The sequence below is a fragment of the Citrus sinensis genome, chromosome 5 (genome assembly GCF_022201045.2).
Source record: "Citrus sinensis cultivar Valencia sweet orange chromosome 5, DVS_A1.0, whole genome shotgun sequence".
In the NCBI taxonomy this organism is placed as follows: domain Eukaryota; kingdom Viridiplantae; phylum Streptophyta; class Magnoliopsida; order Sapindales; family Rutaceae; genus Citrus; species Citrus sinensis.
The window spans coordinates 7,268,888-7,340,976 of record NC_068560.1 but is presented as its reverse complement, the minus strand read 5'-3'; the positions used below and the strand labels follow the sequence as shown (position 1 = coordinate 7,340,976).

The 72,089-nt window shown below is 32.8% G+C and overlaps 4 protein-coding genes, 1 long non-coding RNA gene and 1 other non-coding gene across 7 annotated transcripts; 1 reads left to right on the top strand and 5 right to left on the bottom strand.

Annotated features, from left to right (window-relative positions):
* Positions 1-5,332: 5,332 nt before the first annotated feature.
* LOC112496645 (small nucleolar RNA R71) lies at positions 5,333-5,439 on the bottom strand. Its single transcript, XR_003063165.2, has one exon. It is a non-coding gene; the product is annotated as a small nucleolar RNA R71 (small nucleolar RNA).
* A 3,508-nt stretch (positions 5,440-8,947) lies between these two features.
* LOC127902630 (uncharacterized) lies at positions 8,948-11,074 on the bottom strand. Its single transcript, XM_052442294.1, has 6 exons — positions 10,938-11,074; positions 10,577-10,718; positions 10,276-10,448; positions 9,844-10,135; positions 9,387-9,565; positions 8,948-9,289 (listed from the first exon to the last, which is right to left on the bottom strand). Exons 1-6 carry the CDS (start codon positions 10,951-10,953, stop codon positions 9,138-9,140), a joined length of 954 nt encoding a protein of 317 aa, XP_052298254.1. The 5' UTR covers positions 10,954-11,074; the 3' UTR covers positions 8,948-9,137.
* A 21,274-nt stretch (positions 11,075-32,348) lies between these two features.
* Positions 32,349-34,112, bottom strand: LOC112497504 (uncharacterized). Of its 2 annotated transcripts, none has more exons than XR_003064286.2 (2): positions 33,518-34,112; positions 32,349-33,339 (listed from the first exon to the last, which is right to left on the bottom strand). It is a non-coding gene; the product is annotated as an uncharacterized LOC112497504 (long non-coding RNA). The 2 variants fall into 2 exon arrangements; XR_008054460.1 differs by having other exon boundaries at positions 32,349-33,230.
* A 15,926-nt stretch (positions 34,113-50,038) lies between these two features.
* On the top strand, positions 50,039-50,760 carry LOC127902215 (ubiquitin C-terminal hydrolase 12-like). The gene is made up of 2 exons (XM_052441040.1): positions 50,039-50,070; positions 50,149-50,760. The coding sequence occupies exons 1-2, from the start codon at positions 50,039-50,041 to the stop codon at positions 50,639-50,641; spliced, it is 525 nt and encodes a 174-aa protein (XP_052297000.1). The 3' UTR covers positions 50,642-50,760.
* Positions 50,761-67,467: 16,707 nt separating this feature from the next.
* On the bottom strand, positions 67,468-67,944 carry LOC127902214 (uncharacterized). The gene has a single exon (XM_052441039.1). It carries the CDS (start codon positions 67,942-67,944, stop codon positions 67,468-67,470), a length of 477 nt encoding a protein of 158 aa, XP_052296999.1.
* Positions 67,945-68,070: 126 nt separating this feature from the next.
* Positions 68,071-69,191, bottom strand: LOC127902213 (uncharacterized). Its single transcript, XM_052441038.1, has 2 exons — positions 68,883-69,191; positions 68,071-68,289 (listed from the first exon to the last, which is right to left on the bottom strand). The coding sequence occupies exons 1-2, from the start codon at positions 69,189-69,191 to the stop codon at positions 68,071-68,073; spliced, it is 528 nt and encodes a 175-aa protein (XP_052296998.1).
* Between the last annotated feature and the right edge of the window lie 2,898 nt (positions 69,192-72,089).

The window sequence follows — 72,089 nt, the reverse complement described above, 5'->3', positions numbered from 1 at the left end:
TTCTCGTGATGTATCATCTTATTTGTCTTTTATAGATTCTTCTTATTGTAAATCTGCATCATCATCAACAACAACTTTTTCCATAAAGGAAGGGTTAGACTCATCGAATGTAACATGCAGAGATTCTTCCACAACCAAAGTTCTTTTATTATAAATTCTGTAAGTTTTGCTTGTGTTTGAATAACTAAGAAAAATACAAATATTAGATTTTGGATCAAATTTACCAAGATTGTATTTTGTGTTCAAAATAAAATATTTGCATCCAAAACTTTGAAATAACCAATGTTAGGTTTTCTATCTTTGCAAAGCTCATAGGGAGTTTTATTAATATAAGGTCTAATCAATACACAATTTAAAACGTAACAAGTGGTGTTGACGGCTTCGGCCCAAAAATACTTAGGTAATTCATTTTCATTCGAAATGGTCCTAGCCATTTCTTGAATAAACCTATTTTTTGTCTCAACAACTCCATTTTATTGTGGAGTTCTTAGTAAAGAGAATTGATGCACGATGCCAAGATTTTTAAACTCTCCACGGTGATCACTCCTAAAGTATACAATACCATACCCTTTTTCATTTTGATTTTTCTCACAAAATACTTTAAAAGCATCAAGAGCATCATCCTTATTAGCTAAGAATAATACTCATGTGTATCTAGAAAAATCATCAACAATTACAAAAGCATAAAGTTAGAATATCTTGAAGGTCCAAATAAGTCTATATGAAGTAGTTGAAGAGGTTTAGAAGTAGAAAGATGATTGCTTTTAAAAGAGGTTTTGATTTGTTTACCAAATTGGCATGCTTCATAAATTTTATCTTTTTGAAAATCGATTTTTGGAAGACCTTTAACTAAATTATTTTTGGAAATCTTTGAAATTAAATCCATGCTTGCATGTCTTAGTCTTTTATGCCATAGCCAACCATCATCATGCAATGCAGAAAAACATTTATCATGAGTAAATGCATACTCAATGTCAATGGTGGTATAAACATTACCACATCTATTTTCAATAAACAAAATTTCGTTATCACATGCATTCTCAATAACACATCTAGTTTTATCAAAAACAACTTTATAACCTTTGTCACAAAATTGACTAATACTAATCAAGTTGTGTTTCAAATTTTCAATCAAACATACATTTTCAATAAGAGTTGAGGAAATTTTACTAACATTACCAATTCCGAGAATCTTTCCCTTTGAATTATCTCCAAAGAAAATATCTCCACCATTTTTTATTTTGGTAAAACTTGGAAACCATGTATAGTTTCCAGTCATATGTCTTGACCAACCATTATCCAAGTACCATTTATTATTCTTCTTCTTTAAACCCTGCAGAGAAAATATGCATTCCTTTTCACTGGACATCCATATTTCATATGACCGTTTTGATTACAATAATGGCATATAATCTTATGATGACTTGTGGATGTAGCTTTAACAAAATAATTCTTATGATATTTTTGAGTGCTCAAAAATTTTTCTAAGTTCTTTTGACCACTTGTGAATTTTAACACTATTTCATTAATCTTTTTCTTAAGCACTTCATTTTCTATCATCAATTCATCAACATGTGATTTTTCATACTCATATGCAAAACTTTGTTTACCCTTAAGTGATGCAGCTTAATCGTGTAACATTTTATTATCTAACTCTAGTCTTTTAATCTTTTTATTTAATGAATCATTGCATTTTTGTAAAGCATCATTTTCATTTGAAATTTCTAGCATTTTCTTTTTAAGGGATGCATTCTTTTTACCTATTCTTATCCAATCATCATGCAATTCTTTAAAGGCATTATATAGCTCATCATATGTTGGAAGATCACTTACCTCATCAAGTTTATCAAATGATTCTTTCCCGATTGCCATGAGAGCTAGATTTGTTATCTCTTGTTGTTCTTCATCATCACTTATTTCCTCATCGATGTCATCCCATGTGGCTACCATTGCTTTCTTCTTGAGCTTGTTGAGAAGAGGACATTCTGATTGTATGTGTTCGGGCTTCTTGCATTCATAGCAAGTGATTGGCTCTTTCTTCTCATTTTGATTCTTGAAGTCTTTGAACTTTCTTCGCTCACTAGTTTTCTTGAAGGACAGAATCTCCTAGCCACCATAGCCATCTCATCATCATCCAACTTGCTTTCCTCATCACTCTCATGTTTTGAGGCTTTAAGAGCAATGCTTTTCTTCTTCCACCTATTGCCTTTTTCTACTGCCAAGTCTTTCTCATATGAAATAAGAGTTATCATGGTACTTTTAGACTAAATCATTATTACTTAGAGAGTAAATGACATGTTTTATTGTATTTTAGTTTTATTTTGCATGAATAACCATTTTAGTTTATTTTTAATAAATTGCGTTGTTTTAGAATAATTTTGTGTGCATAATTGTAGGTGCTTGGAAGCTCAAATTTCAAGGAAGGAATGCTGCTGCAATAGGCTTGCAATATATAGAAAAGAACTTAGCTACAGAAGAATTGAAACAAATATAGAACAGTGCAGTTGCTGTAGCCTTTGTTGTAGCAATCGTTGGTGTAGCAACCAATGTTGTAGCAATCATAGAATAACAACAAAGAAAATTTTACGTGAGATACTCATAATATTATGATCTGCAGTTTCCTAATCTAGAAGATACGCGCCCTAGGCTTTTGTTTACCCTAATTTTCAACTATAAAAGAAGCACACATCATAAGAAAAATAAGGGGAGTCGTCACCCAACGAGAAAAACCACAAAGAAACAAAAGAAAAACAGAATCCAAGAGAGAGATTGAGGGCTGAACAAAAGGAGAATTTGTAGAAATCAATCGGGAACTCAATCCTTCTTATTATTTTTTTGTTTTCTTATTTACTTTTTAGTCATGAGAATGTATTTAATGGCTGAAACTTTGTTGTTTACTTTTCTTTCACAACTTATGAAGTAAATTTACTTGTGGTTGAGTAATAAATAACTTTAATGGTTCCTTAACTGAATTCATATGTTGATGCATGTTTGCTATGGCACTTTGTTTTGGTAAAACTTATTTTATTCATTATTTCGGCTAATCACCCATTTAATGATACAAGCTAAAAAAGAGGCCACAAAAAAGTTTGTCTTAGTGGAACATATCAGAACAATACTTGATTTTAGATTAGGTTTCCTAGATTGAGTTTTACTTTATTCTAAAAGGGCATGCTTAATATAAAATTAGTGATGAACTAGACTTAGGGATTCACCTTGTAGGGTAATTAGAACCTAAGCGTGTAATGTTATATCTTATGTTGGCATAACAATTGATCATTGTTAGGTTGCATATAGATATAAGATATCTAATATAAGACAGCTGAGGATACATAAGGATTATGCCCAGTGTTGTATCAGATGCTGCAACCGAGCCAAACATTAGAAAAATAATCAAAACCATTAAGCGAGTTTAACCACTCAACTACTCATTTCCTTTGCACCTTTGTGTTTGATTTAAGATTTCCTTTATTGCATTTTTAATTTAGTTAGTTTATTAGTTTCTTTAATTATTTAATCTAAACTGCACTGTCAGAATTGTTGTGGTAAATCCGATAACATCAATCCTTGTGGAGACGATCTTGAATACTCATCATTATATTACTTATTGTGTACACTTGCACATTGACACCAATAGCATTTGAATTTATATCAATAAGTTTTTGGTGTCGTTCCCGGTAGGGGTGGGCAAATTACCCAACCCAAACCAACCTAAAACATTTCGGGTTCGGATCGGATCAGATCGGGTCGCAAAGGAAACCCGATCGGATGAAAATGGTGAAACCCGATCGGGTAAAACCGATTTGATCCGAAAACCCGATCGGGCTTCTTAAGAAAAAATCATAAACCTAAACCTAAGCACATAAACGCCATACACACAAACACCAAGTTGTTCTCCTACGCCATACACACAAACACATATTCACATTTTAAAATACACACACAAGACAGAAACACAACTTTCCTTATTACACAAAACACATACACAATCACTCACACCCAACGCCAAGTCGCCAACGGAGGCCACACAAGCCACAGCCTCACCCTCAAGAAGTGTTTGATCTGCTACGCGTCTCCATGCCTGTCCGCTGCTACGCATCTGTCGGTCCGCGATCTGTTGCCACGCTCCCGATTTGGTCCTGGATTTGTTGTTGTTCGTCCACCCGTCTACTGCTGTGGGTCTGTGGCCATTGATCTACTGTTGCGGGTCTGTGGCCATCGATCTACTGTTGCGGGTCTGTGGCCATCGATCTGCTGCCAACTGCCAAGTGCCAAGTGCCACCAATTTGTTGAGCCTCCAACTCGACCCGAGTCTCTCCCCTTTTGAGAGGTTAAGAGCCTGCTTTTGAAGCTTTGATAATGTATAATTATCTATGGTAACTATAGTATATAACAAGTAGCAACCATCCTGATTCCATTTAAACCCAACCTAATTCCACTTGAATTCAATCTGAATTTATAACCTGATCTAATCTGATTAAATTTAGATCGGATCAAGTTGGGTTATAAGTTCGGGTTCTATTCGGATTAATTTTTGCCCAACCCAAATAACCCAAAATCCAATCGGGTTAACCTGAACCCGACCCGAATCCAATTTTGCCCACCCCTAGTTGCCACGGATTGATTGTTCATTTTTATTTGTGAAATTAGTTTTAACGGTGCTAATTTTTAATTTTATTTTGATTTGTCTATTTTGTTGACATAGGCGATCTAGCAACCCTTGCATGCACAAATATAAATATATTGAATTCCAATTTGATCCAAAAATTGAAAGAACTGCAAGGAGATTGAAAGGAGAGCATCGGGAACTACAAGCTACTGTAGCAATGGATGATTTGCAAGATATGAGAAACTTGAACCCTAGAGGAGAGATACAACTAGTCAATGTACATGAAGGTCTGAATGGACAACATCTTCACAGGCAACTAGGGAACAACAACATTATTCACATGGCGAACGATAGAGATAGAGCCATTTGAGACTATGCAGTGTTGACTTCTTAAGCCATACATCCGGGAATAGTTAGACACGACGTTCAAGCTGACAATTTTAATCTCAAACTAGTGATGTTTCAAATGTTGCAAACAGTGGGGCAATTTAATGGACTGATATCAGAAGATCCTCATTTACATCTTAAACTATTTTTAAAAGTGAGTGATGCTTTCAAGATTGCTGGAGCATCGCAGTAAGCATTGAGACTCATACTTTTCCTGTTTTCTTTAAGAGATCGAGCAAGAACATGGTTGAATTATTTACCACCTAATTTGATCACTACATGGAATGACTTGGCTGAAAATTTTTGATGAAATACTTTCCGCCAACCAAGAATGCAAAATTGAGGAACAAAATCACATCTTTCCATCAACTTGAAGATGAGAGCTTGTATGATGCATGAGAAAGATTTAAGGAGTTACTCAGAAGATGTCTTTATCATGGCATTCCTTGCTGCATGCAGTTGGAAACTTTCTACAATGGTCTCAACCCAAGCACTAGATTGATGGTAGTCGCTTAAGCAAATAGGGCCTTGTTATCTAAGTCTTACAACGAGACTTATGAAATTTTGGAGAGGATAGCCAATAATAACTATCAGTGGCCATCAACTAGATAAACTGCAGTAAGAGAACCAATAAGAGTCCATAACGTAGATCCCTTGACGGCATTGTCAGCCCAAGTAACCTCATTAACAAATATAGTAAAGACTATGACTACTGCTCCAGCAACTGTCAACCAAGTTGCCAGGGTCTCTTGTGTTTATTGTGGAGAGGGCCACTTATTTAACAATTGTCCTGAAAATCCAGTGTCAATCATCTATGTGGGCAACTTCAATAGACAGAACCAGAACAATCCATATTCAAACACTTACAATCCTGGATTGATACAACACCTGAACTTTTCATAGAGTAATCAGAATCAGCCTGCTTCAGCACCCATGGATAGAACGGACCTGCACAACCACCTGGATTTTATCAACCAAATCAAGGGCAGAGAAGCATCAACAATGATCAACTCAGCTCCCTTAAAGCTTTGATTAAGGATTATATTGTGAAGAATGAAGCGGTTGTCCAAAGTCATACTGTATCTTTCAGAAAACTGGAAAATCAAATTGGACATTTTGCAACAGTATTAAGCAACAGACCTCAAGGTAGTTTACTCAACAACACAGAGGACCCAAGAAGAGAAGGAAAAGAACATTGTAAAATAATTAACTTGAGATCTGGAAATGATGTTGATAGTCTAGTTGGTGTACCAAAAAGAAGAATTGAGTCCAACAAAGGCCAAGAAGACACTCAAGTAGAGGAGGAGTCACAGTCTTCAACTTTTTAGAATGCAAATCCGCACAGTTCTGCTACAACATCTGCAGAAAGTTATGATCCAACACCTGGTGGTGAGGAAGCTACAGCATCAACAACAACAAACCCGAGTAGAGCAAAAGAGAAGCAGATTGCACAACCTGCTGCAGCACAGTAGTTTAGGCACCCACCACTCTTTCCTCAAAGGTTCCAGAGACAACAACAAGACAAGTAGTTCAGCAAAATTTTAGGAGTGCTAAAACAATTATATATCAATATCCCTTTTGTGGAAGCTCTAGAGGAAATGCTGAATTATGTGAAATTTTTGAAAGATATTTTGACAAAGAAGAGAAGACTTGGAGAATTTGAAACAGTTGCTCTAACGCAAGAGGGTAGCCGCATGCTTCAGAGTAAGATACCGCAAAAGATGAAGAATCCAGGAAGCTTCACTATCCCATGCTTTATTAGTGTTTAAGCAATTGGAAGTTAGTGAATGTAGACCAACAACAGTGACTTTACAACTTACTGACAAATCTCATGCCTATCTAGAAGGGAAGATTGAAGATGTATTGGTAAAGGTGGATAAATTTATTTTCCCAGTGGATTTCTTAGTGCTAGACTTTGAGGCAGACAAAGAAGTGCCAATTATTCTAGAGAGACCTTTCTTATCCATAGGAAAAACTCTATTTGACATCCGAAAAAAAGAGCTAACTATGCGGGTCAATCAATGCTGGTTACATTTGATGTGCTAGAAGCTATGAAAAGTCCAGATGAGATTGAAGATTGTAATATTATCAGTGTCGTGGATTTTATTGTAACAGAGAGATTACGCAGTTGCTGTAGTAAGAAAGAAATCAATGTTGTAACATTCAAAAAACTTGATGATAAATATCGTGGAGCAGCCAACATAGCATGGTCAAGAGAGAAGCAACTCGTGAGAAATGACAAACATTTTGAATCTTTAGCCCTCTTAAATAGATCAAGAGAAGAGCTTGGTAGATGTATTAGGGCGATAGTGGAAGGCTATTGGATAAGGGATCCAACATGAGAAATCAAGGATGGTCAGGCTGAAGGACCTAAAATCAAGCGTTAATTGGGAGGCAACCCAATGAGTAGGAAAGTTATTTTAGATTTTTCTTTCAACATTAAGTCTAATTTTGCATATTTTTAATTCACAGTTTTTGTTATTTTGAATTTATTATTTAATTTCTTTTCTTCTTTTTTATTTTCTTGCAGCATATATATATATCTAAAAGGGCTAAGAAACTAACATGAGTTGTTACAACATTACATTGGGCAATGATTCTCATACATCAGGACAATTTGTTGTTGTTACCGTAGCATCAAAATTGATTGCTGCAGTAGGGATTTTTTTACCGTTGCAGTGACAAAGTTGTGTCCTTTTCGGCGTATAATATACTGTTTCGAAGCTTGCGATGAGATGAACAAAATCCAAAACTGCAGAAGCTGTTCTGCCCCATGGTTGAACCGGAAATTTTATTTCTTTCTTGGTCATTTCCTAGTTTTAAGATTTTTCACTATTTTTCCTGATTCTTCTAGAATTTTTATCTTTTTTTACTAGAACTCGGAATTGAGTTCCTTTTTTTTTCCTTTTTTTATTTTGATTAGGAAAATTTAATTATCATATTAGAATTTGGATTTACCTATTTTAGTAAATTCACGTTTTTTAGGCTTGTTATAAAAGAGGCTCAAAACCCGAGTTTTATCTATTCAGACTTCACAACAAAACTTATTATTATTCAAAAACCTTTGTCTACGTTTCTGTTTCGTCACATGGTCTTTTGAATGGCTAAACTAAGAATCATAGAATTAATATCATTTCATTCTATTGTCTACTGTGTTGCTAATAGTTAAAGATAGTGGACAAATGACGTTAAGAGGAAAAAAATACAAACAGAAATTAAGCTCTGCATTTTTTTAAGCCTCTGATGTTTTTTAGTTCATTAATTTCAATAAACAACGAAGACTCAACTAACAAAAACCATTTAAGAAACACTATCGGGTCAAGTCTGGCATACAAAGTATGTCAAGATTCTAAATAATAAATTGCCTATTTAGTCAATTAATAGAGCGTCAAAGATTGTTAAGTCAATTAATATATCAGGTAACTGTACTGAGTAAAATAGCCTGCTTAGATTAGATAGATCTATTATCAAATAATGAAGAATATTTATCGATCCAACTGAAATTAAAGAACCCAAAACATAAGATCAATTGTGATTTATTAATGACATTTCCAAATACAGAATCAATCAAAGACCTCGCGAGAATTCACATCTCAACCACCACTTCTATGTATCGTCGTTAGTCCAGGAAAAGGAGGTAGATACAACCTAGAATATTGATAAGAATTCACAAATATGGCTGATGTCAAAGTCATTATACATGTTTATATGGCAAGAATCATCGCCGTTATAACTTTATGACATGCATAAATGGTAAGAAATCATAGCCATTATGAGTTATATATTTGGAAGATAAATCGACGCTTTATGATGATTGATTTCTTAATTTTATGTATTGCATTCTTTGAGCAATTTGAAATCATAAGAGTAAAATTCTCCATTGCTGTATGTTTCTCAGATATCATTCCAGTATTTCAAATCAATTACGAATGTGTACAGAAAAATCGACAACAATTTATAGTCTACGGGAAACGTAAATTCGTAGATTGATTATATCTAGAATTGAACTCCCAAATACAAATCTAACAAAGGAATAACCTCATCCAGATTAAACTGTCTAAATGAATTCCATCCTTACACGAGGTTTATTAAATATATATATATATATATCCAGAACAACCAAAAATAAAAAATAAAAAGCCTATTTTTTATCCTTAACCACAGAAACGATAAGAAATTCTACTTCAACGATCAAAGTATCACCATAAAGATATCCTCCTTTGTGGAGATCATCAAGCGACATAAAACAGGGGTAACCGCTCTCCCGAATTTCACTTGAAAACCAACAGCCGCCTGTAAAGAAATCTTTTTTTTTTAACTTAATTTGTCGTGTAAATATTTTAAAAAGATTATTATAAAATAAAAAAATATATAAAGAAATTTAATTCACTTCTTTGTTCGTCTATTCTGATCCGAGGATGGTCTAGCACTCGCATCTTGTATTCAGCGAACAGCTTCCTCTTAGATTGGAAGATATCGTCCGAACCTTGCAGTCTTACGTAAAATGATAGATAATTTCCCTTTGCTTTATCATCTTTATCATCTCCCATAGGACAAATCACAATTCTCCTGTGAATCCATAGCCAAAAAAATCCCAAGTAAATGTAAGTATTTATCAAACACTTCAGGTGTTGACCCTTTTCAAATGAAGTTAAGTAGGGAGTATGAGTTCGAGTCCATGGAACTTTTTTAAACTTTGAATATGAGTAGCTATCTCTCTTAATAAGGGTAATTCTCGACAGACTTCTGGACAACATGTACTACAAAGTGTATGTATCTGGAATCTTTATCTTTTAGAGAGCGAGAAAAAAAAAAGGAAAATTCAGCTGAAAGCACAAAAGTATTACCATTCTCTTCCTCCAGCATTAAACTCGCTAGAGCAGTACTCAGGATCTCTTAAATTTGAGAAATTGGCGATTTTCCATCGGAGAATATTTCCAGCTTGGGCAGGTACCTTAACAATGGAAACGGCTTCTCCTTTGCCAGTAGGCTTAATAACAAAAATCTCAGCTCCAAATACACAAGAGTCGTCAACAAGATATCCATTAGAAGGTTCTTTGAAAGCTTGAAGAGGAATTAATTTGTCAATACCGCATTCTCTCTTCATACTATGTAAACGAATCACCGCCCCATCATCATCTACACAAATTTAAATTAAATAAAATCGTTTTCATAATTAATTCAATAAGCGGGATGCATGGAACTAATTGCCATAACTAAAGAATATATTGCAGAATTGATATATCCTAATTGTCAAAATGGAGATCATAAATTCTTACACCGGATGGCCAAGTACTCGTTCTTGATTCGGTCTTGGACAAAGAATGTGAAGTTAACATAAACCTCCCAAGAATTATTAGGAAAATAAGTGCTTTCATCTAGTGCCAAATAAAGTGAAATATGGCCAGTCCCTTGCCCTTTTTTGTTCCCATTTGGGTATAGAATCAATCTCCTACCGCCAAAACACGGAATTTATGATTTTATTGTTAGTGAGCTAATTAATTAATTTGAACTAGAATCGTTAATTAATAACTACGATCAAAGAAAAGTAAATTTAAGCAGGTGAAAATCGGAACTCACCAGTTGCATTCTTGGGATTCATTTTTGGTTTTAAATATGGCAGATTCATATCTGTCTGCAACTGCCTTTGATAGTTGTGAGTACTTCTTTATTTCTAGCGTGTAGTGAGCTGGTGGAAGACCTCTTTTAACACTTGAAATTTCTGGGGAAAAAAAAAGTTCAAGGGACAAAATTAGTTGGATTAGCGTGTCTTTTTGTTTTTAGTTAATTGTATTAGAATCTCTTTTTGTAATTTAATTTCTATTTCAAATATACTTGAATTAATGACATAAAAAAAATTGCAGAAATCAAGCGGAATTGGGCAAATATTAAATCTTAGATCAGATCTAAGAACTGATAAGAGGAGAAAGAAAGAGGGTACCTTGCCCTATAGCCATAGCAGAATGGAGAGGATTAAGCAAAATGCAACTCAATTTGGCTAATAGCAATCGTATGCGGATTAAATGATTTAAATAAGACTCTGCATGTATAGAGTCAATTCATTCTGGCATATAAATGAATGGAAAGAGCGCAAAAGGTCAACGTTAATCAAGTAACGTAATTCTGCAACGAATTTATGTGAAAAAATAAAATTAAGATTTTTTTGTAAACCTTGACACGTTGGGAAAGGGACTCACACAAGTAGCACCAAATTAAACAGAAATAAAACTTTTTTTCTGTTTATATAATTAAAATAGGATGAGTACCACAAATAAATAGGCAACAAATAAACCAACAAAATCTAAAGAAATAAATCAACCACAAAAACACAGATTTTTACTTTGAAAATCTAAAGCGGGAAAAACCACAGAACTGTAATCCGATATAATCTTCCACTATATTAATGAGATTATAGCACAAATTCTTTTCTAGATAATACTAGAGGCTAATAACATCAAGAATCTCAATAATCTTTGGCTTACAGTAACAACCTAATATTTGTCTTTTTAATAAGTATCTCAAATAACAACTAACGAGAGAATAAAATAAAAATCAAGACTAGTAGAATTATAGAGTGCGATGTCAGGAACTTACTCTAAAACTTTGGGAGAAATTGAAGTTACTTTTGTCTTCCAATCAACCAATTAAAAATTGAAAATCTTACCCCCAAATTATTATAGTCAGCCATTGTCCTCTTCTCAGCTTCCTCTTTTGCCATGCACAAAACGTTGCTGCTACTTGCTTTTTATTCTTGGGAAAAGGACATCTATACCCTTAAAGTTTGGGAAAATGGTCACCAACACCCCAAGTTTTCAAAGAGGGACAATAAGTCCCTCTTTTGACCATTATATCATTTATCTCTATTATTCTAAAAAAATTGACTTCAAAATTTTTAGTAAATACAAATACCATAAAAATAATGTAATCTATGCTACGGCTAACAATATTAAAATATTTTAATATTTTAACAAAATTTTATTATGTAAATTATTATATTTATTTTACTAATATATTTTTGTTTATTGTAGAGATTTGAAATAAATATTTATATTAAATATATTCTACAATTAAAAACATTCTCACATAGTAATATTGTCAAAAATATTATTTTACATAATATTCAAAATAATTTAAAATTTTAATACATTTATTTTAATATTATAATTCTATTATCATAAAATTTATTTTAATATAATAAAATATATCTAATAGATTATAAAATATTAAAATATTTTTCAAATATTGAAATTATTTTAAAATGTATATATTATTACACTTATTTTAATATTATATTTCTATTTATTGTAAAATATTAGAGTCAATTTTTGAGGCTTATAGAGATAAAGGGTATAATGGTAAAAAAGGGGTCTTCTTGGTAACCATTTCCCCGTAGATATCCTTTTTTCCTTTATTTTTCTTTATATAGCCACGTTTTCAAAACCTAATTTCATGACAAATTTCATCCAAGTCCAAATTTTAATATTAATTGCACATTAAGCATGCATTTTTAGACCTTGGGCTTTTGAGCCCCTAAATGAGATGCACCCAACGTGACAATATAAGGGGATTCCATTAAATAAGAAAAAATACTTAAACCAGTATGTAATGAGCCTTATTTAAGCTAAGCAAATGATAAGATTGTAAATATTAACAAGGACATTGCTGATAAGGACATCCTTGACGTCATTAGCTAAGCCAATGCCCAAAATAAGGTTTAGATAAAGGGATAAGAATTCAGTGCCTATTTGATATGACTTATTTAAGTTCTTTCTGTATTTTTTATTATTGTTTGGTTATTTTTTTATTAGAGATTTTAAAGATTAATAAGTTATTTTGCCTTTGTTAGCAAAACTCGCATTTTGGACTTTTGGGAACTATAAGTTGAAAAACTTTTTTAAATGTTAAAATATTGAAAATTTCCTTTACTTACTTGACAACCTTTTTTCATTCCTTTCAGAACATAATTTTAAAGAACTTATCTATTAAATTAATTTGATAGTTTTTAATAAAAGCTCTCATTGACAACTAAATAATTAATTTTTTTTTTATAAAAACTGGTAAAAGTTCTACTAGCAAAAACTCTACTTAAATGAGCTCTATTTGAAAAGTTGTACCAAACGAAACATGTTGAGCTGAGTTTTTGCTAAGCATTAAATCAATAATTGTTAATTAAGAGAAATTTAATAAAGGGAAATTATCAGCCATATATCCTTAAATGACACCAGTATCAAACGTGTTATAACACTTTTCAAGTGTATCACTCGTATACCCTAAGTTGACAAAATACTTATGTCATCCACCAATCCGTTAACTTCCGTTAGAAAGTTAACAGAATTGTGGCAAATTAACTATTTCACCCTTGAAACTCAAAATGAGGTAAACAAATAAATTTACCCCAAAAATTAACATAAATTTTCAATACACAATTTTTTTTATTTTGTTATTAACAATACATTTTTTTATTAAAAAAATATGAGTTATTAATGGTACATATTATTACAATTATCCATAAAAAATATCTATATTATACCATAAAAATTATTAACAAATTATTTATAATTATACATATTATACCATAAAAAATTTCAATTGGAGCTTGGAAGAGTATATTCGGTTGTAAAGTAGCATTTGTTTAAGCAATTATTAACAATTATCCGATAAATGAGATGACATGTCATTTTTTATCAATATATATCATATGACAGGTCATTTTTTACTAGATAAATGGGATGACATGTCGTGTTTAAAAAAAGACTAGATTACCCTTATAATGTCAGCACTTGCAAACGACAATTAACGTATTGGTGGACGGTAGAAGTGTTTTGTTAACTTAGGGTATACGAGTGATACACTTGAAAAGTGTTGTAGAACGTTTGATACTGGTGCTATTTAAGGGTATATGACTGATAATTTCCCTTTAATAAAATAGAAAAATTTTAAATAATTCTAGTTATTGATTCAATACTCAACAAAGACTTAACTCACATTGAATATTATAGAAGCCTATAGGACTAACTCAATCAAAAACTAGCTTAATAATTGAGGATTGTCCAAGTCTTGTATACTTAACCATACTCAGTTGATGTAGAATATTTTTCCTAGCACCAATATCATGTGCAGGTCGGTCTTTTTGATGGGTCCTTACCATGTGGTAAGGGAATGTGGGTTAACTCTTACATAAGTTTATCTCTGATATCATATAACAGTTAACGAGTCTAACTCAACCCAAAAATTAACTCAAAAATTGAGGGTTATCCAAGTCATATATACTTAACTCAAATTCAATATTTAGTTGATGAAAAATATTTTTCCTAACAGATCTTAATACTAAAGAAAGACCATTTTTAAATGCCAACTTAAAATCAACAAAAAGTTTTGTGCACCTAGTACTAGAAAATGATTAATAAAGCTAAGCATTAATCACACATCAAGAAAAACATTAATAATTTGTTGATATTTGCACTCAATGGACTTGCGCCACCTGACCAAGTGTTTTCAAAATGTTTTCTTTTACTAATCACCTAAGTTCGAAAGTAGGATTAAAAAATCAATATGGATTTACCACTCCTATCTTTAAAAATAAATAATGAGTAAAACTTTGTTGATACTCCATAATGGCAACTTGATCTAGAATGACCTTAATTTGATCACAGGCTTATTGTATTGGTATTTATGGGGCAATTGCTAATATATATTTTCGAAGAACAAAATATACTAGCAAGGAGTTGATCTGATAATGATGCAGTGAAGAATTTGGAGAGTCTTGTCATTTTCTTAAGGTGTTGATATCTTCAAATGATGTGAACTGCCGAATTTGTCCTCGAATTTCTGTTGAACGTCTATAGTATTTTAATCGCTTTAGTATTGTTATCATATTTATATTTAAGAATGTATGCTAACCACCTTGAAAAAAAGTTATAACATTTCTTTAATTAGTTTATTTGAAGTCTTTGTTTATTTGTTTTATTGGCAATTGTTGACTTTATTGTATGCAGTGCAACTCTAACAAATGAAACGTACTAATATTGGCTAATTAGTTAATTAAAATTGACCATCCCTAATTAAAAATTAAAAATTAAAAATTAATCACCTAATCAAAATCGTTAAAGAATGAAATCTATTAATAATCTTGGCCAACAGCGGCTAAATTTATTATAATGACCTAACCTAACAAAAATTATTAAACAAATGAATTTATTATTAATATCCGCATTGGCTAATGATTTTATTGGCATTAATTACCGATCATGCTACAGTCATTCTTTAATGTCAATTTCTGAAATTTTCAAATGTATGAGAAGTCTCAACCTAAATGGGCCTAACTTGTGGGTATTTGATAATAGAGAAAGACTTGTATCGTTTTCATTTCTTCGGTCTTTGTTAAATCTTAAAATTATATATATAATATGGTACAAAATTAATTAATAATTGCCGATTGAAAGGCCAGTCGGACGATTAATTAATTAATCAAAGAATAAATCAGGTGGGCTTTTGATGTGAATGCATATCAGCACATGCGGATTAAAAGACTTAAATAAGACTAAGGAGGCAATTAAATAGTAAGCCATAAACTAGTCAACAAATATTGGTCAATGTCAATCATTTTAACAATAAATATAATATTTGCCGATTATGAATAACTATTATTATTTTTAGAGGAATATTAGTCATTGTTAAAGGCGGGGTCTTATCTGATGTACTTACCAGTCCCGTGTTATTCGCTAACACGCATCATTACATTGTCGTATAAAGTCTATACGTAATTAAGCTTATTTATGATCTCTCTTTGATAATTTCACAAGTATTTTCTAAGCTATTTGTCTTTATTTATATGTTCGTGGACAAGTCTCTAAATATTTTACACGTCGCATCATCTTCAGTTAACATTCCCTTAGCTAATAGAGCATAACTTTATCTTCGATGAGATTTATTAATTGACAACCTTAATAATTGTAGTCTTTGTCAATCGATTTATGGGGAATCCCTAAATTGACTGTATTAGAAAGGCTGTAATTTCACTTTCAGTACACGTACCCTTTAAATTATTCACATGAAATGAGAAACTCTTATGACATATTTGATCTGAAGAGAAGATGGAAAAAAAAAATCAGAAAAGGGATATATACACTCTCGACATTTGAGGAAATGATCACCCAAGGGTAGCTTTAGGTATAGGCGAACAAGACAGTCGTCTAAGGCCTCATATTTTAAGAATGCCTCATTTTTTGAGTATTTCCTTAATAATTCTCTAATTAATAAAAAAAATTTAATACGTATTTTAAGAAATTAAGAGTTATTTTTGATAAAAAAAATCTATTTTTGGAAATCTTAATTTTAAAGAAGTATAATTAATAATATTATTTAACCATTAGTTGATTCATTATTATTATTTCCAAAAAATTATTTACCTTTTTAATTATTCAATGTTAGAATCTTTGATTTTTAGTATTTGTTGGAATCTTTGATTTTTAGTATTTCTTTTAATTTCTATTAAAAACCTTATAATCTCAAGAATTAGTAAATGAAAAAAATTTCTTGTTCTTTTCTCTACAAAGAAAATTATTATATTCATTGGTTCATGTAAATAATTAGTTTTTTAAAATATAAAGTCCATTTTTATTTTTGAACATCAATTCATCATTTCAAAATTTTGTACTCTAGCATTTTAAATATTCTATTTGAAAAAAAATATTGTTTTTATTTATTTGTTTGTTTGTTTTTAACGGTTTTAATGGAATAAAAAAATATATCTTCTTGACTATTTTTTAGGTTTTATTTTTAAAATTTTTTATCTTTTTTATTATTATTGAAATTCAAAAATTAAAGATGAAATAAATTTTAATTCTTTTTATATGTCTTTGAGTATTGAAATTGTAAAATAAATAGAGGCCTCGTAAGAAAATTTCGCCTAAGGCCCCTCAAACTCTAAAGCTGGCCCTGTGATCACCAATATCATTAAATTTTGAAAAAGAGACACCAAGACCCTCTTTTAATGATTATATTCTTTACTTCTATTATCCCATAAAAATTGACTTTAAATTTTTTTTATAAATACAAATGTTATATAAATAATGTAATCTATGCAGTACACTAACAATATTAATATATTTTAATAGTTTAATAAATTCAAATATGTAAATTATTATATTTATTTTAATAATAAATTTTTATTTATTGTAGGATTTTAAATAAATATTTGCATTAAATACATTTTACAAGTAAAAAAATCTCACATACTAATAATATTAAATTATTATTTTACATAATATTCAAAATAATTTAAATTTTAATACATTTATTTTAATATTATGATTCTATTTATTATAAAATTTTCTTTAATATAATAAACAATATCTAATATATTGTAAAATATCAAAATATATTTTTTTTATATTGAAATTTTTCTAAAATGATATATTACTACATTAATTTTAATGTCATATTTTTATTTATTATAAAACACTAGAGTCAATTTTTTTCCGATAATAAAAGTAAAGGGTATTATAGTTAAAAGGGAGTGTTTGTGTCTCTTTTTTAAAACTTGGGGGCATTGATGACCATTTTCCCAAACTCTTAGGGTGTGGATATCCTTTTCCCGAAGAGAGAAATAAGTGGAGAAAGATGATTTTCATGTCCAATTAAACAATGAAAATAAGATTGACCCTTTTTTTTCACTCATTTTCACTTCCTCCCTTTCCTTTCCATTCACGTTCTCTTCTATCATTTCTTCCAACCAAGCATGAGCTTAAATGACGAAAGTTAATTAATTAGTAATTATCAGATACTGTAGGCTTGATTTACATCGACTTACCAATCACTGTAGTCATTCTATAACCATTTACAAATCATAAAACTACAAAACAATGGGTTCTTATGCCAAGGCAGAACTAGTATTTCTGGAATGGCCCGACCACCCCAAGTGGGAAAAAATGAGGAAAATTAAAAGAATTGAATAGAAAATTGACCCTTTTATGTAAATTCTACGTTACTGTGATAAACTCAAATGTAGTTACCATGATCTTTCACTTATTTTACGTGCTATTCTCTTATATTTTGTGACTACTTTTGAATTGTTGTAACTTATATATAATGTGACGTAGCAACTGCCCATTAAGGATCTCTAGTCATTTCCTAAAAAACGAAAGAAAAAATACAACGTATTTACATCCGTACACCACCAAAAATGATTTAACTGCAATCACCATCCAATATGCCCCTAATGATTCTTCTAACGTTAAAAAATTGTAATTTAATTGTTACTAAGGTAATTAAAAAGATCAACATCAATTTAAAACAGGAATGCGATATATGAAAGAATGAAATCAGATATCAGTCATAAGATTCCAGAGATATCATGTGTTATTAGAGATATTAAAAATTCAATACACATCCCAAATTTAAGAAGTCTGAAGTTTGAATCCCGCTCACATGAATGCAGTGGCAGTGCCCATTTTCAAATTTTTTTTATATATGATTTAATTATTTTGATTTTTGAATTGATTTATGCTTTTCTGAATTGAATAATATTTTGAACTTTAACTTATTGCCTGTTGATTATTATAAATAATAAAATAACAATGGTATGAAGCTAGTGGGTTAGTGGGTCTATAAAAGTAATATTTTGTAAATTATTATTATTATTTTTAGGATTTTGATGTGGCAAAAATCTTTAGTTCCTCTTTTAAAGTCTTTCACAATTAATTGTGCTTGTTTTTTACAATTACGGAGAAACATTACTCAAAAAAGCCACCACCACAACTCATAACGTTGTCCAAAGAAAGCAAATTATGGCTTAATCAAATGAATATTGAATTGATTCTTTGTTTGCCATGTTTATGTCCCAATGACTCATTTACAGATTAGCTAGTAAGAAAAATAATTGAGACTAACAATGATAAATTATATTCATTAGTTTATTTATTGTGACATTAGAATTGATTTTACCAGTTGTCACAACTACAGTAAAAATGATATTTTTTATTATGAATTTTGTGAAAAAAATTATCTATGAAATCGAATGGAAGATCAATGATTGAATGATAGTCTTGTTGTACACATAAAAAACATATATTTTTTAGTCTTGATAATAATATTATTCTTCAACATTTTATGAAATCAGAGCAATCACAAATTTTAAATTAACTGAGAACATATCAAAGAAACTAAAAAAACAAATCTGATCAATGAAATCAAGAAAAAAGAAAAAGGATTTGACATATAGAGATAACGTGGTTCAGTAACAAAGCACCTACAACCAGAAGTAAAAAATAGCAAGGCTTAGAACTTTTATTGAGTAGGATCAATTACTGAGGGATCTTGAGATACAAAGATTAAATCTTTCTTACAGAGAATTTTCTATCTCCCTTTTTAAATCACTCAAAATCTTCAACTAATGTACTGCTACAATCGGCTTGTTCCTTTTATAATTAACTTTAGAAACCAGTTGTCTGTTGTAATAGCTTCATCCAACAATGGACCCCACACACACCAGCTCAACTTCCCACCTTAGCAACAAATAACATAATGTAACCAATTAGCTTCACAAATCTCCACCTTAGTTTTATTCTATTCAATTTTCACCCAATCTTTGTTTCAACGGTAGAAAGTTTGGCCTGCAAGCTAACAATTCCAATCAAGTTCAATGGATCTCTGAACTTGAATGTAGGTAATGGGTTTGTTAGCATGTTTGCAGGATTGACCTTTGAGGGAATCTTGACAACATTCACCACACTATTGCCCATTTCATCTCTTATATAGTACATCTTTATATTGACATGCTTTGTTCTCTCATGATATTTGGGGTTCTTACTCAGCTTTATGGCACTAGAAATATCACAACTAGTAGAGATTGACTATTGCTAAAACCCTAATTCAGACAATAAGCCCTGCAGCCATATTGCTTCCTTAAGGTCTCTGTAAGAGTAATGTACTCTTCCTCAGTTGTTGAGAGAGCAACAAATGACTATAAAGATGCTTTCTAGCTTACTACACCACCACACGTAGTAAAAAAAAAACTAGTGATGTAGCTTCTATTGCATTCCAAGAATCCTAGTTGCAGCACCGAAATCCTTTATTTTAAGCTTAGAGTTTGGACTCTCTTGAGTCTTTTTAGTTCTTTTATTTTTTTACATGCTATGAGTATGTCATCAACATGTAGTAGAAGATAGATACCGTCACCAGAAAGCTAGAGCTCTGTAGTATGCGCAACTATCATATTGACTTCTACAGTGCTCATGTTTGATTGTGAACTCATCAAACCTTAAGTAACATTGTCTTGGTGACTGCTTCAAACCATGTAAGCTCTTCCAAGGTAAATGAATCATTATCTTCAGTCCCTTCTTTAATAAAATCCTCTTATTGAGCCATTAGTAACTCTTGATTAAGGTTACCATGCAAGAAAGCAGTCTTAACATCTATTTAATCTGATTTCAGATTTATAAGATGTAGTAATGGCCAACAAAACCCTTATAGAACTAGATTTAACCTCTATTGAAAATACTTTATTAAAATCTACTCCACCCTTTTGTGAACACCCCTTAGCCACAAGCCTAGCTTTGTATCTACGAGGTTCAACACCAGAAATTCCTTCCTTGAGTTTATAAATCCATTTACAGCTAATTAATTTCTTGTTTGAAGTTTTTTTAACTAAGACCTAGGTATTATCCTTCTTGAGTGAAGCTATTTCTTCTTTTATTACAGCAAGCCATCTTGATTTCTCATTACTTCTTTTAGCCTCCTTGAAGTCCTATGTTCTTCACCACTCACTTCATCTGCAAATCTAAGTGCATAGGAAATCAGATTGGCAATGCCATATCTTTTTGACATTTTAGGGACTCTTCTTTGTCTATCCCTTGTAGGATGATAGTTGTCCAATTATGATGATTTGTAGGCACCTTGAGGAGATTTAAAGTCACTTTCTTTAGCTCCCTGACTACTGACAAACTCCGCCTCCAACTCATCATCATTATCTACATTGATTGACAGTAAAGAGTGTACATTTAAAAAATCTAAAATTATCAATTTTTTACTTACAATGTTGATTAATGCACTCATTATTTTTAAATTATCTTAACTTTCCCCTAATAAATTTTTATGTTAAAATTTATTTACAATATGTTAATTTTTATATTGTAAATACTTCATGAATAATGAGGGAATTGAAACTAAAAGCGGGAATAAAGAAGAATTATTGAAGCCATTAATGCATTTATTAAGGAGATGTAATTAATAAAAAATATATATTTCAAAAAAAGGCAAAGTGGGCCATGACTATTGTGATAGTCAACTATCAGATATTTTCAATGTATAAAAAATTATAAAAAATAAAATAAAATAAAAAATAAAAAATGAAAGAAGAGGATCGTTCTTGCCTATGAAAGGCAAGGGGATGCAGGCAGGGGGTAGAGAAGAGAAGAGAGGAAGCTAAGACTGAGACTTAAAAGATATTTCTTATTTTGTGTAATTCATTCTGTTATAATATTTTTCGGAGGTTTGTTAAAGAAAATGAATTTTTTGTTCTTCAATTGAGTGGCTTATTTTCTGAACTAAGGTGAAAGGTGAAGCTTAATTATTTAAATTATTAATTATTTACTCTCTCAAGTAAGTCTTAAAATTTATTTTATTTATTGTATGTTTCTACCTTACCACTTTCTTTTACAGCATGTTAATTTATAGATCTAAATCTCTTCATATTTATATGGTATTTTTATATAATATTGACACTTCAATATACTTGTGGCACATTAGGTATTTGGTCCCATATTTATCATAGTAATGGTTAGCTAAAAATTAAATGGCATAATAATTAATTGGCCAAATAAATGTAAAACACAAATATGAGAGAGTGTTATAATCATAATTTGAAATCCGAGAGTGGATCCCAAAACCTTAGCATAATTTTAGATTAATCCCTATTAATTTCTTTTTCCATATTTAATTTTCTTTATTTAATAATTGACTACTAGATTTTAAATTCATTGTGGTTCGACCCCGGACTCACTATGTCATCCTATAACTAGAGATACTCTTATACTTGGGAGTAAACAACACTTTTGAATTGTATCAAATTTTTGGTACAGTTGCCAGGGAGTTTTCTAAATTTGGTATCATTTGTCTTAGCTTCTATCTTTTTCATTTTTGTAAAACTTTAGTTAGCAAACCTCTTTTCTTAAAATTTTAATATCATCTGAAAAATTTGTTAAAAACTTCACTTTGACCCATAAACTTTTGGAAATCAATCCTTAAACCGTACTGGAACTTAGATCTTTAGACTATGACTTATTCCTTGGACTTTGGACTTGAAGACTAAATGAACTTTGACCTTTGAATTTTGTGGACGTAAAGGACATGGACTTGGACCTTTTACAATTACCATTAAGGCCTAGAAATTAAATTGATTATCTAATAAGATAATCAGTCGGTAATTCTTAAAAGTTGTTAAAAAAAAAAGAGTCCACACCTTGAGGTAAGTATTCTTTCCTTTCATTCTTTTTAATTTTTGCAATTTATTTTTTGTAATTTATTTTTTGTTATTTTATATGGTTGGTTAACCGCCTATCATGTTAATTTTTATGTTTAATTATTCTTGTACATTAATTTGTGTAATTTATGTTTTATATTTTATTATATGGATGGTTCTGAAATACTACCTGAATTATTAAAATTTGTTAATTGTTCCTTTAATTATTTTATTTATGTGGCTGGTTTAACCATCTAATATTTTAATTTCATTTAATTAATCAATTAATTTATTTTACTTCACAATTATTTGTTTTTAATTTCTATACAGTTATATTATTTGTTTATTTAAATTTCATTTTGTTCTAATTGTGCAATTTTCATTTGGTATTTTATGCATTATCCATTTATTTGTGCATCATCTTCTTAATTTAACATACATATTTAGCATTGCATGCAATGTTGGTCTCGCATAGATAATGGTAGATTAATTAGAATATTACCTTCACCACCCTTAGACATGGCCGACATTGGAGCTAATTACTTCTCAAAACACTTAGATAGCCAAGCCTTACAATATCTTTATGATCAGCTTTGGACACTTAGAGATTTCATGCATCCTACAGAATAAGGTCACCATCATGCATAATTTTTCCTCCTGACTCATCTCGTTTTAATTTCAAACCTAGTATCATTCAACTTTTACCTACATTTCATGGTTTTGAGTTAGAAAACATATAATTGTGTTTGAGGAAATTTGAAGAAGTTTGTAACACTTGTACTGATCAAAATTGTAGTATGAACATAATCAGACTAAAGTTTTTCCCTTTCTCATTAAAGGAAAAAGCTAAAACTTGGCTACAAAATCTTAGGTTCTATCAGAACTTGGGATGAAATGCAAGCACAATTTTTGAAAAAATTATTCCCACCCCAAAGAATAAATTTTTTCAAAAGACAAATCACCACCTTTACTCAAAAATCTAGGAGGACTTTTTACCAATGCTAGGATCAGTACAAAGAGCTATTAAACATTTGCCCACACCACAATTTTGAAACATGGAGGTTGGTATCTTATTTCTACAAGGGACTAACATCCCAAAGTAGACAGGTCATCAAAATAATGTGTAATGGTGAATTTAAGGACAAAAGTCCTGAAGATGCATTAGATTACCTTTGCTATATAGTAGAGAATGTACAACTCTGGGATATAGTTAGGTCTTATGAGTCATCGAGTAAACCCTAGTCATCTCCATTTACTAGAGGCATATATGACACAACTTAAAAGTAATTTTTAACTCCCAAATATAAGAGTGTCTTGTTGTATTATAACTCGGTGAGTCTGAGGTCGATCCACAGAGAAAAGATTTAATTTGTTTATTTTATTTTAACTAAAAATTGAAATTAAAACTTAAATATAAACAACTTAATTTAAATGAAACTATGAAATTGAACTAGTTAGGGTTATGGATCCACTCTTAGAAGTAAATAAAACTTAATAAATTCTTTTTGCCCTTTTTTTAGATTTATTGCCCAAAAGATTAATTATATAAATTATTATTATTTTCCCTTTGATTTTATGATGGATTAAGTATTTATTGTGCCAAAATTTAATTTGTCTACAATAAGTCAAAATACCATTTTACCATACCTTATTTTAAGATATTAAGAATTTATTGTGCCAAATTCATTTGTTTGTCTACAACAAATCAAAATTTCAAAATATAAAATATGTATAAAATTAAATAGAAAATAATTTAATTTATAAAATTAAAAATAGAATTTGCTTAAATCATATTTATTTCCTAAGAGTTTCACCTTCCCCTAACTAATATCATTTAGTTAAGCATAATTAAAATAAAAAGAATTACTAAAATTGAATTACTTATAATTAAAAGTAATAAAAACAACTAAAATTGGAAATAAAACTAATTTTATTTATAAAAATAATTATACAAAATATTAAAAACACACCTGGAAATCAAGATTACAAAGAGATGGAGAGAATTTGAGAAGAAGAGAGTTGTAGAGAGATGATTAAAAACATAAAAATGAGGCTCTATTCATAGAAAAATAAATTCATAATCCAGTGCTTTGCGGTCCATCATAAGCTTCATGCATGTGCTCCTCACAAGCTTTAGATCAAGATCCAATGGCTGGTCAAACTTCAAAAGTCAACATCACATGTGGCATCGTTTGACTCGTCCGATTTGCCCAAAGAACGGTTGAGATTTGGCGGGTTAATGGGTGGATCGGGTCGACCCAAATACAAAGATTCGGATCCTACAACTTGCTTCACCAACCATTGCCACGTGGCACAATCATGGCCATTGAATCATGAACGGTTGAGATTTAGTCAAAATTGCCAGCTATCCCATGCACTCATATCTATTGTAAGCTCATTTCATCATTTAATAAGTGCTCGGTCAATAGGAAAAGTCAACTTTTTTTATACAAGCTCAACTTTAAGTCGACCTTGACTGATCTTAAGGTTTTCGGACCTCTGAAATCCAAATTTGACCTCCGTTTATCTGTTTGGAGCCTTGAATTACGTGAAATTAATATTTTTCCTAATAAACACATAAACATACACAAAATTAAATATATTTAAAACATAATTAATAATTCCTAATATATTACATAAACACAAATATAAATTTACCATAAGCATAAAATAACATATTATCGCTTGATAATTAAACAATTTTTAATACTAATGAATATACAACCTAATGAAGATCATGACCTTCAAGACAAATTTTCATCTTTAGGTAGAAAAATCGAAGCATTAGAGTCGAAAATGAATGATCATGTAATGTATATTCAAGATATTTCATGTCATGTTTGCGATTGTATTGACCACTTTATGTGGAATTGTCTGACAATGCCAGCTTTGAAAGAAAGTTTGCAACAATAGGTAAATGTCGTTAAGAATTTCAAAAAACCGAATCCCAATCCATACTCCAAAAACTGCAACTCTAGTTGAAGAAACCACACAAATTTTAGTTGGAGAAATGACAATCATGCACAACCTTCACAATAAGCTCCTTCACGTCAGAATTTCCAGAACTTCCAGAATTATCCACCATATGTTCCACCTCCAAGAAAAAACTCTAGAAGAAACATTGCATCTATTCATTGAAAAATAAGAGTTTATCAATAACCAAATCATGCAAACCTTAACCAATTTGATAAAAGCTGTCTCTAAACTTACATCATCTCTCACCATACATGAAAAGGGTAACTTTTTCCCAAAAAATACAACCCTAATCATAAAGAACCGAAGGACCTGCTCGAAAGAACAACCTGAACCAAACCCCAAGAGTCAACAACATCCTCAAATAGGTAATATAGGAAACCAAAGTATGAGCCAAGTCAAATTGGTTATAACCATTTGTGGGTTGTAAAGTTGTCGAAAACCATATTTTAAACCCTCTAAAAATAGTAGGGATTCAATTTTAGAGAATAGAGAAGAGTCTGTTGAACTTTCAACCCATGAAGAAATAGCCAACTCTCCTCATGTACCCCATTTCCTCAAGCACTAATCAAGCCAAGAAATCAAACCACAGTCCAGAGATTTATAAAGCTTTTAAATAAGTGAAGGTTAACATTCCTTTGCTAGACATCAATAAACAGGTACCATCTTATGCTAAATTTCTGAAAGTCTGTGCATTGTGAAAAGGAAATATAAGGTGCAAAAGAAGGCTATTCTAATAGAATAGGTAAGTTCCATTCTCTCAGCTAATAATGCCTTAAAATAAAAGGATCTTGGTTGTCTAACTATTTCTTGCATTATTGGGGATCATAAAATTGGATATGTTGTACTTGATCTTAGTGCCAGTATTAATTTGCCTCCTTACTGAGTGTACCGACAATTCAATCTTGGTGAGTTAAAACCAACATCTACCACTCTTTTTCTTACTGATAGATCGATAAAGATACTAAAAGGGAAAATTGAAGATGTATTAGTCCAAGTTGATAAATTCATATATCTTGTGGATTTTGTTATTTTAAAAATAGAACCAATTGCTGATGAATGTAAGTAAATTCTTATCATATTAGGTTGACCATTTTTAACTACTACTAATGCTTTGATTAATTACATGATGGAGTAATGAAATTATCTTTCAGCAACATGATGTGGAACTCAATGTGTTGAACATGTGTAAACGGCCTCGCAACACAGAAGATGAAGATAGTGAGAATAAGGATATTGAACTCATTGAACCAATTATTGAGGAGCAAATTTAGGATGAGAAATTTAGAAACTCTATGGAAATTTATTTTGCCAATTCTTTTAAACCAAGTAAGGAATCAGAATGTAATATTGTTAACATATGCTCAATGCTTGCTTCTACACAGGTACCTGAAGATGATTGTGGCCAATTGAACTTTGAAGACACGATATACCTTAGAGAGACAAAGGAAGAGAAAGCACCAAAACTGGAATTTAAAACCCTTACCAGAAAGTTAAAATATGTGTACCTCAAAGATCAACAAACCGATCCAATGGTAATTTCTTCCCAACTTACAAGCGACCAAGAAGAGAAAAATGCCAAGAATTATAAGGAGTGGATGGAAATCTTTCATGACAAGCGTATCACAAGGAAATCTTTTAGATCAAGGCAAAAAGTGTTTTTTTTCAACTCTCTCCTACATCTATTTCCAAGTAAGTTACATTTTTGATGGTCTGACTCATTTATTGTTCATAGTATTTTTCCATATAGGGTCGTAGAAATTAAAAATCCAAAGGACGATATTACATTTAAAGTTAATGATAAAAAATTGAAACCATATCTGGAATACCAACCAAGTGAAGCAGACACCGAAATCAATTTGAGTGACCCACCAAATCTTAATTAAGTCTTTTGTCTTAACTTTTTGTCATTTCGTTTTAATGTTACTTCATCGTATGAATTGTTTGATTTTTCTTTTTTTTGTCTTAACTTTTTGTCATGTTCCAATTAAGTGTGTTGTTTGACAATTATGTTCATCTTACAGCTTTTTATACATGTCATGAGTGCTTATATGAGAAGAATCGTTTTCAATCATGTTAAAGAACTTTTACGAGTAAAATTTCGCCTAAGAAGCTTAATCTACATTTGTAAATCACATCCTATTTGGGATCTACGATCACCGGTGTTAGTATCCCATATTGAAGATCTAGAAAGACAACTTAAGGAAATAAAGGGTACTATTTGTTAACTTTAATTGAAACTTGAGGTAAATTCAATAAAAGGATGAAGGTCAGTTATATGTTTAATTATATTCATTGTGTTTTTATTTTTCTTTTTTTTTATTTTTCGTCACTTTTGACTTGATTTTGCAGATTTGATTCATTTCCTTGATATGTTTTGATCTACTTTCTCGTATAAATAGCGGATAACGATACTCTATTGTAGGCTCTGGGGAAGTCGGAATAGGAGAGCACTCATCTTGGGGTGGGCTTACTACTTAGATGCTTTCAGCAGTTATCCGCTCCGCACTTGGCTACCCAGCGTTTACCGTGGGCACGATAACTGGTACACCAGAGGTGCGTCCTTCCCGGTCCTCTCGTACTAGGGAAAGGTCCTCTCAATGCTCTAACGCCCACACCGGATATGGACCGAACTGTCTCACGACGTTCTGAACCCAGCTCACGTACCGCTTTAATGGGCGAACAGCCCAACCCTTGGAACATACTACAGCCCCAGGTGGCGAAGAGCCGACATCGAGGTGCCAAACCTTCCCGTCGATGTGAGCTCTTGGGGAAGATCAATATTGCTTCGATCTGAGATCTTGGAATTGGAATAAGTTCGACAGCAGATCACGAAATCTTAGTGATCTTCTCTATCTAATGAATAGGGAGTTCGTTTTGAAATCGTCTGCCCTACACCACCCCCCGAGTATACGCTTCAATAGGAATCACACAAGGGTAGATTGATACAATATAAACCTCTAGTAAAATACCCGCATGTAACCCAACAGATAAAGTACATTACATAGTCCATTTTAGGGATAGGCGACTTACTCGTTCAGTGACTTTGGCACTGGACGTTCCCAAAATTGGTACTATCGGGTCAAGTGAATTCAATAATAGACACTTGTTGGCATTCCAGCCTTCCTTATCTTTTTAGGACTTAACCAAAAGAGAATCTGGTACTTCTTTTTCTTGGTCCTGAATATCTAAATAGGGCAAACCGCCCTGTGGATATCTTTCCTTCAGAACAAAAGAATTCGAATTATGCTTGGTCAACTAGAATGTGTATTATCCATACAGGGGATCTTCCAATTGAGAAGATCGATCGACCTGAGATAAAGAGAGTGGTCTATCTATTTTATTTAGTTATTGAGTAAAATTAATGATTCATTATTGGAGCAGATAGCAACAACCATTTCATCCGACATGCGTATTTTTTATTTTGCAATAGATTTACATCTTTATCTTTCATTAATGGAAATTTTTTAATGTAATTCGTAATAGCTCTGGTGGTTCGCTGTTCATTATTTTCAGTTTCTCACAATAACTGAACCCCATAATCAAGCATGGAAGAAATACAATACAAATTACATAAGCGTTTTCCTTTTCTCCTTCAAAATGCTCCTAAGAAGATTTATAAAGGTCATTGTGAAGAACTGCATTTGTTAATGATCAATAAGATTCCTACTGACATTTGTTGGTTAATTGAAGTAAAAATGCAATTGGTAGGTGAGTTATCTAATCCATTTGTTTCTTACATACCTGATTTTGATAAAAACACATTTGCTAAAAGAAAAAGAGATAAGTGACTTGGCTCTAAATATCCTAAATGTGTAAGAGTTGCTTGCAATAATCCACGTTACAAAACTTTAAGAATGGTTTTTGTAAATCGTGAAGATAAAATCAAATTTGTTAATGATAGCATAAGAAAATAATCATCAAATGATATCTTTGAGATGTATCTGAGCAAATACGTGTAATGTGAGATTCATAATTTATGAAAGTTGTTTTAAAACGAAAGTGCATAGTTTAGTCTTGAGAATCTGACTCTAAAGAACCATGTTTGCCAGTTTATAAGAAAATTGAATGAGAAGCTTATCCTGGACCCATAAAGGGCGTTCAAGTGATTACTGGAAGTAAAATCAGAGGAAGATGTGAGCCACAATCACAATTATCAGTAAATATCCTTTTATTTTACTATTCTTTTATTTTTTGTATTATTATTTTTTTGTATGATTTTATATCTAATCACGGTTTGCTTTTTCTTTTTGCTCTTGAATTATTGAGCCAAAAGCTTTATGTGTCATTTGATAAACACACACCCCATTTACAGCTGTGTATCATTGTGTCTGTCACGAAGATATTTAAATAAGGGTTCCTTTTCAAGCACTCACAAATTGTTTTTTTTTTTAAGAATTGTTCCAATGATAGTAACTTCGAACATACAACCTAAGAAAATTTATGTGCTTTCTGGATTTCGTTATGGAAAGCATAAGGAGTTTATTTAGGCAACCGTTGATCTTGGTCGTGCTATAGTAGAAAGAAAACCACATCTTGTATATAGAGGAGGTGGCCGAGGGTTATCAAAGCTTGTCTCATAAGCTATTTTCGTTCGAAGAAGCCTTAAAAGCCCTAAAAGCCTTAAAACCTTTGGGATGTCTGCCCCGCCCACCAACTGGAGAAGAGTTAGATTCTCAAGTATGCAAGAAAGAAAATCCAAAATGTTGAATCATGTTAACACCTTCATTTTCTTGCCAGGAGATCTTGCAACTTTAGAGGTGCTGATTACATTTGATTTTTGGGCTCTTTTGAATATCCATAAAAACTCATCGGTTAGTTAAATGTTAATAACTTTTGTGATGGCTTAATAATATTTCTTAATCATTCAATCAAGAATTATTTCATTCCATCCTTAGTGAAAAAACTTTTTATTTGTGCTCTTACTGCTAACGAGTTACTTGATTTTTTCAAGCTTACAAACCAAAGCCAAATCTCATAACTTTGGTGTTGGATTGTTCAATTAATGATGATGGTAGTAATCCGCATAAAAAGTATAAATTAAATTTAACTCTCCATTTATAAATATTTTCTAGCAATGGCCAAGTAATGTCTTTTAAATTCTACTTCTTTCTTTGAAGACATTGAGGACAATGTCTCCTTCAGGATGGGGAGAGGGAATAGTTGACAGTTGTTAAATGTCTCAGTCATAATAGTGTTTTTACTCATTTTTGTTGTAAAAATTAACTTTGGATAAATTTGAGTTGAAGATGGCTGCAAATGAAGTGTAGTGACTCTAAAATCATACCTTCTTAGTTTTAGAGTTTGTTTCTAAAACAAAAAAAAAAAGAATTTGTTTTCTAACTTTTTTCTTTTTTTCTTATCTTAATCATCTCCTTTAAAGTTTCTGCAATCAGTTCAGATGTGATCACTCCAACTTCTTCTTTTATTATGTTTTCCTTAATTTTTTTTTTTTAAAAAAAGTTTTTTTTTTGTGTCGCCTTTAAACTTGAATAACATGATGACTTACAAATTTTGGTATTTGCATTATCTTTGACCTTGAGTTATGTTAATCGAGAAATTTGATGAGTGAAACTAATTAAGCCATTTGAAGGAATGTACATGTCATAGTAAGTCCAAGTGAGTTTTTAAACTTATTATCCTTAGAAAGTAGCCTTGTTTGCCTATACAACTTTGCAGTTTATTATACAAGATCTTTATATTTTCTAAAGTCCATTGAACAAATGGATATTAAATATTTTTTAGAGGCTTAAAAGATGATAGTAAGGCTATCTTTGAATCTTTTGGGCCTTTTTAGCCATCCTTACTATAAAGTATACATAATTAACCCCTTTGAACCTATCCATTAAAAAAAATAAATTTTGGTAACCTATCATCTTGTCCCACTGAAATGTAGGGTATCACCTTATGTTTTATATTTTCTAACAACCAATTATGTTTGAAAATAGGGATGATTATGTATTCTTGAAAATGGTTCTATAAAAAAATAAATTAAATATAATTTGAAAAAAAAATCCAAGTGAAAAGCACCTTGTAATCTCTAAAAGTCCTCTATTTTCCAAACATATATTTTATTTTTCATATTATCCATTCTTTATTAGTCATGTCCCTAACCTACATTAAACCTTAGTAAAAGTCCTTCTTGATTTTAGGAAACTATAGTCTAATGTAGAAGCTGGTAATATGGACTAAAAGATGCCATGATGCATAAAAATGGAAATAAATTAGTTTTGCTAGTAATTCTTTTGACTTGAGATCATTTTATTGCTTAGTTGTAGCCATTATTCTTTCATCTTGATGAGAGCATGTGACATTATTTTATTATTCTCTCAATCTACCACTCCTGAAGTGACTTTTTTCATATTTTTCTTTTAAGAGAGTCACTTTTAACCGTGAGATTTTTGACCTTGACATATTACTCTTAAAAGTGGCACTACTAGAAAAAATGGCTTTTATGACGGGCATTACCCGTCATCTATCATGTTGCATGATGGTTGAGCAACCGTCATTGATTCCGGTGTCAAGAAAATAAGATGACTGATTTTATGTCATTTTATGTATGACATATTATCTGTTACGATTCTGTCATAACTGTTTTGATGAAAAAATTTCACGCGTGACTAATATTTGTCATAAACACTTCCATTCATGACTAATATATGTCATGAGATAATGACATAAATAAATTTGGTGGGATTCTAAAATCTTGAATGAATTTTGTTGAGATTCCAAGATTTAGCTGATATTCATATTTTTTTATTATTCCATTATTAATTTATTTCATTAGTTATTATTTATATTTAATTAAATTTTAATTTTGAATTATATAAATATGTTTTATAAACTATATTTCAATTTAATTTTCCAAATTCAAAAAAATAAATTTTAATTTCATAGGTATATATATTAAAATCAATACTATAAAAGAATGTGAATTTAAAATTAGTATAAAAAAGCCATACGTAATTTCAAATTTTGGCATAATTCATAAACAAAATATTTATTAGTTGGATATATAATCCTTCCCAACAAATATAAAGAAAAAAAAAACAATTTCAAACCAAGTAGCTGCCACTGCTGGGAATAATGCCTCTTCAAAACATCACCCCCACCATCTTTGAGAGCAAGTTCTTTTCGTCTTGGGCACCAAGCAGGGAGTAGCTAGCTTCTCAAACTTTCCTTTTCGTTCCTTTCAGCTGGGTTCTGTCTTCCATTGGCTTTCAGAGCTTCTCTGCTTCTGTTGGCCACTTTGCTTTTAGTCTCTACAAGTGTTTTATCTAACAATGAGGAGGAATATCTGCTGGAGAAGGATGCTACTTACCCCAAAACCCCAGTACCTGCACCAGCTCCTCCTAAGGCTCCAGTTAAGCCAATCACACCACCACCAGTAGTGAAGCCACCTACCACTTATCCACCACCAGTGAAGCCACCCACAACTACTCCCCCACCAGTGAAGCCGCCAACAGTTGCACCACCACCACCAGTGAAGTCACCACCAGTGAAGCCACCCACAACCACTCCCCCACGAGTGAGCCCACCCAAAACAGCTCCTGGCCCCCAAGTTCCCTCACCAGCATCTCCACCAATGCCTATTGTGAGGTCAAACAAAGATTGCATCCCACTATGTGCAGCAAGATGCAAGGCACATTCCAAATGTTTGTGGAAGAGCTTGCACTACATGATATGTTAGGTGCAAATGTTTTTCTAGTGACTTTCTGTGTCACTACAAGATTGTGCATGTAGTGTGTTAAGCCATGGTTGATCTACTTCTATAGTTTCTTGCTGAAATTTCCCTTGTTAATCCTAGACATTCATATATAAAGTAGTGTATTTTTAGTTTTTTTTAAAAAAAAGTTATTTTCGTCCTTACCTTCTTCACCAGAGCAACGATGAGCGATGGATTTCTTCAAAACTAAAACAATTTTGGGAAATTAAATAGCCAAGCTTCAACATTACTTTCTAGAAAACTTCAAAATAATTCGGGAGTTTCTTGTCATTGTGATCAATTAGAGACCTTTTCCCTTTTTTATGTAAAAAGCAAGATAGAATCAACAATAAAAGAACACAAATGCAAAATAAAGATTTGTTACCTGGGCCAATAAAGAGTATGCAAGAGTGCACAACCCATTAACACCAATGTAACTTGGAGGTGAAGAAGGAAATGGAGTAAATTGACCACCCACTTCAAGCTCCCCAGTCACCCTTCCCACGGTTGCACCAGAGCTCTCTCCACCACCACCTCAGTTTTACTCCCCACAACAGCCCCTTCAAAATCCGACCGCCACCACTGCCAGAAGTCGTGAGAGTTGTTGCGACCAGCCATCGAGTTTGTGCGGGTCATGGATCTCGATTCAAAATCTGACCGCCACCACTGCCAGAAATCGCGGGAGTTGTTGCGACCAGCCATCGAGTTTGTGCGGGTCATGGATCTCGATTCGCGGCATCCCGCCACGCGCTGGCACTACCACCGCTTCCATGGGTCTTCGCATGGCCTGAGGTTTTTCCAATCGAATAATGACAGCTGATTTAAGTGGGAGGTTGAGTGCTATGAGTTGAGTGAGAGGCTGAGGTGATGGCGGCTGTGAAGGTTTCGTTTTCTTTGGCTGAGACTGAGTTAGGGCTTTGTTGACTAGTAAGGGTTAGGACTGCTTATTCGCTATACAAAAAGAAAACATACGAAACACTTAATTTTTCTAAGTGTTGAAAGTTTGGATCTTTTAAACTATAACGCTTAAACAACACCGTTTAACCTTTTTTTTTAATAATTACAAAGTAAAATTTTTTTGTTAATGGCATTTTGGTAAAATAAATCAATTTAAAAACGATGTCGTTTGAACCCATGATTGATGCCTGTCAAGTTTTATAAATGATTAAAAAAATAAAAACATAACATGACATGTTTCTACCAATGATAAATGACTTAAATATATGAGTCACGAATATGTCATAACAGTTTGACAAAAAGAAATTAGTCACAAAAATATCATTCTTTGATGATACTTTCATGATAATTCGATATGTATCATAAATTTTCTATCATAAAAACGCAGTTTTTAGTAGTGTGGCTTGATTAATGTAGATTTGATAATTGATCGTTTTGCATGATTTTACTTGACTGATTTGTATAGGTGTAATTTTCTTTAAACCGAAGGTAATGCTTATACTTTTATTTTATTGTTGTCATTAATTTAATGAAAGAAGTAAACACAAATTTAAAAAAGAAAGAGAGATTTCAATTTGGGTTTGACATTTTACTAAACCTTTTATCGCTTAAGTTGATAGGGTCTAGCAATAAGCTGGTTGGGAGGTATGATTAACACTAAAAAGTGTACATTTAATAAGTCTAAACTTATCAGTTTTTCACTTATAATATTGATTAATGCGCTCATTATTCTAAATTATCTTAACGCTCCCCTAATAAATTTTTATGTTAAAATTAATTTGTAATATGTTAATTTTTATTTTGTAAATATTTTAGGAATAAAGAGGGATTTGGAACTAAAGGCGGGAACAAAGAAGAATTGCTGGAGCTATTTGGAATACATTATTGAGAAGATGTAATTAATAAAAAATAAATATTTCATAAAAAAGCCAAAGTGAGCGATGACTACTGTGATAGTTAGGTATATTATAAAAATATAATAAATACTATTAAAATAAAAAAAGAGAATGCGTCCCTTAAATATAAAAGGCAAGGGGATGTAGGAAGAGGGGGCAGAGAAGAGAAGAGAGGAAGTTGAGACTAAGGCTTAAGAGAAATTTCTTCTTTCGTGTAGTTCATTCTCTTGTAATATTTTTCAAAAATTTATTAAATAAAATCAGTGTTTTGTTTTTCAATATGAGTGGCTAATTTCAAGAGAAGAGGTGAAACCTGAAGCTCAAAAATTCAAATTATTGATTTATTACTCTCTCAAGTGAGTCTTAAAGTTTATTTTATTTTTCTTCCTTACCATTTTTTTGTGTCATATTAATTTATAAATCTAGATCTCTTTAGATTTAAACAATATTTTGACATAATGTTGACACTTCAATATAGTTGTGGCATATTAGGTACTCCCATATTTATCACACTAATGGTTAGTTAAGAATTAAATGGCATAATAATTAACTGGCAAAATAAATGCAAAATAAAAATATGAGAGAGTACTATATCATAATTTGAAATCCGAGAGTAGATCCCGAAACCTTAGCATATTTTAAAATTAATTCCTATTAATTTCCTTTCACGTATTTAATTTTCTTTGTTTAATAATTGACTATTAGATTTTAAATTCTCTGTGGCTTAACTTCAGACTTACTGGGTTATATCATAACTAGACACTTTGATAATTGAGAGCAAACAATACTTTTGAGTCGTATCATACATCAGGACTAAAGTTATGATCTCTATTTCAACTCCTATCTGCAACATTTACTCCTAACTAAATAAAACTCCTCTATTGACAAATATCCATGAAGGTTTACCATTAATGTTCCAGAGCCAAAGGTTACTTAATTCAGGTTGTTTTTCTTACCAGATCTCTTGTGGAGTTCTGAACTGTAAGCCTAATAAAGGGCTTCTATTGATTAGATATGTAGCTATAGTGATTGCCTGAGCCTAGAAATGCTTAGGGAGATTAGAACCAAACAACATTCATCTGACCTTCTCAATTAAGTTTTATTCATTCTTTCAGCAAGACCATTTTATTATGATGTATGCCTTGCTATTTTATGCCTTTCTTGTTGCGAAAACCATCAAACTCACTGCTATAAAACTCTAAGCTATTATATGTTCTTAGTCTTTTCACCTTTTTTTTAGTCCTTCCTTGAACTTCTTTAAAGCATTATTTTTTTTTGTTTCAGCACATAAACCTAAGGCTTCCTAGAGAAGTCATCTATGAAGGTAATGAATATCTAGCTCCACCATGAGATGGAACTTGTGTCTATCCCTAGAGGTCAGAGTAAACATAATCCAAGGTTTTTTTGATTTTATATTTCTTTGTGTTAAAACTTATGCCTGATTGCTTTCTTAAAAATATATTTCTCATAGAATTCTAATAAGGAGATTTTGTCATCACTAATAACCCTTGCTTGCTCAATTCTTTTAATCCTCTTTCACTTATATGTGCTAGCCTCATATGCTAGAGCTTAGTCTTGTCACAGCTCACACTAGTTGTAACCTCTAACAAGGATGATAACCCAACAATGACATACAATCCATTCCTTCTAACTCCCTTCATGATGACAACACCCTTATCAATAACCTGCATTTGACCATTTGATGCCTTAATGCAATCATCCCTAGAGATATAAGATTTATTTTAAGATCAAGCATATATCTCACTTGATTTAAGTCTTTGATTACACTATCAAACATCTTAAAGCTAATGGTTCCTATTCCATTAGTTTCACAAGTAACATTATTTCCCAACAAGACTTTGCCACCATCAATGCTCTCAAAAGTCTTTAAAAAATCCTTATTAGGACACATGTTAAAGGAATTACAAAATCTAATATCCACTCACTAGTAGGTTGTTTTTCTATAGCAACAAGAACATCTACAGTATCTAAATTACCTTCATCGTCTAAAGCAATTGTAGCCTTTCTATCAGACATTTTTTATAGCTTATCAGGCCTTTTCTTTTCAAAACAATCTTTGATGTAATGCCTTTTCTAATGACAAAAATAACAGTTCCTTTCCTTCTTCTTCTTATCAGCTTTGTCCTTCTAATTGTTGCTCTATTTCTCTTTATTGCCTTTTTTCTCAAATTTAACCTTGGCAACAAAACCTTCTCCATGGCTCTGATCTCTTCATTTTATTCTTTTCTTGAAATCTTTAGATTGTAGAGTATTCTTGACATCCTTTAAAGAGAGAGAGTTTTTCCTCCATACAGTAGAGTATCCATAAAGTTCTAATATGATCTAAAAGTGAACTGGACAAGATGGGTGCCTTATCTTCATCTTCAAGAACAATATTAACATTAGCAAGATCTAATATCAGTTTGTTAAACTCATCCAATTGATCCTTCATGGTTACTTCTTCCTTCATTAAGAATCTATATAATCTTCTCTTTATATACAATCTTTTTGGCCAATGATTTCTTCAAGAACGAACTTTTTAAGTTTGCCAATAAACTAGATGCAGTATTTTTTTTTTTTTTTTTGCCACTTTGCTCAGTACTTCGTCTTTAAAATGCAAGATGATAGTGCAGTGAGCTTTATTTTTTGTGGATTTAATGTCTCCACCAGAACTTGAAGAACCCTCTTTCTTTCATTTCTTAGCTTTTGGATCTTTATAATCAAGATCACTATCAAGCCTTTGTTGGAAGACGATTACTCATGTTTTGAGACTCCATATATAAAAGTCATTCCCACCATTGAATTTCTAAAGATCAAATCTGGTATTTCCTATTTGAAGATCAAGAACAACCAGCACTAGGATCTGATATTAATTTGTTATGAAATCAGAATAATAAAAAATATTAAATCAACTAAGAACAAATAAAAGAAAACTAGAAGAACAAATCTGATCAAAGAAATCGAGAAAGAAGGAGAAGGATTGGACACACAGAGATAACGTGGTTCCGTACTAAAGCAGCTACATCTAGGATAGACGAACAACAAGCTTAAAACTTTTAATGAGTATGATCAATTACAAAGGGATCTTAAGAGTACAAAGATTAAATCTCTTTTACTAAAAATTTTCTCTCTAAATCCCTCAAAATCTTCATTTAATTTGCGGCTGCAACCATCTTCTTCCCTTTATACTTAACTCCAGAAACCAGCTGTCTGTTGTCATAGCTTTAACCACTAATAGGTCTCACATATGCCAAATCAGCTTATTACCTAAATAGCAAATAACAAAATGTAACTAACCAGCTTAACACAACATTTTCAATATATAAAACTACGTCAAGGATAGTTATAAGTATATTGGATTAAAGTTTTTTGAATTTTTATTTGGACACGTGTTATTTGTTGATCATTTTTTAAAATTAAATTAATAATTCAATTTAAACCCTACTAAAAAGAATTCCTGACACTACCATTGTATACGCAAGAAAGGGATCAGATTGACATTTGACTAAATTGGAGAATAAAAAAAATGATAATAGAAAATTAAGGATACACATGAAAACAATGGAAAGTATTCAATTTGCACAACTTCTGTCATTGGATTCTTGAAAGCAAGGATAAACAATGAAAACAATTGAGGAGAATATCTAGATTCCGTATTGTGAAGCTTTCTTCATATATGTATTACACTGTACAGAAGAAATGATGGGCATTTACTATATTTCTCTGTTTAAACTGGGTTAAATATGACATAAAGCAAAATATAAGAAAGAAAATTATGTAGTAGCTAATTAATTGGGTTGCTAGCAGGTAATAAAAAGAAAAAAAAAGACATGCTTACTACCCTTAATATTTTAAGATTATTTGCCAAAGAATAAATTAAAGTTTTCACTTTTAAGTATGCTTCTAAATTAATCTCTGTTAAAATAACAAAAATACTAATGGAGCAAGGTAGCGAAAGTGAATTGATAGGGTAGATAAATACTATATATTGTTTTAGTATCGAATGAAGCTAATTTGATTAGTTATGCTCTAATTAAAGTGTGATTAGATCTCAATGATTACTTATGCTCTAATCATTTTAATCCAAGTACTCAATGATACTTGGATAACACGTTAAGTAAGATTAGATGAAACTTTAATCCAAACAACTCTACAAGAGAGATTTTGATAGATAATCTCAAAAGGAAAGTTAAAAAGTGGTTTTTATTAATGAAAAGTTACAGAAACAATAACAATATCTCCCTCTTTATAATAGGGTAAACCTACTTCTCCAAGTTACCTTAAAAGAGAAAATAAATCATAATTACACTAGAAATAAAAGGATAATAATTGACTCTAAGTAAAATAGAAAATATCAAAAGACCTAAAATAAAAAAATTCTAAAATCCTAAAATAACGTCTGACATTAGTCACTTCCTCTGAAAAGAAAAGAAAAAAACTCGTCCTTGAGTTTTTGTTTATTTATTTATTTATGGTGATGGATTTGGTAGGGATGAATGTGGGAAGCCAGAAAAGTTATGTGACTGACACCAAACTACTATAATACCAATCAACACAGCAAGGTAGTAGAAGTATACTAATAGAATGGATAAACACTAGATATCGTTCAAGAACCGATCAAGTCAATGCGATTAGGTTACACTCAAATTGAAGTGTGAATAGATGTTGTTCAAATCTAAATGACTTAATGAGATTTCGATAACCCATTAAGCGTGATTAGATGAAACTCTAAGCCAAACGAATCTACAAAATAGATTTTTGATAAACAATCCCAAAGGAAATGTTAGAAAGGTGGTTTGTATTAATCGAAGATTGTGAATAATAACAAGATTTCACTATTTATAATAGGGTAAACATACTCCTTAAATTACCAAAAGCCGGACACAAATTCTCTACGTCTTTTTATTATATCGCCCCCACCTAAATTAATTCTCTGGTTGACTAGAAATCTATGTGAATAGATTGGCCCTATTTAATTGGTATAAATAATATTATTAAAATCACATCAAGCTCTCTATAACTATAAGTCAACGAAGTTACCGTAGTTGTAATAGTGGGTTGCCACTAGTTCCTAGTCCACCAAGAAGGCAACATAGTAATACTGAGCCACCACTCGCGCAACAAGTGGTTCTTTTAATATAGATCATGGCTAGGGTTCTCCAGTATATAGAGAACCAGGAATATAGAGCAAACCCAAATCCGCCATTGCGAGAGGAAGAAGGGCTGCAGGATGACTTGCAAGATGATCTATAAGATGATGATAATAATAGCCCACGAAGGGTTTGTCAGAAAAGCAATCTCAGCCAGGACAGCCGAAAGAACAAAGACTCATGCAAGTCATACTAATCACCCAAGAAACCTTCGTATGTGTTGGAAGCCAAGTAGGATTTGCGCCAGAAGCTGAATTCAAAACATTAGTGTAGTAAGAATGATTGAAAGGGCTCTAGTGCTAGTGCTGGGTTAGATGGTCCTGAAGCACGGTTGAAAAAGGCTAACAAACGAGTGGATAGAATGGAGAAAAGTCCTATAGAACCACTTTTAGAGGAGGTAGAACCACCATTCATCGAGGACGTAGTGGAGGCCCCATTGTCAACAAAATTTAAGATGCCACAAATATAGGTATATGGAGGAAAAAGAGACCTAACTAAGCATCTTCAGCTTTTAGGTTCTGGATGGAGTTGCAAGGCACAATAAGGGCAGCCATGTGCAAGGATTTCTCTCTAACGCTTACAGGAGCGGCACGTAAGTGGTATAAAAAGCTGAAGCTTAGTTTCATCTATTCATTTACCCATCTTAGTCATATTTTTAGTAGTCAATTTTTGGGAGCAAGAGACCATTGGCTTCCCTAAGTCACCTTTTATTAATGAAGCAGGGGAAGGAAAAGTCGTTGAAGGACTATATTATTCATTTTAATAAAAAAGCAGTAAGAGCAGAAAATTATACAGATGTAGTAACATTAACCGCCATAATGGCAAGCCTATGACTAGGAAGATTCCATTACTCACTCGCCAAGAATGCACCATGGACCTTCGCTAAGTTAATATCAAGTGTATAAAAATACTCTAATAGCGATGGGTTGACTAATGCAAAGAAAAGATCAGATTCGGCCTTTCAGAGGTCTGGAGAAAAAAGAAAAATAGATAGGGAGGCAACATGGGACCAAGAATCCCACCAAGCAAATTCTCTGGGTAAATGCCACTTAATGCACTGAGAGAACAGCTACTCACACAGATAAGGGACCTAAACTTATTTCGGAGGCTTAAAGAAATTAGAACCGTACTAAATCGAAGGGATAGAAGCAATTATTGTAGGTACCATAGACGGCCATAATACCAATGACTGCTTTGATCTTAAAGAGGAAATAGAGTCCTTAATTTGGAGGAGATATCTGAAAGACTTTGTAAAAAGGAAAAAGCATAGGGATATTTAGAACGAGGCCCCAACTAATGCGCCACAAAATATTAATGAAGTAGTATAAGAATATATTGAGAACCAAAAGGTTACAGGAGGAGTCCTGTAAGAACTATTTTTGGTGGGCTTACAGGTGGTGAGGACTTCAACAGGACACAAAAAACTCACATAAGGGAGGTTCGGGTAGCTCTAGGAGCATTACCAATCAACTTAGTGGGTAAACCTTCAAAAGAGGCTAGGATGGGACATAATACGATCACATTCACCGAAGAAAAAGCTAAAAGGATACATTAGCTGCATGATGATGCACTAGTTGTTTTGATAACCATGGAAAATAGGAAAGTTTTTAGAGTCCCAGTGGACAATGGGAGTTCAATAGATATTTTATATGATGCAACATTTGACGACATGAATATATGAAAAGAAAAGATGAAGCTAATTCATGCTCCATTAATTAGCTTTGGCGGAGAGTGCTTAATTCCTTTAGGCAGTATAGACCTATCGGTTACCACTAGGGAACCAGCTCATTGAGCTACCAAGATGGTGAGCTTCCTAGTAATGGAGCACCCTTCGGTCTATAATGTTATTTTGGGTAGACCATCTTTCAATATATTTTGAGCAATAACCTCAACTTACCTCTTGATGGTCATGTTCCCTCCAGAAACTAGGATTAGAGTTTTAAGGGCAAATCAAGAAGAGTTTAGAAAATGTTATGCCACCATCTTAAAAGGTAAGATAGACAAACAAGTAAGCCTTCAAGTCACGCTTGATCATAGAGATGAAAGAAATGAATAAAAAGGATCACTAGTGGAGGATTTAGACACCATCCAATTACAACACGATTATCAGAATATGATAGTTCGTGTTGGCTTATCATTAGCTCTAAAAGTACTAGCACACTTAGAAGATTTTCTCATAGCACAATCTAAGGTGTTTGCATGGTCTCATGAACATATGTCAGGTATAGATCTAGAAGTGATAGTCCACCAATTAAATATGAATACTAGTCATAATCCAATACGACGAAAAAAAGGTTCTTCAATCCAGAAAGATACAAGGCAATAAGAGAAGAGGTGGAAAGAATTTTGAAAGCCAACTTCATTAGAGAGTCAATGTAATGATGGTTAAAAAACAAAGTGAAAAGTAGTGGAAAGTAGAGGGTTTCACCACTTTTATAAAGCATGTCCCAAAGACCGCTTTCTTTTTCTTAGAATTGATCAGCTAGTCGATGCAATTACTAGGCATGAAATATTTACTTTTATGGATGCATATTCTGGCTATAACCAGATTGAGATGTACCCTCCAGATAGAGAAAAGACATATTTCATCATAGATAAAGGCCTATACTATTACAATGTTATGTCCTTTGGGCTAAAAAATGTAGGGGCGACCTATTAAAGATTAGTCAACAAAATATTTAATGAATAGATTGGAAAAAACATGAAAGTCTATGTGGATGATATACTTATTAAAAACAGAAAAATGGAAGATCATATTACAGAATTAGATGAAGCATTTAAGATTCTAAAGCAGTACAATATGATGTTAAACCCAAACAAATGCGCATTTGGGTCTCATGATTAGCTTGCGAGGAATAGAAGCTAACTCAGAAAAAATTCAAGCCCTTTTAGACATGGAGTCTCCAAAGTCAATTAGAGAGGTTCAGAGGTTGACAAGAGAATTGCAGCCTTGAATTGGTTTATTTCATGAGGGAGAGATAAATGCCTACCATTCTTCAAAACTTTAAAAGGGGGGAAAAAGGTATGGACAAAGGAATGCGAGAAATTCATTGCTATCAGGTATTGACCTAAAACAGCAATTAAAGGGCAAACAGCTACAAACTTATAACAAAATTCACCATAAACCAAATTAAGAAGGCAAAGACTAGCAAAGTAGTTACGCCAACTTGGACGTTATATGTGAATAGATCGTCAAACCAACTAAGGAGTGAAGCAAAGCTGATTTTAGTTAGTGCAGAGCATACAGAGATAAACTATGCCCTCATGTTTTGATTTAAGGCCTCCACCAATGAAGCAGACTACGAGGCTTCGCGCACTAGGCTGGGGTTGGTGAAAACGATGGGAACAGAGAAGTTGGAAATTTTTAATGATTCATAATTGATTGTTAATCAAGTTATATCTGAGTACCAGGCAAAAGAAAGTAGAATGCTTGCATATCTACATAAGGTCAAAGAATTGCTAACGTATTTTATATGATACACCATAACTCAGGTTTCAAGGGAGCAAAACAACAGGGCATATGCCTTTGCAAAGTTGGCATCAACTATAAATGCAGACTTAACTAGATTAAACCCTATTGTGTTCTTACAAAATCTAAGTAAAAATCACGAGGAGAGCGTATGAGGGATTACTATTAAGTTCCTACAAGCTCGGAGACATGAATAGAATCATGCTTCCATATCCTTGGAATGTAGAGCATCTGAGGGATTGCTGTTAGCAATGAAGCACCATTGGTTGGTTTTCTTTTCCAAAAATGTAGGCAATTAATAAGGCTTTCTAGGTCATTAGAAAGATTATTTTTGTTTTTTACACTTATAGGAGGTTATTACTAGCTCACATTTGTGACAATTTATCTAATAACAAAGCATGTCATTGGCTTTCTCTAGATTTTATGTTATTGTTCAAATTTTTTTTTTATTTGAAAGAGTGAAGAGCAGCAGCCATGCTCCCAGGAATGGGAGCAGTAGGAAAGATTAATAGTATGTGCTTAGTTTACAACTTTATTACTGGGAACTATCCCATTACAAAGAATAGTAAAAAAAAAAAAGCAACAATTCAGAGGTGGGAAGCTAATAGAAGAGGCATTATCTAATATATAATTGGTAATGAACATCATTAATATTCTAGAAAGCAGTAATTAAGTTGAGGGTGGCGACTCTCCATCATGGCCCTAACTTTGGCACCACCTTTTAAAAATTCCTCATCAAGGATATTCTTAAAATCAGTAGAAACTTTGAACTCTCAATGACTGAAGCCTTCATACTTTGAATTTAGAGGTTTAGTTAGTTAAGAGAGCTGGACAATTCTTGAACTTGGGACTGGGATTGACCTAATTCTTCCTTTATAGCATTAAGATCCAACTTCAATTAGGTCACGAGAGCTTTCTCTTCCCTTAAACACTTATGCAGCTCATAAATCCTTTTCCTTAAAGCTTGGTCTGACTCAAGTAAAGCATTCCTTTCCAGTGTCAAGGATTTTATCTTCTTCTTTAATATTTGAATAGCACAACCAAGCTGGAGGAAGATGAGTGCAATTAGAATTCAACCTCATACCAATAATGGCAACACAAAAGTAGTATTGTGTAATAATTGATAAACATTGGCAAGCATAGCATCAACGGGATCAGAGCTCTCAATTTACCTCACGTTATCAGCAAAGATATGTTGAGACCAAGATTGAACAAAAGAGTTCATATATGCCTGAAAAAGATCTTACTAAGTGAAGTTCTGTAAACCTTCAAATAAGGGCAGATTCCTTAGATAGAGTCTATTGGAAAAGGTGTAGACGTAAGAGCATTAGTGGAACCAAATGTAGAGTGATAGCTGCATATTGTAGACATGAAGTCTCATGAGTGAAAGCTAGAAATAAAGTTTCTCGCTACAACCCTGGAGCAAGTGTTTGGTATAACCCTAGCTTGGTTACAATAATGGAAACAGATGCATAATGAGAGCTTGTAGATTGTGGATGCGGAGATTCATTAGCATGATGGAAATAAATTTTGTTGCCGTAACCCTGGCACAATCTAAGGTGCCTAGTGCAACCCTTACGCAGTTGCAATTGTCTGAAAAGATGATTCTACAGTTTGAAAGAGTGGCATATCCCTAAGTTTCCTACTAATCTTTAAAGTTGGGTATTTGTCTATTTTCTTCTTTTTTTCGAACAAAGTCGTCTTTAAGAGCCATAATTGAAAAGAATGAAAAAGAAAAGAAAAGTAAAATGTTACAACCTTTCTGCAACATAAAAATTATTATTCTTAAGTAGAAGCTCACTGGGTGAGGGAATATTGGTAGAGGCAAAAGGGATAAAACCAAAACCAGTTAGAAAGCCTATTTGAGAAAGGCATTTCCAGGACCACAAGTTTCCAGGATCTTTAAAAACTTTGTTGATCTAATCTTACTTAGCATGATCGATAGGGTTGTAGCTCCATGACACTGTTTAAAAAAAAAGAAAAGAGGAGTAAACACACTAATAAAGAAAAAAAAATCATGCAGAGATTTCCTATTAAGCTACCTAAGTAGAAAAGTGAGTTTGAACTCAATATCCAAGGTACATGTCAGGAGAATCCTCAAGCTTCCAATCGTCAATGGTAAAAAGACAAGAATCTTTCTAGAAACTATCATGTGATTTGCCTTGGATGATTAGAGCGGGACACTTAGCCCAAATACAGACATAATACCAACCCTTTAGAAAGGAGTCTTTATCATATGAAAGGCTCATTAATTGGTAAACTCACTAAAATTAGCTAATTGTGGGACGTGAAAAGCCTCTCAATTTCCATAAGACATGCATGCCAATCATGGCACACCAAACATTGGGCCAAAGCTATGTCAGGGAACAGTTAAGGCGGATCAGCATATACTTTAAGAAAGGGTGCAATGGTAAGCTAACGCCATATCGAAATAAATCAAGGTGAAAGCGACGACCCTAGGAGGAGGCTGACTGGCAAGCTCACCAGTTTGAGCTTTTCTAAGTTCAACTTAACTTGGGATCTCATATTTAGTCTAAAGGATGAGATGGATTTTTCAGATATCTTATTCCATGCCTCATCGATGGACCAACTAGCGCCGGATTGGAAGTTAGTTTGGGTATTAGGGATAATTGATGCAGGACTGAAATTTATAATAAGAGGTAGTTGGTCAGCTGATATATGATAATAATCATCATCATCTTCAAAGTAGTCATGGTGAAAGGAGTTAGAATTATTCTCAGAATTTAAAGACATTGAAATTTCAAAAAAGAAAAAAGAAAAGAAAAGACATTTATTAAAGAAAGTGAAAGCCAAAGGGATGGAGCTTCCACAAGGTGGGCAAATGGTGTAAATGGTGATTTATATAGAATGAATGGAGAGAGAAACAATTCGTGCTCTCATGCTTCTAGTTATGGTGAAACAAAAAAACTAAGAGGTAGGGAGCAGCTGTTATAGATAATATAAAAATCAACAAAAGCGTGCAGAAAAGTTGAAAAACTATGCTCCCTAAGGAGTTGAAATCATGTTACAAAAACCATGCACCCCAAGAGTGGGGAGAAGCAACCTCACTCACACGAGTGGGGAGCAGGAGCCACGCTTCCTAAGGAGCAGAAACCATGCTCCCCAAGAATGGGGAGCAGTGGCGGGGAGCCAAAACCATGCTCTCCAAGGAGCATGAGCCATGATAAGCCATGGACCGTAAGCCCATGGGACCATTGACCTGTTTTTAGATCATGGACCACACAGAAAAGCCTTGTCTGAATAGAGGGGCTATTGTTAAATCAAGCCCAACTAAAAAAAAAGTCAACAATAAAATGATATTGCTCGGTCCAAAAGTAAATTAAATAAAGTGTGACATGAATACACCCATTAAAAAGATAAAGAATATTTTATAATTCAATCCTAAAGGATAGAGGAGAATTAGGATGAGTTTAAGTGGAAAAGGGATTTTATCTAGAGAGAGTTATAAAAGCAAAGGTCTCTCTTAGTATGAGGGCAAGCGCTGAAAAAGTAGCCAAGAAAGGAAGGGTTGGATTGTAATTACGATCTTAATAAAAGATTTATTCTCTTTGTCCACGGATGTAGAATAAAGGCCGAATCACGTAAATTCTCTGTGTCTTTTTATTATATCGCTGCCACCTAAATTAATTTTTTGTTTGACTGAAAATCTGCGTCAACAATAATAATGTTAGGGATCCTAACATTTGAGTCCCAGTGCTATGCGTCTCTTATTTATTGAATGGTGGATTTCATAATTACTAAATTTACATAACTATCATCTAATAGATGAGTGTCACATCAGTTAGAACTTAAGTTGGGACTTAGATGTTGGGATACCTATCATTACTCTTCTTAAAAAATAAAAGAAAAATAAACTATAATCACCATCCTATATGCCTAATGATCCTTCTAAAAATTGTAATTTAATTGTTAGTAAGGCAACTAACTAGATTGACATCACTTTATTAGTTAGTAAATCATTAACAAAAATTTAAAAAATAATAAAATAGGACTATAACTAAAAAAGGAAATCAAATGTTGATCATAAGGTTCTAGAAATGTTAGAACTTTTAATACATGCCAAACTTGTGGCTACTATCTAATTGAGATGTTAAAATCTTTTGTAATGAAAATAATAGGTCTGTGGTACTAAAAATAATTTGGACTTCACCCACCCTTAAATTTTAAAGTCAACTAATTAGAAAAAATAAGTCATTCTAATTAATAAGTTTGATTAATCTAATTATAAAGAATAGTTGTATATTTAATGATATTTTCGAAGATTTTGTTGGATATATTTGAAAATTGAAAGTTTCGGATGTTGACGTTAATCGACTATAGCACGAACCGTAATTAAAGCCAATAAAGTCATTAGCTATATCAGTAATAAATTTAATACTTGTAGTTTTTTTTTTTAAGTAAGGTCATTATATATAATAAATCCAGCTGTATTAGCCAATAATAATAAATTTCGTTCTTTAATAATTTTAACTAGGGCTTCTAAACTAATAAAAACTAATTAGGGAAGGTCAGTATAAATTAAGCCGATACTAGCCTATAGTATACGTTTCATTTGTCAAAGACGATGCAACACATATAGTAAATTTCCAATAAAACAAATAAACAAAGACTTTAATTAAAGTTGAGGGTGTTAGCTAGTTCTTTATGTAAAATCTCGAGTGGAAATAAAAGATTTAAGGTGGATGATATAAATTTTTTGAAGATAAAACATGTTTGCTATATGATATCAAGGATGAAGAATGACTGGAACAATTGGATGAGTCGATCAACATAAGGTCGAGATTGATAATCAAATCAAATAAGTAATTAATAAAATTAATCCTACAGTCACCCATAAAATCAATAATGGTAGGACTATTTTTACTCGAAAAATATTTAGTACACTTTTTTATTTTTTATTTATATAAGATAGCCCAAATGTAATTTACTATAAAGAACAATCCATTACACTAAAATCAATATAATTCCTCTGCTTTCCGTTTTTCCCTATCTTTACATCTATTGTCTCCTCATTTTATAATTTACTCATCAAAAGTAGTCATTTACATTCAGAATTGTCGATAAATCTGCTAGAATAAATTGAAGAAGGATCGAACTATGTCAAAATTCGTCAGTTCGGTGTGGTTTGTCCCCCCCCCCCCCCCCCCCCTCCCCCCCACCAAGACAGGGGTTAAGATCCAGGGGATTTTGATTTGTTAGGATTTGATTTGTAAAATCAGGGTTATGATTTATGATTTAATGAAGGGTTTGGTTTTTGAAAAATACACTTTTTATTTTTTAATTTTTGGTTTCTATACCTCTTTTAATTTTTTTTATTTTATGGTGTAAATTAAAGGGAAATGTTTTCATTTTGCTTATATTCTATTAAAGTTACTAACGGTGTTAAGTTGGAAGTAGAAAAGTGATACATTTTTTTAAAGAAGTGGTGGATAGCTAAAGAAATCAAAAGTGTTAAGTGTTTTTGAAAAGTGGTGAAACTCTGGGTGGACTGTAGAAATTTTTTTCTAAATCAAAAAAGAAAAGAAACACTTAATTAAAGGACATTCGTACAATGAACCTTACCCCTCATCAAATGCAAGTACAGTAGGTCAAAAAGAACACAGACATCATCAAGGAATTAAAAATTATGCATGAAGCCTAATTAAAAAAAAAATAGCAATAATATCATTTGAAAGAAAGAACCGATAACTGACGGAGCTTCATTAGTCAGTTTACACTAATTAATCTTGCAGATATTCAATTATAATGGCAACTTGATTTGGAATGACGTTTAGTCATGGTCATATTTTATTGGTTTTTGTTTTGAATATTTAAATAATTGCATGCTTGTCTAGTGTTAAAATATCTGCATATAAATATATTGCCGGTATTGGGTGGAATTTGGGATATCCATCAAAAGGAAATTATTTCATCAAATTGTCATCCCCGGGTCAGTTTGAATTAGGAAATTTCACAATGGCCAACGATAACGGTACGTTGATTAATCCTCCTACTTCCCTAAAAATTAATGCTAAGCTCTGGTCTATATATATTTTTCCCTACAAAATGTGTAGCCGTAGCCAAGTGATCAATCTAACCAACTCTTTCATTAATACTGTCTAATCTCAATTTCAGAAAATTTGAGAGAAAAAAGGAGCCTTCCTCCAGCCGACTACATATTTAAAATAAAATCATTCAATCTACTAGCAGACTCAACAGTGGATGGATTTGAATCTGGTGTTTTCGAATCCGGAGGCTACTATTGGTGCGTCTGCACGTTCATCCATGCTTGCTTTCTTTATTGGATTTGAATTTAGTACTGAGTTTTTTTTTTTTTTCTAGGTTATTATGATTAGTAGCAGATATTCGATGAAAGATAAATGATAGAAGATTATAAAATTACACTGGATCAAAATTCTTCTTTATCGTACAATATGAATTGCATTGAGAGTACCCGGACTCAAAGGTTCTCTCTCTCTGTGGCTGGAGATCAAATATATAATTGCTTGGCGATTAATATAATTTTTCTTGAATTTAATGGCAGGAGATTGGTATTTTACCCAAAGGGAAAAGGGAGCAGCGATCATCTTTCCCTTTACCTGAAAATAGACGAAAGTAATTCTTATCCTAACGCTGCTTGGAGTGTTAATGTCTGCTACAGATTGTTTGTCTATGATCAGATTAGGAAGGATTACTTGGCAGTCCAAGATGCTAAATCTGGAGTGAGGACCTTTGATCAACAGACAAGTGAATTGGGCTTTGACAAATTTCTTACACTAGCAGAATTGAATCAACATTTAAAAGGGTACCTTCTTAATAATACATGTACATTTGGTGCTGAGATTTATGTCATTAAACCTACCGACACTGAGGGAACACTTTCCAAGGAGGACTCGCTTGCTGTTATTAGAGAAAGACGAATTGATCGTGGTTGCAACCAATTCGTTAATTGCTTATTCACTGCTTTCATCAAATCAATCAAAACTCTTATTATCGATCGTGTACCCTGTTTTGGTGTCCTACTGAATCTGGAATAAAGTCTCAAGTCTTTGTTTCATCGCCTGTTCCTTTTAGTATCTGCATTTTCAATTTTACTTTCAGATAAAGGTTTAGCTTCAGAATTAAAGATGTTGTCGCTCTTTCTGTTTTTGGCTTATTGCATTTTGTTATTACGAGGGGTAAGGTTGGTAAAAAGTTTAAGATTGAGTAACGTAATTGTCTCTTTGTAATCAATAAATAAAAGTTTTGCTTATTTCCACGGTTCCACCAATATGGTTGACCAAGAAAAAATTTTATTTTGTAACTTACTAATGTGACGCCTACACTAAGCTAACATATTTTATTTTAAAAAGAGCGGGGGTGTTTTCACCTTACTTATTGTGTAAACTTACCCATTTCTTGGAAAATATATACAATATGTTTTCATTATTTTTAATAAATACAAATTAGTAAAAAAATTAGTGCATTTAATTAATTAATCCTTCTTGTAATTTTTCCTTACTTCGGTTTCTCTAACCAATTTTTACAACTGAGGTTGCATTAACACAAATTTTATTTGACTATTTTATCCTTACGACATAAAAAGATAATTTTCATTTTGTTCAAAAATACTATAAAAGTTAGAATTTGTTCAATCATCCATCCTAAATTTGTAATTTCTATCTACTATCTCAAAAAAAATGCCTTTACAAAAGGACCACCATTGTCATTTGTGTTTGTTTCTGTTTTATCATTCTGTAAGGGTAATTTTGTCTCTTTATTTCAATTTTATCATTTTGTTTCTATTTTACTATGTTAATACAATTTGTAAACTCAAGGTGAAATTAAAATCAAATAAATTAAAACATTTTTAGTATTTTTTAACGCAAAGTAAGCTTAAGGTGGTTGGTTGATAATTTTCTTGACATAAAATGGCCAAATTAATTGACCTGAGAATATTTATCAATTCTCGAAATAAATCATTCAGGTATTCAATCTTGTGATATATAATCTAATGTTTTGGTATGTAATCTAATAATTTTCAGTACCATATACGTAAATTACATGAATTTGAGATCTCGATAATTTACATGAGTATTGTACCTTAAAGACATTATGTTGGTTAATTAAAAATTAATAATCATAGTAATAAATTGGTATTTATACATCATTTAGAAATAATAAATTTTGTATAACATTAAAAAAATTGAAATTAAAGTAAAGTTTTGGTACATTTACCTTATTAAGGTAAAATGATAAATTTAAAGTTAGGGTAAAAAGCAACTGTAGTAGTCAAATATAATAAAATATCTAAGTCACAAAAATATAAATTAAGATAAATTTAATTAATTAGTTATAAAAATTCTTCTTTATTTGAAATTTTTAAAAATAATTTGAACTTTTTGTAATTATGTTCTAGAAGTGGGGTAGCATTACAAAAATTAGGGGTTGAAAATATTATCGACCTTTTAGATGGAAGTAGGGGAACAATTTTTGAAAGAAACTTACAAAATAAGTCGCCACAATATTTTAAAGTTCCTAGTATGACCTTATTATTTTAATAAAAAAATTATATCATATTTTTCCAAAAACAATAATAGAAAAACCATAAATCTATCATATTACCACAACAAAAAACATTTCAATTTAGAATTAAAGTTTGGGAATAAAATTTGGAACGGATTTACGACATCATAAACAAACTTTTACAATGTTATAAACTATTTACAGCACCACATAATTTTCGATCTGAAGCTAACTCTTACCACAACTTCATTTTACTTAATTTCTATTACACACACAATATATTAAGAATTTTATTTATTTATATAACTATTATTAATTTCCTCATATTTTAATGAATTGATTTTTTTCAATTTAAGTAAATTTATTTGCTTTAAAATTAAAAAAAAGTTTCTGGAAAATTTATCAAATTTTCTCTAGAAAAATAAAAAACAACTTATGTCTGTTTTAGTCATTATACAATGAAACAAACATTATACTAATAAAATTTATCAAACGCAAATATTTTGCTTTTAAAACTCACAGTAAGCACAATAACATAATTTACTAGACACTTGGTTGTATGTTTGTTTAGTGGCTTATTTCATAGGTATAATAGAAGTTACAACAATTCCAAATTGGCCCGAAATCTTTCTATCAACAAAAAATTTTGTGAAAAATATTAAGTAATTTTATATTACTGTTAAGAGGCCTTGTAAAAAAAATTGGCTAAGGCCTCAAATGCCCTTTAGCGGGCCAGGGAATGTTCTTTCCTCAATTTTTTTATTGATCCCATTGCAGGATACACTGACTTTGTAATCTGCTCATATAATGGCATCATCATCAGATGTGCTCCAGGCTAAAGCACGTTATCTTCACGATGTTATATGAACCACCTAAGTTATAGTCTTCTATTACTTTTAGGTTAAACTCATTTGTAATCTTTGTTTATTTATTTTATTAACAATTTGATTTTTTTAATTGCTTGTATAAGTTACGTGTTCATGCCATGAAAAATTATTCAAGAAAAAAAATTGCAGAAGTCTATAGAGAGAGGCGCGACCTACACACACACACATTTTTGCCTTGACTACTTCAACTAAAGTCTTTATTTAATCATATGTTCCTCTATGATCTATACTTATTTGTATTTTCCCTTTCAGTTTCAAACATAATGGGGTCCTCAAGATGTTGTCAATTTGTGTTTTTGGCTTTATGCATATTGTTACTTCGGGTAAGGCTGGTTACGACCCCTTCATTGAGTGCAATTTCCTTTTTTCAATTAATAAAAAGACTAAATAAATTGTTACTCTATATACATATATATGCACAAAATAAAAAGCGAATTTAGCATTTTACATATCATTAATCATTTTATAATGTTGAAAATCATTTTGTTGGATTACAAAATATTGATTTGAAAAAATTCTATGAAGAATATAACTCTTCTTATGTTTATTAATGAAATTTAGAGAGTAACTTATACAAATGAAGACTAACTAGCTATTGAAAGGCTTAATAACATCAAAGAAGAATAAGTGAATACTTCCTAAACTATTGCACAATATCTTTACAAAATAAGAATGAAATATTCGTACATGATATTGGAATTCAAGTTTAAAATCGTGCTAAAGATATTCCTTGACAAATAGCTTTGACTTGAGCAAGTTGTATGAAGTGATAAACCCCCTGTTGATGACTTTCCTTTTGGTAATTTTGATCAGTTTACTCAACATCCCCCTCAAGCTGGCAAATGACGTTTAATGAATGCCAAGCTTCTATCTGAAATCACGAAACATGGCTTTCGACAAAGCCTTTGTGAAAACATCTGCAACTTGTAATGGAGAATGGACAAACGTTGTAACCAAGGCACCATCGGCAACCTTTTCTCCAATAAAGTGATAACCTAATTCTATGTGCTTCGTTCAAGCATCAAAATCTGGGTTAATAGTCATATGCAAGGCACTTAAATTATCACTTAATATTTGTGGAAGTTGAGCAAGAGGCATGACAATTTCTCAGTAGAGATGTGTGGTCCATGCGAGTTCTGTTGCTGTGGATGCAACGACTCGGTACTCAGCTTCAGCAATGGATCTAAGGATTTTTGGTTGCCATTTTGAAGACCATGAGATGCTATTTGCACCCGTGTAGACACAGTAAACCTGATAATTCTTCGAGTGTTTGGAAAGACTCCCTAACCAGCATCACAAAAGGCAATAATATTAAAAGAGCTTTGTTGAGGAAACCTAATCCCATAGTCCAAGCTCCATTTTAAGTACTTGAGAATACGTTTAACAACAGGTAAATTAGCCTCTGTGGGTGTTTGAAAATACTGACATACCTTATTAACTGCGTGAATGATGTTTGGGCTTGTTACAGTAACACAATAGAGCCCTCCAACTAGTCTTCTACATTTAGTTGCATTGAGAGGCCTGTAGTTAGTAGTTTTGGCTTGTTGTTTGATGGCCATATGAGTTGATAAACTGGTGCTTTCCAGCATCTTTATTTCGGCCGGCAAGTCTTTTGTGTATTTTGTTTTAGAAACATAGATATAGAGACATCGAATCTCAAAACCTAAAAAGATTAGAGTTGTCCCAAATCCTTTAAAGCAAACTCAGTGCTTAGCCGATGAATAAGTTGGTCAATTAGAAAATTATTGTTGCCTGTCACCACTATATCATCTACATGACTTAGCATTAAGAGCATTAAGATTAAGGAATCTTCATTATGATATATAAACAAGGAAGAGTCGGCTCTAAACCCAATTGAAGCAAGTAATAAGAAAGCCTATCAAACTAAAGCACGGAGTACTTGTTTAAGACGATACAATGACTTGTTAATTTTACACATAATTAAGATACAAAGGATTAGAGAAACTAAAGATTGTTCCATGAAAACTTTCCTTTAAGAAACCGTGTGAAAAACTATTATTAACATCAAGTCGTCTCATTGTCCAATTTGATGATACAACAAGAGAAAAAATTAATCAAATTGTAGGAGGTTTAACCACTGAACTGAAGGTTTCTTCGAAATCTAGACTTAGAATTTGTGTGTATCCTTGTGCTACAAGGAGCGCTTTGTATTTGTCAATGGTCCCATCTTCTTTGAACTTAGCTCGATACATTTATTTTGATCCTTCTATATATGTTTGCACTTTTTGGCCTTGGTACTAAACTTTATGTATTATTCTGTTGGAGAACATCAAGCTCTTCTAACATAGCTGCATGCCATTGAGGATGTCGAATGGCAGTTTTGAAGTGTTTGGTTTTATTGTTATAGTAAAAGCCATCTTATCAGCTAACTTAAAGTGATGACGCAACTTGTGTCTAGTTATCATTTGATGAGTGTTGATGATTTCCCATTCTTTTGGAATGCGAAGGTCTACAAATATGTCAATGCCTTCAGAGGTAATGAAACTTACCAATTTATTTGTACAAATGAGGACTAACTAGTTGTTGAAAGGCTTAATAACATTAAAAGAGAATAAGTGAAGACTTCCTAAACTATTGCACAATATTTTTATAAAATAAGAATGAAATATTCCTACATGATATTGGCATTCAAGTTTAAAATCGTGCTGGATATATTCTTTGACAAATAACTTTGATTTGAACAAGTTGTGCGCAGTGATAAACTTGTTGTTGATTTGGCTGTTGATGACTTTCCTTTTGGTAATTTTGATTAGCTTGCTTAACATTTCACACTTTATTTCATGCAGACATCCTCATGTTAATATATCCACATATATATAAATATGGGTGCTGATATGGTCTAAGATCTTAGACTTTATTAAAATCTAGGAAAGTTATTAGACCATAAAGTTTAATACTATAATGGCATTACATTATCAAACCCATTTGGCCTAACAACTTTTCCAGACTTTAACGAATCCAAGATCCTACATTGGAACACACACACACACACACACACACATAGAGAAATTCTTAAGTGCAAATGCCTAAATGCGAATTTCATATGATTCGCTATTTTCCAAAATAGTGTAGTGATGAATCCGTATGAAATTCGCATGTAGGTATCCAGACCTTAGAAGCTATATATATATATATATATATATATATAGAGAGAGAGAGAGAGAGAGAGAGAGAGAGAGAGAGAGAGTCCTTTCATGACGACTTTCTCATTTTCAAGTCATGTAGTTTAATAGAGCCACTATAGACAAGCTATTAAATCACATGGTTTTATAGAGAATTGAGCAATGGCACTATTGAACTATGTAGCTTAATGTGTGTTACATGAGTTCTGGTCCCGGATCTAAGTGACTTTTCGGATTGGCAAGTTTAAAGATAATGTGTTATCTGATGTAGTACCCATGCAGGATGGACACTTGTTACTTGGGTGGCCTTGTCAATTCCACAATGAAGAAGAATGATGGCTTCACCAACAAATATTCATTTGTGTTTAATCAACGCAACATCACCCTCGTTCTATTAATTAACACCAAAGCATGTTTATGGAGACCAAACGAGTCTACAGAGAGAGATTCATAAAAAAAAAAAGAGAGATCAAAAGAAAAAAAGAGAAAAAAAGAGTAAAAATCAGAAAGAGGCTGACAAACATTAGAGAGAAAGCCAAGAAAAATGCGGCCATTGAGAGAGAATCAGAGAGAAAACAAAAGAAGTTCTATTCAAGAGTGGGTGAGATAAAAAAAAAGTATTGTTTTCATATTAGCCATGATTGTACTTCTATACAAAGATGCATTTTTAAACACTAATGTACTTGACCTTACTTTGCCAAGTTTTATTACTTCTCTCTTGCAAGAATATGAGGATGCCTTTCTCGAGGAACACCATATGGTTTACCTCCAATCCGAGGGATTGAGAATCAAATTGATTTTGTAACCGGTTCAACCATTCCAAATCGATTAACCTATAAGAGTAACCTAGAGGAGACAAAGGAGCTTCAAAGGCATGTTAATGAATTGATTGAAAAAATGGGTACGTGAGAGAAAGCATAAGCCCATGTGTAGTTCTGGTTTTATTAGTTCCTAAGAAGGATAGAACGTGGAGAATGTGTGTTGACTATTGGCCATTAACAACATAACGCTAAAGTATCGACATCTCATTCCTAAGCCTAATGAAATGCTTGATGAATTACATGGGTCTTGTGTATTTTCCAAAATTGACTTGAAAAATGGATATTATCATATTAGAATAAAAGAAGATGAATGGAAAACTACCTTTAAAACAAAATATGATTTGTATGAATGGTTAGTCATGACTTTTGGTTTGACTAATGCCCCAAGCACTATTATGAGACTTATGAATCATGTTCTGCGAGCTTTTATTAGCAAGTTTGTTGTTGTTTATTTTGATAATATCCTAATAAATAGCAAAAACTTGGATGAACATGTAGCACATTTGAAATCTTTTTAGATGTGCTTAAGAAGGAAAAGTTGTTTGCTAATCTGAAGAAGTGTACCTTTGCACCGATAAACTTGTGTTTTTAAGATTTATTCTGAGTGCACAAGGTATATAGATTGATGAAGAATAGGTACATGCAATCCCAGAGTGGCCAAGTCCCACAAGCGTAAGTAATGTGAGAAGCACATTGGTTGCACCATTACTGAAGTAATAAAAAACGATGTTGGATTCAAGTAGGAGAAGAACAAAAGAAGGCATTTTAAATGATTAAGCAAAAGTTAATCAATGCTTCTTTGTTATCCTTGCCTAACTTTAATAAAATGTTTGAAATTGAATATGATGCCTCAGGTATTAGTATAGGCATAGTCTTAACATAGGAGGGACTGACCAACCTTAAACTATCTTACTTACCATAAAGAGTTGTATGCATTGGTTTGAGCGTTAGAAACGTGGCAGTACTACATGTGGCCTAAGAAGTTCGTGATTCATACCGATCATGAGTCCTTGAAACACCTTAAACGCCAACACAAGTTGAATAAGAGTCATGCTAAATGGGTAGAATTCATAAAGACATTTCTATATGTCATTTGTTACAAGCAAGGTAACAAAACTGTTGTTGCAGATGCGTTTTCTCGTTACTATGTCTTAGTCTCCACAGTAAATACTAAACTACTTGGTTTTGAACACATTAAAAATTGTATGTTGATGACCATGAATATTAGTGTTGAATACCAGACTTGTCAGACCGCGGTTGGTACGTACTTTAGGCATGAGCCTAATTGTTCTTTGGAAGATTTGTTAGTGAGAGAATCCTATAGAGGAGGGTTGATAGGGCATTTTGAAGTTGTAAAGACTTTAGCAGTTTTGTAGGAATACTTTTATTGACCACATATGAAACGAGATATTAAGAGATTTCTTGGTAGATGTGTCACTTATAGGAAAGCCAAATCGAAAGTGCAACCCTATGGCTTATACACCCTGTTGCCAATACCTAGTGTCACTTCGATTGATGTTTCAATGGATATTTTATTAGGTTTACCTAGGTCCAAACCAGGAAGAGACTCAATTTTTATAGTTATGGATAGATTTTCAAGGATGGCATATTTTATTCCATACCACAAAATAGATAATGCTTCTAATGTTGCTGACATGTCCTTTAAGGAGATTGTGAGGTTGTGTACTACACCCAAGACAATTGTTCTGAAAGGAATGCTAAGTTTTTAAGTTACTTTTGGAAAACATTATGGGCTAAGTGAGGAACTAAGTAATTGTTTTCAACTTCTATCACCCTCAAATTGATGGTCAAACAGAAGTTGTGAATAAAACTTTATCTGAGCTATCATTAAAAAAAACATCAAAACTTGGGAAGATTGTTTGCCACATGTTGAGTTTTCTTATAATCGTTCTGTTTATTTTGCCACTAAATATTCACCGTTTGAAATTGTTTATGGTTTTAATCCTTTAACTCCATTGGATTTAACTCCATTACCTGTTTATGAGCTTGTTAACTTAGATGGCAAGAAATGGCTGAAATTCTTAAACAAATACACGAGATGGCAAAGTTTAACATCGAGCAGAGAATTGTACAATATGCTAAACAAGCCAACAAATGGCGATATAAGCTAGTCTTTGAACCCAGTGATTAGATGTTGTCACACATGTGCAAAAAATGATTTTCAAAATAAAGGAAATTTAAGTTATTACTCGAGCGGATGGTCCTTTTCAAGTCTTGGAATGGATCAATGACAATGCATACAAGCTGGATTTGCTAGGTGAGTACAACGTAAGTGCTACTTTTAATGTTTCTTATTTACATCCTTTTGATGCAAGTGATAATTTGAGGATAGATCCTCTTCAAGAGGAAGGGAATGATGGGATTGAGGACAAAACTAACACAAGCACGAGGGATGAGGTTTATTCAGATCCTATTCAAGTTCCCATCGTACTTGTCACAAAAGCCCGAGTAAAGAAATTCAAAGAAGTGCTTAATGGGTTGATTCAAGCAATTTAGGCTTAATCAAATTTGTGGAGGCTTGTTGAAGGAATCGAAAATGATAAATGTGTGATTTAGGCTTTTGAAATTTCCAAATAATCAGTTCAATGAAATAAGAAGTTGGCTAGCACATTATGTTGCAAAAATATATTTTTTCCCCATTTCGGATACTTTCTCGTTTGGAAAATGCACTACTTTCCTTTTTGAATACTTTCCTATTTCTTAAGGAGGCTAACAGAGAAACAAATCATTTATTGCTCTTTTATTTTTCTAGTTTCCATTTTAATTAATGTAAGGCATTTAAGCCAATTAGGATTCTAATTTGATTTCACTATAGAATTTATTTTCAAAAATTCTTATAACCAACCCTATATAATGTACTCGCATCCAATAAACAAAGACAAGTCAGTTTTGAAGAAATTGGTGAGAGAGTTAATTCTCTTCGGTTCTTTAACAAACTCTTTAAACTTATCGGATTTCTGTGGCATTCAAACTCTTAATTATCAATCAAATCATCCATAACTGATTGTGCTTTCATTGAGCATTAGGTCGCGATTCAATTCAATTCCAGGTTTAGGTACGATCTTGGAGACTAAACTGATTAGGGTCACATTAGTTCTTGGCCAGGTTTGTATCACCTTGAGCCTTAAAATTTGTTTTCTTTATTCAGCCGTCATCGACCATAGGCGGATTAGGGTTCTTCTCAAGGTTCATCCATATATTTATTTTTGCTTTATTAATTAGCCTTTTTCTTTCTTTAATTACTAATTGGCTTTGATTGTCATTCCCAAGGGATAATGTAGTTCGTTGACCGTCTTTCTTATGGTAAGAAGAGATCAACACTTAAAATTACAAGCCAAGTTATTCATATTGGAGGTCATATTTATTTTTCATTAATGATTGGCTGATTACATAGATGAGCAGAGTATTTTCTAGGGATTATAATTCAAATTATAGGTATCTGTTTGGGGCGTATAATATACTGTTTCAAAGTTTGTGATGAGCTTACCCAAATCCAAAACATTAAAGTTTTTTTACCCTATGGTCCAGCCAAAAATTCGTTTCTTTCATAGTCATTTTACAATTTGAAGATATTTTGCTATTTTTCCTATTACTTTCAGGATCTTAATCCTTTTTTTAATATATTAATTTAAACTAGGGATATTTTATTATAAAATAATACTTCAGAATTTCCTAATTTGGTAAATTTAATATAAAAAGTCCCAAGATTCATTTAAACTTATCAATAATGTTTTAGTTGTTCAAGAAATTTGTTTCTTAATAGTTTATCAATTTTTGTGTTTCCCCACCGTCAAATAGATCTACCATCTGTTTGTGGAACATGCTATAAAAAGATCAGTCATCTTAAAACAAAAATAATTAAAAATATAGAGGAAGCACAAGTGACACAAAGATTTATCTTATAAAACATGCAGCTGATTACTCTCATCTTAATTTATTTATAATTAGGCATAGCCTGATCAACAGACTTTCTAACAAAACATATAATGAAGAAACAAAACACAAATAGTAGAATTAAGCAAATGCAAGCTTGCATATTCTAGCAGCACAAGATTTTTATGTGAAACCATCAACTACATCATAAAAACATCAACACCCTGTATGAAGTCTCGTGAACTCATCCAAAGTGATCACAGCAAATCTTGCATGAAGGTAATGCATGAATGAAGTGTTGGCCTTAATCACTGAAATGACCAGAAACTAGACTTCAACAATTACGGTTTCATTACTTGGAAGGTGTCCCTTGGTGGTGTCATACAGATCATCTCTTGACAAAAATTTAGAGGATTCCTTTTCCGTAGCCGAGTTAAAAAAGTACTTAACTGCAACAAAATAATGTTTGATATGTGTATAATATGCGTTAGCCAACTCTTGTTTATGTAAAGCTTAGCTTATTACAAATATAAAAAGCTAGTGAAAAGCTAGTGAATAATTATTGGTTTATTTCCAAATCCCACATTTAGTCAGTTTCAAAGAATTTACCAACTAATGAGTCTTTCTGGTGATAAAGACTCACTCCTCAAGGGTTGGTATTTTTTCCGTGCTTGAGCTAAATCTCCCCTTTGATCGCCCAGGGAAAATCTCATTATGGTTCTTAAAAAGATTCTTGGCTTTTCGCCCTTGGGGATTGGAAGGTAGGAAACTCTCTTGATATATGTCCTGGATATCAGGTTCAAACCCATTTTTCTACTCCAGGTAGCTTCATAAGAATTGCTACAGGATGTGTTTTTCTCCATCAGCTCATTCACTTTTTTTCTATCTTTTTTTTTTAAAGTGTCATGGGGTTGCACCTCCATTGATCCTGCTGAACAACATCAAATTGATGAAGTTTTTAAAGACCCCATAAACTTGCGGTCCTAGAAATATCTTTCTCAATCAGGCATAAACTTGCGGTCCTGGAAATATCTTTCTCAATCAGGCTTTCTAACCGCCTTTGGCTTTATCTCATCTACCTCCACAAATATTCCATTTCCAAGTGAGTTTTATTTAAGCATAATAATTTTTATGCTACTGGGAGGTTGTAATATTTTGTTTTTTTTTTCATTTGTTAATGATGGCTCCTAGGGACGATGCCGCACAGAAAAAGAATAAAATAGACAAATACTCAGCTTAAAAAATTAGTAGGAAACTTAGGGATAAGCCGGTCTTATAGCATGTAGGATCATCCTCTCAAGAAGCTACAACTGTTCAGGGGTTGCACCAGACTCTTCAAACTACACCATGGTTGCAACCAGAGACTTTGTTTCCATCTTACACTCGCGAAATTCTGTTTTCTCAGTCTGTTGGCTTTCATTCTGCATCTGCTTCCACTAATACACCTGCTGAAGGGCTGCCCCAAGCATCTGCTACTGCTCCAAGATTACAGCAAGAAATTTTATTTCCAACTTTCACTCATGAGGGTTCGTATGCTGCAGGCTCTAGCTCTACATCTGCTTCCACCCATGCTCTTATGTCTACACCTCTTTCAGTAGGCCTAAGCCAAGGAACTCCACCCTTCTTTGATGGTTTGCAGAACTTAACTTGGGAAGATCCTTCTCTAGCATATCTGAGCTCTTTTGCTCAATCTTGGCCTCAGTATGTCTTTGCTGATAATGTGAGGTAAATGGAGAACTTTAATCCTATTGAAGCCATGCTTGCTAATGTTTATCAGGTAGTAATAATATTACTTTTGTGTTACTATTAATGACATGGAGTCGGATTTTAATTGCGTTCATCTTCTTACAGCTTGGTTGTGTTGTTCAAATATCAAAGAAAAAGATAAGTCCTTAATGCTAGAGAGGAATGCTTTGCTTGAATCAGGCCAAACTTTTAGAAAAAGGATTAATGAGTTGGAGAAGTGTCTTAGTAAAAATAAAGCTCTTGTGGCTCAATTGAAGTTGGAGCTCAATGCTGCAAAGGAAGAATTAGCTCGAGCCTAGTCCCAAGTTCAAGAGTTGTCCAACTCCCTTGACCAATTGAACCTCCAAATTCCAAGCATGAAGGCATAAGTCATTGAAGAGTTCAAAGCTTCTATGGACTTTGAGAATATCCTCGCTGAAGAATATCTAAAACTCTAAAAGGTGGTGCCAAGGTTAAGGCCATGATTGAGAGCCGCTACCCCCAATTTGACTACCGTTTTTTAGAAGACTAATGACGCTTGTTATTAATTGTGTCCAAGATGCTGCCTCTTTTATTGTCTCCTCAGTTTCTAGTTGTCTTTCTTCTTTTCTCTTGCTCTTACAATGAGGGTGTTCTAATAATAAAGTTGTAAATCGGGAATGTTCCAACTATCTTTATTAATGTATTTGCTCTTAGTGTCCTACTGCTCCTTGCCTTTACTTGCTTTTGTGTGTTTTTAAAAGAGTAACAGAAAATGTTTTTACTTTTCGTACTATTCTTTTTCCCCAACAGATCTGTTGATTTTTTCTGTTTCTCTCATAGGAGTATAATTTTCTAGGGAACATAGCTGCTACTCCTTACTTTTAAGGGCATATTTTCTGCCCCCAAAAGTCTTTTTACTTTTCTTACTTTTCCTTTTTCCTAGGAGGCAAGGAATACTTATTAAATTTTTTCTACTGCTCTTTCTCTCAGGACATGATTTCTGCTTCCTGGAGAACATAACTGCTGCTCCCCACTCACTCTTGGGAGCATACATTTTGCTCTCAGGGAAGCATGACCTTTTTCCTTTTATGTACATCTTTGTTGATTCCTTGCACGTTCTGCACCACTATTGTCTTTTTTCAAATAAAAGAAAATTGAAAACAGTAACATGAAATTCTAGACTAAGCTCATGATCTGCTTTATTATTAAACTGAACCGGTAATAACACTCTATTATCATAATAAAAAATTAATTTTCCTAATGGCTTGAAAAAAGACTTATTAACTTCCTACTTTTTAAAAAAAGACCAATGTTTCTTCATTACCGATAATAAAATTCTCAAATGTTTTGCATTCCAAAGATGTGGAAGCACAACTCCATTCATGTCTCCAAGCTTGTAAGTTCCAGGCCTGACAATTTCTACCACTCTATAAGGGCCTTCCCAATTTGGTCCTAGCACACCAATATTTTGATCTTTTATGCTTCTGAAATATTTTTCTAAGAACCAGAGCACCAACCTGGAAGCTTCTTAGCTTTACCTTTGAATTGAAGTACCGAGTTGCCCTTTGTTTATGTGCTGCTGCTTTGATCTGAGCTTGCTCCCTCTTTTCTTCCAACAAGTCTAGGCTGAGGTTTAGTTGTTCCAAGTTTTGCTCGGGTTGAAAATACTGCACCCTATAGGAGGGTATGTGCTGGGTATAAATATTAATGATATTGGTGTCAATGTGCAAGTGTACACAACAAGTAATAAAGTGATGAGTATTTAAGATCGTCTCCACATGGATTGATGTTATCAGATTCGCTACAGCAATCTTAACAGTGTAGATTTTGTGCTAAATTAAAATAAAACAATTAATGGAGATAATATCTATATGCAACCTAACAGTGATTAGTTGTTATGCCAACATAAGATATAGCATTACACGCTTAGGTTCTATTTACCCTACAAGGTGAATCCCTATATCTAGTTTATCACTAATTTTAGATTAAGTATGGCCCTTTTGGGATCATGTTAAACTCAATCTAAAACCAAGTATTGTTCTTATATGTTCCACTAAGATAGGCCCTTTTGCGGCTCTTCATTAACTAGTATCATTAAATGGGTGATCAGCCGAAATAATGAATAAAAATAAATGCTATCAAAATAAAATGTTACAGCAAACATGCAACAACACATATTTTCAGTCAATAAACCATCCAGATTGTTTATCACTCAACTACAAATAAATTTAGTTCACGATTTGTAAAAGAAAAATAAATAATAAAGTTTCAGCCATGAAACACATCCCCATGAATAAATAGAAAACACAAAAACAAGAGAAAGATAAGAAGGATTGAGCTTCCAATTGATCTCTACAACTTTTCCTCTTGTGCAACCCTTAATCTCTCTCTTGAATCTTGTTTTTCTTTTGTTTCTTTGTGTTTTTCTCCTTGGGTGACGGCTCTCTCTATTCCTTATGATGTGTGCTTCTTTTAAAGCTGAAAATTAAGGTAAACATAAGCCTAGGGCACGAATAAGTCCGCAAATCGCAATTTTGCAAGTATCCCGCGCGGAATTTTCTGTGTCGTTGTTATAGGATTGCTACAGCAATGGCTGCTATAGCAACGGCTACAACAACTGCACTGCTTCAAATTTGTTTCAATTCTATTGTAGCCATGTTCTTCCTCATTTTTGCAAGCCTATTGCATCAGCATTCCTTTCATGAATTATAAACTTCTGGAAACCTACAATTATGCACACAATTTAAGCACGAATTACTCTAAATCAAGAAAAATTTATTAAGACTAAAATAAATGAATGTTTATGCGAAATATAACAAAAATGCAATGAAAACACATTATTTACTCTCTAAGTAATATTGATTTAAGTCTAAAAGTGCCATGATAACTCTCATTTCATAGAGTTATCAAACCCCCAAACTTAAACCATTACTTGTCCTCAAGTAATGACAACAACACCAATACTTCAATCATACAATCATGCAAATAATGATTTAGATCTATCATCAAATTTGCAAGGATTCTTCCACCCTCAAATCACACTATTAATCACACAAAATAGCCATAGCAGCTCAGTTCTGGACTTAGGCTTCATTCTGTCCAAAGTGTGTGTGTGCCACTTTGATCAAATTCTAGAGGTGCTACAACATTATATAAACATTGCATATAATTCAAAGGTATAACACAAATATATTCACATATGGGGGAGCAGAATTCATAAATAAACTCAAACTGTGCTACAACAAACATAATTATTATTTTTTAATTAAACCCTTCAATGCAACATTGAACTTTCATGTGAATGCCTATCACTTGTAATGACGACACCCAATTACTCACTCAAAGTATATGTTAGAGTTGTTGCAGCAATACATCCAGGATGCTATATCTAGGTCTTACCTTTAGACGCCTTTGACTCAAGGCTGAACATGGGGCTCATGAACAGACCAGGTTACTCAGTATCCTAGGCAGCAAACCCCTTTATTTTTAATTCCTTCATCATTTTTTTTTGCTTTTTTTATATATAATTGATGTGGCACTGCTCATAGCTCTTGTTGCCTTTGGACTTAAGTCTGCATATAGGGTACATACTCTACCCTGGTTACTCAGCAACTTAAGCCATTGAAGCATAATTTATTTCATAAGAGGCACAGTCCAACAAAAATTTTCCTCCAAACTTGAGATATTTTCTACTTTTTTTTTAGTTTTCCTAGCTCTGCTACAGCATTCTCATAAAACTCAATCAAAGTCTAAGTGTTGGGACATAATTTCAACCTCCATCTATAACTATCCCTACTTGACATTCTCATAAATATTGAATAATACTTAATTTATCTTCATTAGGTTTTCAAATCCATACACAAATATTAGACAATAGAGCTTCACACAACACACAACACAAGCATAAACACTTGCACTCAGAAACACAACCTCCCTAAACCTAAGTGGTGTTGTGTCCTCACAAGCACACAAAACAAAACCACATAAATCAGACATGCATACACTAAATAAAAAGATATGCATAATGAATCAAAAAATTAAAACTAAATGAAAGAAAAAGTTTTGGAGAAAGAAGTAAAATAAACTAGCGGGTAGGGGTACTCCGCTGTTGCTCGAGGCATTGTTGAAGCACAAGCTGTAAAGGGTCACTTCTTCTTTGATCCACTTCTAAAACGCTCCTTATCATAAAATCTCATCAATCAATTTGTTGCTGCAAAAGCAAGAAATGCCTCTTTTGTTTGAGAATCTTCTGTTATATGTCATACTGTAAGTGATGCTGCAACAATTCCCTCCTGCTCTTTTTGCCCACATTTTTTTTACTTGCCCTTTTTTGCTACTTTTTTTTACTTGCTGCAATTTAACACAAAGATAAAAAATTAGATGCACACTTAAAATAACAAAAGACAAATTAAATAATTTAAAAACTAAATTTAATACTTTAAAGACTTAAAACAACTTCCCTTATTGGGTTGCCTCCTAATTAGCGCTTGATTTTAGGTCTTTTAGCCTAACCTTTCTTGTTTTCTCAACCTGGATCCTTCAACAATTGATCATTATGTAGGCTATTCACATTAGCTCCTATATAGTGCTTCACTCTCAGCTCATTAACCCTGAATTCTTGTTGGTTTGGAGTGAGTTTCGTTTGCTGGATTTGCTTGTCAGTTCTGAAGGGTTACTTCTCCCCTAACCATGCTATGTTAGCTGCTCCACGATCTTCATCATCAAGTTCTTCAAATGTTACAACATTGATTTCTTCCTTACTGCAGCAACTGTGTAATCTCTCTGCTACAAAAAAGTCCACAACACTGGTAAAATTACAATCTTCAATCCCATTGGGACTCTTCATGGCATCCATCATATTAAATGTAACTTGTTGGCCATTCACCCTCATGGTTAATTCTCCTTTTTAAACATCAATTAAAGTCTTTCCCGTGGTTAAGAAAGGTCTTCCTAGAATGATTGGCACTTCTTTGTCTGCCTCAAAGTCTGGCACAATAAAATCCACCGAAAAAATAAATTTATCCACCTTCACCAACACATCTTCAATGTTCCCTTCTGGATATACATGAGATCTATCAGCAAGTTGTAAAGCCACTGTTGTTGGTCTACATTCACCAACTCCCAATTGCTTAAACATTGATAAAGGCATGAGATTGATGCTAGCCTTCATATCACAAGGTGCTTTGCCACTGTATTTAGTGCCTACGGAGCATGGGATTGTGAAGCTTTCTGGATCCTTCATCTTTTGTGGTATCTTACTCTGAAGCATTCGGCTGCACTCTTGTGTTAGAGCAACTGTTTCAAACTCTCCAAGTCTTCTTTTCTTTGTCAAAATATCCTTAAAAAATTTCGTATAGTTTGGCATTTGCTCTAGAGCTTCCATAAAAGAGATATTGATATGTAGCTGTTTCAGCACTCCTAAGATTTTGCTGAATTGCTTGTCTTGTTTTTGCTTCTGAAACCTTTAAGGGAAGGGTGGTGGATGTCGTGTTGCAACAAGTTGTGCAGACTACTTCTCTTTTGCTCTACTCGGGTCTGTTGTTGTTGGTGTTGTAGTTTCTTCACCACCAGGTGCTGGATCATAACTCTCTGCATATGTTGTAGCCGAACTGTATTGATTTGCATTCTGAAAAGTGGAAGACTGTAACTCGTTATCTACTTGAGTGTCTTCTTGGCCTTGGGTGGACTCAATTCTTCTTTTTGGTACACCATCCGAACTATCAACCTCCTTTCCAGATCTCAAGTTTATGGCATGCATAAGTTAGATTAGGAAACTACAATAATAGTTACTAACAACGGCTATAGTAACTGCACTGCTCCCGATTTATTTCAATTCTTTTGTAGCCATGTGCTTCCTCATTTTTGCAAATCTATTGCATCAGCATTCCTTTCATGAATTATAAGCTTGTGGAAACTTACAATTATGCACACAATTTGAGCACGAATTACTCTAAATCAAGAAAAAATTATTAAGACTAAGCTAAAATGAATGTTTATGCAAAATATAACAAAAATGCAATGAAAACACATTATTTACTCTCTAAATAATATTGATTCAAGTTTAAAAGTTCTATGATAACTCTCATTTAGGAGTTTTCAGCATGGCAATCTCTACCAGGACCACTGCTTTTGTCCTAAATGCAAGAGAGTACGGGGTTTCACCCGTTGGCATAGTGTGTGTGGTTCTATAAGTCCATAGTGCGAATGGTAATTCATCTGCCAAAGCCTCTTTATGCTTTTCCAACTTGGTCTTTAAGTGATGCTTAATTATTTTGTTGATAGTTTCGACCTGTCTATAATTATTTTGTTGACAGTTTCTACCTGTCTATGTGCTTGAGGATGAGCCGGATAAGAGAAAAAGTTCTTAATCCCAAGGCCTTCACATAACCCCTTGAAACGGGGATTATCAAACTGTTTCATGTTATCTGTCACAATGGCTTGGGGAATGCCAAATCGACATATGATAGACTTCCATATGAACCCATTAGTTTTTTGCTCTGTGATTTGAGCTAAGGGTTCCGCTTCTGACCACTTTGTGAAATAGTCCACCGCCACGACTGCAAATTTTGTTTGCCCTTTACAGTAGTCATTGGACTGATAATGTCTACCCCTTATTAAGCGAATGGCCATGGACTAGAAATTGGGTGAGTTGTTATAGGGGTTGACATGGTACGTTGGAAAACCTTTGACACTTATCACATCGCTGCACAAATGTTTTAGCATATTCTTTCATAGTAGGCCAAAAGCATCCTTGGCGAATGGCTTTAAGGACCAACGACCTTGCACCTGAATGGTTGCCACAAATACCTTCATGGATTTCTCTCATCACATAGTTTGCTTCTTTAGACGTTAGGTACCTCAAATAAGATAGCGAATATCCTCTTTTGTATAGCACATCTCCCAAAATCACGTACCGTGCTAACCTTAACAAGATCTTCCTTGCTTCATCCTTATTATCAGGTAAGTTTTTGTCTTTTAGGTAACTAATGATATGATCCATCCAGCTTCTAATTGTATTCATAAGATTAGTCTCCTTGTTCTCCTCGTGATTAATACTCAGATTTTGTAAGAACTAAACAAGGATTAATCCGTTTAAGCCTGCATCCGTGGCTGATGTCAACCTTGCAAGGGCATCGGCTTTGCTGTTTTCCTCTCTTGAAACTTGAGTGATAGTGTATTCTACAAAATTCATTAATAGTTCTCTGACCTTTTGTAAATACGCTAGCATCCTACTTTCCTTTGCTTGGTACTCGGATACAACTTGATTCACAATCAATTATGAATCACTAAAAATTTCCAGCTTCTGTGCCCCCATCTCTTTCGCTAACTTGAGACCAGCAAGCAAGGCCTCGCACTATGCTCCATTATTAGAGGCCTTGAACCCAAACCTAAGGGCAGAGCCTATTGTTGAGTGTTAGAAAATGTATAGTTATAAAGGAGAAAATCGTCATTTTACACTTCAAGTTTTACTAACACCCTTACTTTTATATATTTAACCTTCTTGTGATTTAATTACGTGTGTTTTACTTTAATTAAGTATTTTATGTACTTTAGGGGTATTATAGTCATTTCACAATAAAGGAGAGATCAAATGGCAAAACAGACATCACTTTTTAACTTAGGACGGTCGAAAACCTTAGGAGGAGCATAAAAGGAAAAATGGCATTGTTCACATGTACGGTACTATTCACGTGTACGATACTGTCTACATTACTATTCATGACACTGTTCACATAGACGGATCGATGACGTGGCATTGCCCGATGATGTAGCATTGACTAATGAGGTGTCACGATCCTGTTGCGCTAAAATTCTTATGTACTGTTGATGGTGACGTGGCAACATATTAGTGAACGAAAAATCTCGCGTACGGTACATGCATCACACAGGATTATTTTCAACCAAACCGCGTCACTGTTCAACCCGAGTCAAACCATGCTACTGTTCATCCATGTGGTCAAACCGCGTACTGTTGACTGATGACGTGGCGCAATCCTGAGCGTCCAAACTGTTTTTAATCCAATGGCCATGATTTACTCCATGTATTTATAAAAAAGGGGCCTCCCCCCCTAATTTGATATTTCTGAATCCATTTTTGGAATCCATTTTCTGTAATTCCTTCTCCCTCTTGTATTTTCTACGTATTTTAATAAATTCCCATTTTTCCCCTAATTCAATTATGAGTAGCTAATTTTCTTTCAAACTTGGGTTGAAGGTGAAGTCTCAACATGTGTCATGGGCTTTATTTGGTAAATTTATTTTCTTTTCCCCTCTAATTTTTGTGGATGATTTGACTTTTCGTCGACAAATAATAATAATCTTGTCTAGATACCGCCTTGGTTACACCGGCTCCCTAGTACAAGGTTATTATTATTTGGCACGATAAGCCCTTAGCACCATATTGATTAGAGTGTGGTTCACGAGGTGTGGATTCCCCCCTCATGATTTAATTGGTATTAATAAGGAATATTTAGCCCATGATGCATGTTGATACGGATCCAGATACCCAAGTACGTCATTTCAATAGAATTCTCTTCAATTTATTCTCGCCATTTCAATTCCAATTTTAGAATTTATTCTCGCCATTTTAATTTAAGTTTTAACATATTCCAAATCATTTCCACCGCAAATCCAATCACCCATTTACAAAATTAATTCTACACACAATTAAAATCCACCTCCTCGTGGGATCGACACTCGTCACCATTAGTCTATACTACAATAGATTCGTGCGCTTGCGAGTACATTAAAATTTGTACAACACCTATCTCTGTATGCTTTGGGGTGACTAAAATCAATCATGCTCCACTCCCTTGTTTGTTTGACGATCCATCCACATATAATCTCCAGGTTGGTATTATTGCTTCACTAATCCTGGCCTCCTTGAACTGGTTACCAGTAAATTCAGCTATAAAGTCTATGACCGCTTGCCATTTAATTGTTGTTCTAGGTTTGTACCTAATAAGATGCTCTCCTAGCTCTACAACCTATTGTACCAACCTTCTTGACACCTCTGGTCGTTGCATTATCTGGCTCAAGGGCTGGTTTTTTAGCACCACTATGCTGTGAGCCTGAAAGTAAGGCCCTAGTTTCCTGGCGGATACTACTAGTGCTAAAGCCATTTTTTTTATAGTTGGATACCTCGTCTTAACATCTAACAGGGCATGACTCACTTAATAAAATAGCTTTTATACCTTACTCTCCTCTCTTATCAATACTAAAATGACTGCCGAGTCTGAAACGACCAGGTATAAATAAAAAATTTCTCCCAATATTGGCTTAGAGAGAATTGGAGGACTTCCTAAATACCTTTTCAACTCCTGGAAGGCTTTCTCAAATTCCTCGTCCATACCATTTATTTCCCCCCTTTGAGGTCTTAAAGAATGGTAGAAATTTATTTGCCGCTCGTGAAATAAACTGGTTCGCAACTCTTCATGTTAAACTTTGAACTTCTCTGATTGATTTTGGAGAATCCATATCTAGAAGGGCTTGAATTGTTTCTAGGCTGGCTTCTATTCCTTGCTAGCT

Excerpts from the sequence above, each read along its gene's own strand:
- LOC127902214 (XM_052441039.1), bottom strand. The coding sequence starts at position 67,944 with ATGGAAGCTCTAGAGCAAATGCCAAACTATACGAAATTTTTTAAGGAT.
- LOC127902213 (XM_052441038.1), bottom strand. The coding sequence starts at position 69,191 with ATGGCCATTCGCTTAATAAGGGGTAGACATTATCAGTCCAATGACTAC. Across the intron at positions 68,290-68,882 it reads ATCCTCAAGCACATAGACAG|GAGGTTGATAGTTCGGATGG; the intron begins GTAGAAACTGTC and ends AGATCTGGAAAG.
- LOC127902215 (XM_052441040.1), top strand. The coding sequence starts at position 50,039 with ATGAATTGCATTGAGAGTACCCGGACTCAAAG. Across the intron at positions 50,071-50,148 it reads GAGAGTACCCGGACTCAAAG|GAGATTGGTATTTTACCCAA; the intron begins GTTCTCTCTCTC and ends ATTTAATGGCAG.
- LOC127902630 (XM_052442294.1), bottom strand. Across the intron at positions 10,449-10,576 it reads GAATCCCAAGAATGCAACTG|GAGATTGATTCTATACCCAA; the intron begins GTGAGTTCCGAT and ends TTTTGGCGGTAG. Across the intron at positions 9,290-9,386 it reads CAGAATAGACGAACAAAGAA|GCGGCTGTTGGTTTTCAAGT; the intron begins GTGAATTAAATT and ends ATTTCTTTACAG.